The 72,089-nt window shown below is 30.9% G+C and overlaps 6 protein-coding genes, 2 long non-coding RNA genes and 1 other non-coding gene across 11 annotated transcripts; 3 read left to right on the top strand and 6 right to left on the bottom strand.

Annotated features, from left to right (window-relative positions):
* Positions 1–4,739: 4,739 nt before the first annotated feature.
* LOC107942811 (uncharacterized) lies at positions 4,740–5,977 on the top strand. The gene is made up of 2 exons (XR_001695919.2): positions 4,740–5,431; positions 5,698–5,977. It is a non-coding gene; the product is annotated as an uncharacterized lncRNA (long non-coding RNA).
* Positions 5,978–7,680: 1,703 nt separating this feature from the next.
* LOC107942812 (G-type lectin S-receptor-like serine/threonine-protein kinase LECRK2) lies at positions 7,681–8,169 on the top strand. Its single transcript, XM_016876532.2, has one exon. The coding sequence runs from the start codon at positions 7,681–7,683 to the stop codon at positions 8,167–8,169; it is 489 nt and encodes a 162-aa protein (XP_016732021.2).
* Positions 8,170–11,737: 3,568 nt separating this feature from the next.
* LOC107942809 (uncharacterized) lies at positions 11,738–15,161 on the top strand. Of its 2 annotated transcripts, XR_001695917.2 has the most exons (5): positions 11,738–12,042; positions 12,187–12,910; positions 13,013–13,067; positions 13,820–13,947; positions 14,792–15,161. It is a non-coding gene; the product is annotated as an uncharacterized lncRNA (long non-coding RNA). The 2 variants fall into 2 exon arrangements; XR_001695918.2 differs by lacking the exon at positions 13,013–13,067 and having other exon boundaries at positions 11,766–12,042.
* Positions 15,162–16,856: 1,695 nt separating this feature from the next.
* LOC107942813 (putative homeobox-leucine zipper protein ATHB-51) lies at positions 16,857–18,178 on the bottom strand. Its single transcript, XM_016876533.2, has 3 exons — positions 17,842–18,178; positions 17,413–17,762; positions 16,857–17,218 (listed from the first exon to the last, which is right to left on the bottom strand). The coding sequence occupies exons 1-3, from the start codon at positions 18,077–18,079 to the stop codon at positions 16,979–16,981; spliced, it is 828 nt and encodes a 275-aa protein (XP_016732022.2). The 5' UTR covers positions 18,080–18,178; the 3' UTR covers positions 16,857–16,978.
* A 15,716-nt stretch (positions 18,179–33,894) lies between these two features.
* LOC107942810 (kinesin-related protein 4) lies at positions 33,895–35,747 on the bottom strand. 2 transcript variants are annotated; one of them, XM_016876531.2, is made up of 2 exons: positions 35,612–35,747; positions 33,895–35,407 (listed from the first exon to the last, which is right to left on the bottom strand). In XM_016876531.2, the coding sequence occupies exon 2, from the start codon at positions 35,391–35,393 to the stop codon at positions 34,080–34,082; it is 1,314 nt and encodes a 437-aa protein (XP_016732020.1). In that variant the 5' UTR covers positions 35,394–35,407; positions 35,612–35,747; the 3' UTR covers positions 33,895–34,079. The 2 variants fall into 2 exon arrangements, with proteins under 2 accessions (XP_016732020.1, XP_016732019.1); XM_016876530.2 differs by having other exon boundaries at positions 33,895–35,747.
* Positions 35,748–39,427: 3,680 nt separating this feature from the next.
* LOC107942814 (pyruvate kinase 1, cytosolic) lies at positions 39,428–44,825 on the bottom strand. The gene is made up of 16 exons (XM_016876535.2): positions 44,544–44,825; positions 44,329–44,425; positions 44,135–44,232; positions 43,513–43,668; positions 43,082–43,159; positions 42,810–42,941; positions 42,596–42,676; positions 42,442–42,513; positions 42,256–42,345; positions 41,797–41,941; positions 41,560–41,648; positions 40,779–40,874; positions 40,587–40,654; positions 40,253–40,352; positions 39,979–40,038; positions 39,428–39,894 (listed from the first exon to the last, which is right to left on the bottom strand). The coding sequence occupies exons 1-16, from the start codon at positions 44,610–44,612 to the stop codon at positions 39,742–39,744; spliced, it is 1,584 nt and encodes a 527-aa protein (XP_016732024.1). The 5' UTR covers positions 44,613–44,825; the 3' UTR covers positions 39,428–39,741.
* Positions 44,826–47,878: 3,053 nt separating this feature from the next.
* Positions 47,879–47,951, bottom strand: TRNAR-UCU (transfer RNA arginine (anticodon UCU)). Its single transcript has one exon. It is a non-coding gene; the product is annotated as a tRNA-Arg (tRNA).
* A 1,627-nt stretch (positions 47,952–49,578) lies between these two features.
* LOC107902633 (pyruvate kinase 1, cytosolic) lies at positions 49,579–54,622 on the bottom strand. The gene is made up of 16 exons (XM_041114918.1): positions 54,316–54,622; positions 54,121–54,217; positions 53,926–54,023; positions 53,498–53,653; positions 53,060–53,137; positions 52,803–52,934; positions 52,589–52,669; positions 52,436–52,507; positions 52,250–52,339; positions 51,886–52,030; positions 51,649–51,737; positions 50,873–50,968; positions 50,688–50,755; positions 50,401–50,500; positions 50,114–50,173; positions 49,579–49,990 (listed from the first exon to the last, which is right to left on the bottom strand). Exons 1-16 carry the CDS (start codon positions 54,382–54,384, stop codon positions 49,838–49,840), a joined length of 1,584 nt encoding a protein of 527 aa, XP_040970852.1. The 5' UTR covers positions 54,385–54,622; the 3' UTR covers positions 49,579–49,837.
* Positions 54,623–60,722: 6,100 nt separating this feature from the next.
* LOC107942816 (leucine-rich repeat receptor-like protein kinase PXC1) lies at positions 60,723–63,226 on the bottom strand. Its single transcript, XM_016876537.2, has 2 exons — positions 61,734–63,226; positions 60,723–61,647 (listed from the first exon to the last, which is right to left on the bottom strand). The coding sequence occupies exons 1-2, from the start codon at positions 63,076–63,078 to the stop codon at positions 60,968–60,970; spliced, it is 2,025 nt and encodes a 674-aa protein (XP_016732026.1). The 5' UTR covers positions 63,079–63,226; the 3' UTR covers positions 60,723–60,967.
* Positions 63,227–72,089: the final 8,863 nt, after the last annotated feature.

Below are 72,089 nucleotides of genomic sequence, written 5' to 3'. Positions count from 1 at the left end.
CCAATTTAATCATCAATCATGCTCACCCATAGATTTATAATGTTTAGAATTCAAATTCATTATGTTACAGGGTTATGCAGGGTTAATTTTTAAAGTTAGGACTCGAATCCAAACTCAACTATCAAATTTCAATGTTTTGTCTCGAAACATAGACTACTTGTCTCTCTTGAGATAGGTCTCCTTTTATTTTAGGTGCTTCTTTTTTATTCTTATGTCAACATGTATCAAGACACTAGATTTGGTGTCTCAAGGCAAGACCCCTTGTATCTCGAGACTGGGGCTCGAGACCAATCACCCCTACTTTCTTATTTTAGCTTCGATGTTTGGATGTCTTGAGACAAAATTATCTTGAAACATGAAACAGGACAAAACTAATTTAGCTTCAAAATTTATTTATCTCAAGACAAAGGCCACTTGTCTCGAGACCTAAATCGGATTGTCTTAAGACTAACTTGACAAGCCTTGAGACATTAAGCATGTAGGTCTAAATATAAATGTAAAAATTGTTCTTATGGTCTTGAGACATGATCATACTGTCTCGAGACAGAATGGTAAAATGACCCTAAATGTACATTTTCAAATGTCCAAATTAAACCAAATGACACATTAAGTGTACCTAAACTTTACATCAAAGTTGCACCATCAATCTAACACAACTAAACACAATCAAACAACATCAAATCATAACTACCAATGTATCAGCATTTAACTATCTATTTCTCAAAACAAAACTTATATAAACTAGCATTTTTATCTATTAATTAAAGATCAAAATTCAAGTTATAAAACTTCATAGGCTAAATATCAAGATGCTAAAATGACCATTTAAACAACATGGCCAAAACTACCTAGGTACATGTCATTCCAACTTAAACACGTATATACATATAAAAGATATAGCAAAATGATTCACAAGCTGAGTTATTGAGAATGGGTTGCTTTGACACTTTCAACCTACGAAAATCTTCGTTCAAGGCCTGCACACAAAAATAAACTAAACTATACTTGAGTATTGCATACTCAGTGATGCTAGTATAATTTACAAGTATCAATTACATTTATATTTACTACTTTAACTAACCATATCAATCATCCAACTTTCTTTTGAATTTCACATTTAAATATGAATTTCTTTTGTTTATTCATTTTGGCCCCTATTATTTGACGATGGACGATAGGATGGATATATGCTCAGATCTAGTTTATTTTGAGGTAATTTGATAAACAACACAAGTTTAGGAGATACAAAAAAAGTAAAAAGATTAAATGAAAAAATAAAATATTTTTTTTAAAGTTGGATGGACAAATAAATTATTATGTAAAAAGGAAAAAAAGAGAGGAAATCTCCATTTCATTTGCTCACTGACCTTGCCTAATGGCTTTTATCATTACAGAAAAGGATTGTATGAAACATGTCAAAGTCATTTTTTTTGAAAAAAACGGGAATCGACTTTGGTTTTGAAAATGGAAACGAAAATTGGGAGTCGCCACCAATCTTTTTTTTTTAGGTGTGATCGGATCACCTAGAAATTTGGTCATTTTAATAAAATATTTTGATTTACTAAAACAGGTCTACGAAATTTAAGAAAACAGGTTCGGGAGTCGGTTACGTACGAGGAAGGTTTAGCACCCTCGTAACGCCCAAAATTGGTACCTAATTGATTAATTAATATCTTAATGTCGAAATTTAAAAACTCAAAAAGAATTTAGAATACGATCCTTGTTTATGTTGATCTATACAAAGAATTCGCTTGTGTAAATCAAAATGGATTCTAAAGACCTTCTTGTCCCAAAGTAATAAAATGCCACATCCAGTACGTTAGGACACAACATTTCAGACCCTCGAGAATAAGTTGGTCTTTTGATTTTCAAAATTCACGTGTTTTAATTTTAAAAGGTTATTCGGTCCTTTGGATCAAACGAAAAAAATCGAAACCCAGTACGTTAGGGCACGATCTCTCGAATTTCTAAATACAGAACATTGCCTTATTTCGCAAAAGTTCCATTTTAACGAATTTGGGTAACAATTTATGCGACATGAATTTATAGTAAAATGTAAAAATAAATCACGTTAATATACGTAATAAAATAATACATGCATCGATATGAATGACAACAAGAAGGACAAGAACAAAATAAACAAACCATAAATAAAATAATAAATAAAAATATCAAACGTCAAAGACCTAATATTATATAAATGAATAAACATGGTGTCACGCAATTTGAACAATAATAATATTAATCATAATGACGATAATATTAATAATAGTAATATAATAGTGAAGTAAGTAAAAGGCTAAAGTTTTAAAATTATATATACATAAAAGGATATATATAAAAATATATGGTACGACCAAATAATTGTATATAGAAATTTTAAAGTGAATAATTATAAAAGAAATATAATGATAATAATAAGAGTAAAAATAAGAATAAAACCAATCTATAAAAAATAATAATAAATAAACAAACGAATAACTATTAAATATTAACTAAACTAGTTTAATAGTATAATAACAACAACAACAACAATAATAATAATAGTAGTAGTAGTAGTAGTAATTATAATTGATACTGTCGAAACCATTTTTTTTTATAAAAATGGGGATCGACTTTTTGAAAACAAAACATAGAGTCGCCACCAATCTTTTTCGTTTAGGTGTGATCGGATCACCTAGAAATTTGATTGTTTTAATAAAACATTCTGGTTTACTAAAACAATAATTTTGATCCACGAAATTTTGAGAAAACAGGCTCGGGAGTCGATTACGTATGAGGAAGGTTTAGCACCCTCATTACGCCCCAAAATTGGTACCAAATCGATTAAATAACTGTCATTGTGTCTAAGATTTAAAATGTTTTGAAATGAGGTTCCTTTTGATCACATTTGAATAACCCGAATTGGTCGTCAAAATTTTCTTGTTTCAGAGGAATATAGCACCACATCCAGCACGGTAGGATGCGATCCTTTATACCCTCGAAAACACGATAGATTTCGACTTCCAAAAATTTATAATTTAGAAATTTCAAAAGGATGCTCAACTATTTAGTTCAACGCAAAATCGAAACCCAGCACAGTAGGGCACGATTCTTTGAATTTCCAAACGTTGAACATTGCCTCGCCTTAGAAAACACGAATGAAATTCCGAAGGGATATTCGATTATTTTGAACAAATGGGAGATTGCAACCCAGCACGATAGGGAGTGCATTCCCCGAATTGCTAAACATCGAACATTTCCTTCCTTTTAAAAAGTTTTTAGAAAACATGAATGAAATTCTAAAGAGATATTCGATTATTTTGAGCAAACGAGAAATTGCAACCCAGCACAGTAGGGCACGATTCCTCGAATTGCCAAACATCGACATTGTCTCCATTTTAAGGAACAAATAATTATAAAACCAACTTGAAATACACTAATTTAACTTGAAATAAAAAGGGAATAATTGGTTTTAAAGAATTAGAAATTATAAAGTGATATTTGTAAATCGGAATGGAAATAAAAAATACGGGATAATATACATGTATGAAGTATTATGATGAATGAATGGAGATAATATAATTCGTTTAATCCACTAACAAGATAACAACCGAATTCCACTAATCTAAAAAATTATCAATTTCCTAATCATGAATGAAGAATAATCAATTGTGATACAAAACGAAAATAATAAACCACAATAATATATGTAACCTAACACAACACACTCAAGTGCAAAGCAAAATGAAAGCTAAAGAAAAATATGTATATACGTGTATAAGACAAATTTAAAGGGATGAACATATAATATATATTACATGAATTGTTAAACCATGAACCTTTTATAGAGACAAAATAGAGGTATACGTATGACCATTAATAGGATTAATATTTAAATCAAATGATATACGAAGTATTAAAGGATATCGGTTTAAAATTGACAACTTATATATTATAAGAGACAATAAAAAATTATGTACAGAATATGCAAAGATGGTAAAAATATATATATTATGAAATATAATTTGAAGAACATATTAGATTTTCAAATCGCATATATATATATAAATTTAGAATAAAGTAAAAGGGAAATGCATACATAACCAAATTAATTTTGTCATATACGTGCAAATATATATATATAAAAGTGTTTGAATGAGATACTATATAATGTATTAAAATAATACAATATAAAGAATTTCAAAATAATAATTTTAAAAGCATAAAAAACGAATTTTAAAACGACAGTTTAATTATCAAAATAATATATGTACAAAATACACAAGGATATTTAAATGAGTCATTATACAAAGATATTAAAATAACAAAATTTAAAAATAATTATACACATGTAAATAATGCGAAATAACTAGAATAAATTAAATACCACCTAGCTTAATTTTAAAATACGAGTATTTCCAAGTAGAAAGCTCAACTAAATTAATATATGTACACAAATGTATATAAAAATCTATAAACGAAGTGCTATATAAAACGTCAAAATATTATGATGTAAAAGAATTTTAAAATGGTGATTTCATAAAAAAGGAAATATTAAAGTATCTCAACACCTATATATCATGAATGAATATTTGTTAAATGGAAAGTTGTATTACACTAATATATATATATAAATGTATAAAGTATTTAAATGGAATATTATGCAAAATATTAGAATAATATGACGTGAAGATGTTGGAACAATACGTATTTTTGCAAAATAAAATAAAGTAATATCAACACATAAAAGGCTTAAACGAATTCTTTCAAAAATAAACATTATACATATTATAGGCTTAATTAAAATAAACTTTAAATAAGTGGGATAATCTGTGAATGAAATAGATTATAGGGGAGATGATGGGGACCAATGTGTGACGCGTGCGAATCCATAGGGATCAGATCTGGAAATTTTCCAAGTCCCAGAACGCTGCGTTAAAGTACGGACCCGATTGCTATGATATACAAATCTGAGAAAAAAATAAAAGAAACAAAGAATACATAGAGGGCTCAATCAGATACCAGCGCGAAGGCGAGGGATCAAACGCGCAATTACCCCTCAAAGACCAAAACACGCGGATCCCCTGAGTATCGAGTCGGGTTACACGGGTAAGGCTCACAAGACACCGTTTTGGAGCCACTGGAACAGGCCCTAAACGGTGCCGTTTTATGCTAAACCCCAAAACCCTTCACTTGGCCACTTAACACATGTCAAAACAACAGCCCCCTTTCCCATTCATTCAGTCGAAACAAAAAAATGCAGCCCCAGCCTCTCCGTTTCGTCTCACCCAGCCGATTCAGATGGATCTCCTTCAAAAACGACAGCCCACCGCTAGGGACGGTGACCGTCGTTTGCAAGCCTCGAATATAATACTTGGTCAGCCTCAGATTTTCTCTTTTTAATTCCGATTTTAGCGAAGCAAAAGGGGATCGACGGCCTAATCGCAAGGTATGACTTCTTTTCTTTTTTCTTATACTTTTGTTATGCTATAGTACATACAAAATATGAAAAGGGAACAGATTCAAAGAGAGAAAAGCAAGAATATTCGCAAATCACCTTTTGGTTTTTGACTTTCTTTTTCATATTTCAATATTCGTGTATTTTTTCGTGTGTGTCTAAAAAAAATTACATTTTCTCTTTGGCTATATATAGCCGAATGCCACCTTCTCTGTTTTCTTCCTGTTTCAGCATTTAAGCCTGTCTTTTCTTTGCAGGAGCAGTTGGCGGTGAAGCAGGTGGCCACCAGTGGTGGTGACAGAGTCTCGGGGCTAGGTTCGGCGCCTAAAGGCAATAGGGGCTAGGTTTTTTTATTTTCTAAAATTATTAGGAGTGGGCTAGGGTTTATTTTTGGACTTGTAACCGGGTAGTAGGTTTGTTTTAATTTGGCTTGGTTTTGGGTGTTGGGTTTAGGGGTTATAAATGGGTTTTGGGCCGGGCGAATTGGGCTTGTAACAGATACTAATAGTAATAAACGGAAAATAATAATAAAAATAATTAATTTGAAAGTAAAACAGCAAAATAACAAAAAAGGACTAAATCAGACTTAAAGCGAAATTTTGGGGCAAATTCAAAATAAAAAAGAAAATAGAGGACCAGATTGTAACACACGCAACGTGAAGGGATGAAAAAAGAAAATATCTCTGTCCCTCTAAATGCAATGTTTTGCACGGGACCAAAACAAAACAAAAACCAAATTATTGGGCAAAAGTAAAAATAACGAAAATTTTAATTACAAAATGATAAAAAGCGAAAGGGCTAAAAGTGAAATTAGCCCTTCCATTAAAAAAACACGTGGATCTTCCCCTGGAGCAGGTCAGGTCGCACGGGTCAGCCATGAAACGACGCTGTTTTGGGGTTTAAAGACCTAGACCAAAACGACTTCATTTTAGTCCTCTATTTAAGCAAATTTTCTAAAAAAAATTCATTTCAGCATTTGTTTAAAAAAAAGACGTTCTCCCTCTATTTTTCTCTGTGCAGATACCCTAAGCCAGTCGAAACTCCAGCGAAACCGCCAGAATTCCAAAAGATACTCTTTTTTTTGTATTTTTTATATGTTATATATATATACGTGAGGGAATGGATTCAAAAACAAGACGACAATAAAATTAAAATCACCTTAGGTTTTGGTATTTTGGTTGTCGGATTTGGTGCTAGGTTCGTGCTTTGATATATTTGGAGTCACTGTTTGCTTTGTGTTTAAAGTCAAGTGCTTTTTTTTTAAACTGCCGAATATTTTGTATTTGCAAAGAAAAAAATTGCCTAATGTTACAAATGTTCTTTGCTTGGCTTTTTAAAGCCATTTACATATAGTTCTTATTATTTTTCTACTGTTGTTTGGATGTTTCTCTTGCAGGAGCAGTTGGGGCGGTAGAGCAGGTGGTGGCTGGCAGAGGTGACGGCTGTGGCAGAAGATAAACTAGGGTTTCAACTTTTCTGGAACCCTAGTTTGATAATGGGTTTGGGTTTGGGCCATTTGGGCTTGTTTTGTTATTTGGATTGTTAGTTGGGTTTAAATTTGCTTGGGGTTTAATAGGGATGTATGGGGTTTGGGTCTTATTAGGCCTCGGGCAAATTTTGGGCTGTACAAAACAGAGACACTACATCATCCTGTATCCTTACCAATTATTTAATGTCATTTCAACATCTTTTTTCATGTCATTAACACATCATTTTGATAATTTTTGTTTATCTGGACCTTGGACCTTGGACTCTGGACCCTAGACTCTGAACCTTGAAACCTGCACCCTAGACATTGGACCATGGATCCTAAACCCTAATTCAAGGTCTAAGATTTAAGGTCTAGGATTTAGAGTCTAATGTTTCAGGGTTTAAAGTTTAGATTAAAAAAATTATCAAAATAATGTGTCAATGACATTGAAAAAACTATTAAAATAGCATAAAATAATTGGTAATGGATACTGAAATATGATATGACATCTCTATTTAATACAATCATTTCCCATATCATTACATGCATTGATTTCGTTAAACAAAATATTCATTAATTATAAACTATTTATATGATGAGAAATGATGTTATGAAATTGTGATTACAGGTCATCCCTATTTCTTTCTGATTTGTCAGTCTCCCATTGAAAATGAATAAGAATGAGGTGGAATCACAATTTTATACAAACCTTTCTCTTCTACAATTTTATTTTTGTATGCTGCATGATAATCCCATTCCATATATTGAAATGCATCCACCAGTTTTACGTAGTTTCAGTCTATTGCTTTGTGTTGCTATTCAAGTTTTTGTGGCCTTTCAAACTACAAATATTAGCTCAGGATCTTCTACTGTAGCCTCAGAGGATTCTCCTCCATGGCATTCACCTTCTAAAGAATTTGCTTTTGAATTTTGTCGCATTAATAATCAAAATATCTTTCTTCTAGCCATATGGTTCGATACCATACCGGATAAAACCATAGTAAGGTATCCAAAGCAACAAAACCCAGCACCAGAAGGATCGAAGCTCGAGCTCAGTGTCGATGGACAGTTCACTCTTACGACTCCACAAGGCCAAAAAATCTGGAAACCGACTTCCGTGTTTGATAAGTTTGCTTATGCTGCTATGCTCAACACAAGGAATTTCATCCTTGTAGGTAAGGATTTTAGCCCTGTATGGGAAAGTTTTGGAGAACCAGCCACCATATTGCCAATGCAAGTGATGGAGCTCGGTGGATAGTTATCTTTCTGGAGAACTGAAAATAGCTACGATATAGGAAGGTTTCAACTTTGGTTGCTTACGGATGGCAATCTTGCGCTAGACCCCGTTGCTGCCAGCAAAGACTGCTTATAGTACTTATTATGTTAGTGGAATAAATGATGCTGCTAATGAATCAAACTCCGGTTTTCGATTAGTTTTAGATGAATCAGTTACCTTAATGTAACTTAGGAGGAATGGGAACATTGAAAACCTCACAACAGGATCAATTCTATTACCGAAAGATTTCTTTTACAGGGCAACACTTGATGTTGATGGGATTTTCACATGGTATTCTCATCCGAAGTTTTCAACTTATGGAAGCAATTGGGTTAAATTCTGGACCCATCTTTGGTCCAAGGCGAATGACATTTGTACCGACTTTAGTAACTATCTCGACAGTGGTGTTTGTGGGTGCAATAGCTACAGCAAAACCTAGCTTGAATCGAAGACTAATCTGTCATTGCCTTCTTGGATTCTCCTTGCCAGATCCAGATGACAAATTCAATGGTTGCAAGCAAGACTATGTGCAGACATGTGATTCTAATGCTCCAAATCCTAATGGATTATATGAAACGAAAACGCTAAAAATTTTAGTTTGGCGAACTTCGACAATTTACGAAGCTCTCATCCCATCGAACAAAGACGATCGCCTCGATGCTTGCATTTTCGATTGCAATTGCGTGATCGCCATCACTTATAGCGGAAGCTGTTGGAAGAAGAAAATGCCACTTACGAGTGGGTGGAAGGACATTAGTGCCTATGGTACGGTGTTCATCAAAATACCAAAAGCTAATGTTACTTAAAAACTACTTGTTCGTTCTCCAGAGACCATTACTCAAAAGGATCAAGCAACTGTAATCAATCCTCTCGAGGAGCTCAGTGTTCCTCAACTTCCTGTTCAAGGCAACTTCTTTGATAGCATTCTTTTGTTGGTACCACAAAAGACCGAAGCACACTGCGGTGTCGAGCATTTTAAAAACAAACCTACAATGTTTTAGTTTCGAAAAACTTGAAAAAGCCACAGAGGGGTTTCGCGAGGAGCTTGGAAGAGGTGCTTTTGGGCCGTATACAAAGGGGACTTATCGACATCAAGTTCAACAACTTTGATTGCTGTCAAAAAGCTAAACAATATGATACAAGATAAAGAGAAGGAGTTTGTAGCAGAAGCAAGCGTAATAGCAAAGACTATCATAGGTAGTTGGTGAGATTGCTCGGCTTTTGCAAAGAAGGACGGCACTGGCTTTTGGTTTACGAGTTCATGAGCAATGGGACTTTAGTTAGTTTTCTCTCTAGAATATCGAAACCTGAATGTAACAAATGAGTCCAGATAGCGTTTTGAAATCGCCAGAGGGCTCGCTTACTTGCATGATGAATGTGGCACACAGATAATTCATTATGACATTAATCCCTAAAACATACTCCTCGATGACTCTTTCACCGCAAGGATATCGGATTTCAGGTTGCCAAAAATTCTTATGATCGAATAGGCTAAAACTCTTACTGCCACTAGAGGAAGCACCAGAATGGTTCAAAAACATGTCGATTACCGTCTATGTGTATAGTTTCGGAGTGATGTTGCTAGATATAATCTTCTGCAAGAAGAGTTTAGAAACCGAAAGAGAGAACGAAGACGAAATTATACTAGTTGATTGGGTGTATGATTGTTATATTAGATAAGTTAGTGGAAAATGATGAGGAGGCAAAGCTTGATATTAGAAGGATTGAAAGGTTGATAATGGTGGGCATTTGGTGCATACAAAAGGACCTATCTTTAAGACGTTCCATGAAATTTTTTACTCAAATGCTTGAAGGAGTTGTTCAAGTTTCAGTACCCCCATGTCCTTCCCCTTTTGCTTTTAGTTCAGTTTGGTAAATCCACCATTTCTAGATCCATAACTCACTACACCAAAACAGGTTTTTAGCGGCGTTTTTAAAAAACGCAGCTAAAGATCGAGCATTAGCGTCACTTATTAAAAAATGCCGTTAATGCTCGATCTTTAGCGGCGCTTTACAAAAAACGACGCAAAAAATTTAACACAACATCATCATTTTGTATTGAGCCTTTAGTGGCTTTAGCGGCGCTTTTTCAAAACGCCGCTAAAGATCAAGTATTAGCGGCGCTTTTTTAAAAACGTCGCTATATGTATACCTTTAGCGGCGCTTTTTAGAAAACGCCACTAATGTTCGATCTTTAGCGGCATTTTTTGAAAATCGCCACAAAAAATTAAAAAATTAAAATACTATTATTTAAAATAATTTTAAAGATTTTTGGTATATGACTAATTGTTCTTTAATTTATATGTTAAATATTTTCTTATATAATTATAAAAGAGATAGTATTAATTTTAAAATATTGAATTAATTATCATTATAGTTTAGGGTTTACGGTATATGGTTAAGGGTTTAATGTTTATGAGTTATTATTTTAAGGTTTATGGATTATGAGTTTAGGGATTATGGTTTAAGGGTGGTTTAAGGGTTGTGGTTTAAGGTTTAAGTGTTAGGGGGTTAAGGGTTCATGTTCATGTTTTAGGATTTATGATTTAGGGTTTAGGAATTAAGAGTTTAGGGTTTAGATTAATTAGTGTTTTTTAATTTATATGATAAATATTTTCTTATATAATTATAAAAGAGATAGTATCACTTTTAAAATATTGAATTAATTATCATTATAGTTTAGGGTTTATGATTTAGGGTATATGGTTTAGAGTTTAAAGTGTATGAGTTATTATTTTAAGGTTTATGGATTATGGGTTTAGGGAATATGGTTTATGGTTTAAGGGTTGGGGTTTAAGGCTTAGGGGTTAAGGGTTAAGTGTTAGGTTTACTTAAAGATTAGGCTTTATATATATTAAATGGTTTAGGATTTAAAGTTTACTTAAGATTTGTTAAATGATAGAATTTTATACAATCAATTAATACTTTTATATTTAAAAATATTTAATCTAAACCATTTGATATATTTAAATATTAGAATTTAAAAAAATTGATAAATAAATTAAAAAAAGTAACAGATTGATATGGATAGGATCAAATTATAACAAATAAAAATGAAATACAAAAACTAAAATCATTCCACATCGAACATCTAGCAAAATAGTTATATTTTAGTTAGGAAGAAATATCTCTAATGAAATGGAGATTAGATCGGAAAAGTATAATATAAAATCATGATAAACGTCTCAATTTTTAATATAAATTTGATATGTGAGAGATTGATTGTTTACATTGGATAATTCTAACTTAATAATTAATTACAGCCATTTAATTATTTGTTTTCTTAGTAAAATATGCGATATTTATTTTTAGAGTACTTAATTTTTTTATTTATAAAAACCAATTTATAAAAATAAAAATAATAAATATTTTATAAAATCATTTAACTAATAATTTTTAACAGATAAAATAAAAAAAAATTAGCATAACAAAATGGTGTCATTTTATTTAAAATAAAATAATTTTTGGTGACGTTTTTATAAAAAACGCCACAAAAAGTTAACAATAGGGGCGGTTTTTATAAAAACACCGCAAAAAAAATCATTTCACCTAAAAATAGGCGCTATTTTATCCCCAAAATTTAACCCAAACCCCTAATTTTTCCCCCTAAAATCGGTATCGCCAAAACACCCCCAATCTCACCCTTCCGTTGCTCTTTTCAATCAAGAAACTCTCCAGCAGTGTCTCCAAGCTCTTATCGAAGGAACCTTAGCTGTCTCAAGTCCCTACTAACAGTTTGCTACTTCGTTCTCATTCGCATTCCCACTTCCACACACTCATTTCGATGAAAGATTGACAAACCCACCGGCAAATTTTCGACTGTCGAAGAATCGTTGAATAAAAACAAAATGCATGGTTAGGATTCCATTCAATTCTTTTATTTGTATTACTGTTTCAGGTTTATTCCATTCAATTCTTCTTTTTTTTATTTTCTGTAATCTTTTGCTACTTTGGGTCTCCTGTAATATAAATTTCTTTCTGTTCTTTCTTTTTTTGCAGCATTTTCAACAGCTACGTACCATGGTTTTAAGTTCATATTTCGAATGGGAAACTGATGTGCGAATGAATGAAAGAAAAACAGTTGAAGCTGAGAGTGAGACTCAGCTTGCTACTGCAGCTGGTCTTGAATGCTACTGGAATGCATTTGAGTTGCCTTATACTTTTCCTGCTTCTTACCTTGACCCTCAAAACTACACTTCATTACTTCCATTATATTCCATTCCACCTGAAGTCATCCCATATGAAACTTTCACTATCCATTGGTGATATAACAAGAACCACCTAACCTTTCACCTCTTCTTAACTACTAGTTTATTGCTTTTATGGTCGTTGTTTGTGTAATTGCTTATATGTAATTTCCATATTCTTTTGTTATTTAAAATTGGATCCTGTTCAGGCTCTTTCGTAAGTTGCTACTAGAGAATTTCATGCTTGTTTCTTCTGTTTTGGATGACATGTGTTACCGGGTAGTCCTCATGCATGAACTGAACTTTGGCTTGTGCTTTTTGGTCTCTGAAACTCAACTGTGTATATATTTTTCTCAATAGTACTGAATTCTTAGAGTTACTGTGGGGCTCTGCCGTTGCTGCTGGTAAGCGAAGTAACTGTTAATTATCCATAGAACTGACCATAAATCTTATTTTTAGAAGCAACACCGAAGACTATTCTGGACCTGATGGATTTAGATGGACTCAATCTTTACCATGTTAAGAGTCATTTACAAGTAAGTGTTTATATTTAACTTACGCGTTTCCATTTTAGCCTTTAAAACCAACCTTCCTTATGAGGGTTTATCATTTATTCCCCTAATGTTACTAAATTCCAGAAATTTAGACTGGGAAAATTTTGGGTGAAGGATTGGCAGGACACATCCAAAAATGGTAGGTCTTGTTATATCTACCCGCTTTCATTCTTAATGTTATATTAAACATGCGAATTGATTCATAAAATAATCACAAAGATATTTAAAAGATTGAAATATATAAGAGAAGTTATTGTGAGAAACTAGGAAGTCAAATTTTTCTTTTCTTATCGTTGTATGGTTATGAGTTTAATATATGTTGCAAGCTTACTAATCTTTTATTTGTAAATAAAGATCAGTGGATTCATGAATAGATTAACAACAATTGACATTTTTTCCTATATGCTGACACTCAAAACTCTTTTGACATTTTTTCAAACCAGTACTCTCCAAGCTTCACCATTGATTCATGCTTGTTCATGAGTAATTGAGTATATAAACTTTCTTTAATTTACGACTTTTTGGTTCAAGTCTAATTTTCATTGTATATAAACATTATTTATATCTGCTTTATTTTATATACTGGTCCTGTTTCATGGTCATCCTCTTTATTCATTATAGGTTCCTTACAATCTCATTTAAATATATTGATTTGCTTGTTTGATTTTTTTTATAATTTAGATTGATTTGAATTCAAAATTTCGGAAACCAAAACATTTTGGTTTGATGTGATTATTCCTTAAAACCAATCCAAACCAGTCCATACTCATCCTTAGACTTAGCTGAAATCGTTGCTTAATTTTATTAGGTTAAAACACAATAATTTAGCATTTGTGAATTGTTTCTTTATTTTTTTTTATTAATCATTCATGATTACATTTATCTCTTTAGGAATTACTTGAGTTAGGGGAGAGTGTTGGAACATAAAGTCGAGGTCTCACCCAAGAACTTATTTCATTGCTACCTGTTTCAAAATACAAGTGCAGCTTATTCTCAAGGAAGAAATCAAGGAAAGAGAGGTACTGCTTATGCTTCATCTTTGCCTCGTTAAAATGTGATTTGCTTTTATCAACTGCTGCTTTTTGGTCTTCCACAGATTTTAAATTGAAATACTCAACAACCCTTGTTTATCTTGGCATAAGTTTTATATGTTAATTTTTTCCCTTATGCCACTGTTTTAAGAGATTGGTTATGTACTTGGCTGTAATGGAGTTCCTGGAACTTCCAAACCAGTAACATTTCTGAATTTTTGATCATTAACTCCATAGTAAAGCCATTAATTTCATATACGTATCCTCATGTGTCCTATACTTGCATGTTGAAGTGCTTTTGCATTTGGAATTTTCTTTCTTAATCAGTTTTCTTTAAAAGGGTCTGCTTGAACGAGTTAGTGTTTTATCTAAAATTAGAAGACATTTTCTTGATGGTTATTAATTGTTTTCTTTTACCAACTAGCCTATTTTCTGTAGTTGTCTACTGCTGGTGGTAGGATGATTATCTCTAGTGATGGTGTTTGGGATGCAGTTGTCTAATTTTGCCCAGCAGAATTAAGCTAATTTTATGCTACATTCTAACTATCATTTTTTTTCTTTATGGATTTTCACTAGCGTTGATGATGCAAATTAATTATTATTCATTCCAATATATTTGAAGAAAGGAACATTTGTTCAGATAAAATATAGTATATATTCTCTGCTCCTATCTAATTTATCATCAATTTGCCTTCTCAACGACTGTTATTTACCAGAATCCCCACAGATTGAATCATACCTTTGAAACATGCGAGCTATAATTTACTGTCTAAGCTGATGGAGTTACCATAATATAGCTTTTTTATGTTTTGACTGGTGGCAAATGGAACAGGAAAAACCAACTACACTAGATTGCGGTCCAAGAACAATTTGCAGAAGGCACATAATGGCTGGCTCCTACCTCTACAAATGCATGTGGGAGGCATTGCAGCAGCGAATAAGAATGATATTGATCAACATGCAGTTGACACCGTATGTGCTCTGAATCCGAATTCAGGTGTGAGTTTCAGATATTTTATGTGCAAAAAAGTATTAGAGTGCCTTATTTTTGTATGTTAGTTAAGCAGATTATAGATAAAACCTGCAGTAGGATCAACTAATTAGTCGTTGATCAAAAACTACACCTAGTTTTGTAATAGTCTACTTGCATATTTGCATATATTTAATAATAATCTCGTGTCAACTAATTATTCTATTTTTTATTTAATTGTTTTGTTTTCAACCTTTTATTTTTATTTGAGTTGAAAGAAGAAAAAAACGAATTGTAATTTTGACTTAGAAAATAGAATATTCATTAGCAGCTTAATCAATTTAAATAATCAATGTTGATATTTCACGTGGGAATGGATATTCAAATCTTATATTTTACATGGTTATGATTTAAGTCCTTATTTCATTTAAGTAATTTCATTATAATACCTTATTTTATTGACATCTTTATATTTAATCTCATTTTTATTATTTATTTTAGTTTTGATTCAAAATTTTTATTTTTATTTTAATATTTAAGATAACTTGAGTTTTAACTTTTGGATTTTAATTGTGTTATTAATTTATTATTTTAAATTTTAAATTTAAATTCTTTAATTTTTGTATGTAGTTTTAAAGTTAAAATTTTAATAGAAAATTTAATTTGATAATGAATTTTAATAGAAAAGTTGTATATTTATATCATGGATATTATTCTTCTCAATATTTTGATAATGAATTTTAAACTTTTTATATTTTTCATGACCTTTATAATATTTTATTATTTTTTTAAATTTTATGACCTTTAGCTGCGTGTTTTTTAAATAAATGCCGCAAAATTTAGCGGCGTTATCTATAATGGCGTTTTTTGCGGTACTTGTAAAAACACCGCAAATAGTTTTAGCGGAGCTTAAAAGAGCCGCTAAAGACCTTAAAAAACGCCGCTAAAAGTCAATTTTACTGCAGTGACTGTAGTTTATATCTTTTTAATATTTTTTAATGATTATCGTGGCTAGGAGAAATATTACAGATATATAACATATTAATGGCTCAAGAGGTCATTAATTCTTATTTTCTAATGCATTTTGTGAATTGATAATTTTTTTCTTTGTGCATTTACTTGTGGATTGAGTTTTTGGTAGAAAAGGAGAGCAATGCTCTAAAACAGCTACAAATACATAAGAATATCACTTTCATTTTGTCACTTTCATAAATTTATAATTCAATTTTGACCGCTCCCCTTCAAAGATGGTAAAAGATGCCATAAAAGTATCATGGAGGTCTTTGTACTAAGAGTTAGATTACATTTTGTCTTCTCTACTAAAAAAATGGGCAAATTAGTTCTTGTATGTTAGACCAAAAAGTAAATTGGTCCCTTTGTAACAAATTCCATCCCTTTTTACTATTAAAGATATGTTAGAATTAGGTATATATAGCACGCCACATGTAATTGTCTGATTATTTAGTTAGCCATGCTAGTTTTTAATAATAAAAATGAATAAAATTTTTAACAAAAATGACCAGTTTCCTATTTAATCTATCATATGGGAACTAATTTTTTATTTTTTAGTAAAGAGAGTAAAATGCACTCTTGATATGAAAGCATCTATATCACTTTTAGTGGGAGTACTATAGTCAATTATTAAGAAAGGATTATATAAAACAGGGATATTATCCCTTCCAATAATTTTATGCAAATATTTTATACAAATTCATCCCAACACAATAAAATAATTTAATTGGTTAATTTTTAATTTTTGCGTTTTAATACGATTAAATTAATTTAATTGTTACTAAATACACGAATTTCAACTCCGATTTAAGTTCACTATTTCGGGAACCGTATTCAGAAACTATTCAGCCGTAGTAAGCAAGCAAAATGTACTTCAAGCTCTTGATCGAATACTCAGTGATGCAGCTTTTGATACATTAATGTTATGTCAATTTCTCCAACAATGTCTTCAAACCAAAAACCAAATTGTACTGAAACGACGACCAACCTAAAAAAAACTAAGCAAACTAAGATTAAGTGCTTAATTAAACTAGTGTTTTAGGGATAAGAAGGGAGTTGAATATCCCAGTAGTGAGTGGAAACTGGGTTATTCTCATCCTCATTGAAAATATTGTTACATTCAACTATCGGATCATAGTCGTTTCCTGCTCTACTCGGCTTGTTCGAGCTCCGAATCGAGCTACTTTCGATGGTCTCTCCGCCGGAGATTTCCTTGTAAACCGTGGAGACTTGGTTCCTTGTCGCCTGTTCCATTAGCATTCCTTTCAATTCCATCACCTGCGTAAAGGTATGAAACAGTATAAATATATATTTTATATATATGTATGTGCGTATAACAAAATGGGGAAACCTCAAAAATAGAGACAACAAGCATATTCGTTTACAAAAACAGTGCACCAAGTTCCACATAAAGATATATAGAGAGTGAGAGAAGGGAATAAAAAAATAGGGTTCTGAATATAGAGGCTAACCTCGTCTTGTAGCATTTGCTTTTCCATATACGTAACATCATACTCATGTTTAAGCGTATTATATGAGTGTTGAAGCTGTTTAGCTTTCCATCTAGCACGCCTGTTTTGGAACCAGACAGCGATTTGTCTTGGTTGAAGTCCAAGTTCCTTGGAAAGCTTCATTTTCCTGTCGGGATCCAACTTATTCTCTTCTTGGAAACTCCTTTCCAACGAATCTAACTGATCACTTGTCAACCTCTTCTTCTTCTTGTTGTTACCTTTACCATTGTTCTTGAAGCTGTTCATATTCAAATCTGGAACCAACCCATTGCCAGCTTCTTCAAATCCTTGATTGTTCATGTCCTCCACACCTTTTAAAACAAAAGGTTAGAAATAAAGAAAGTGAAAGAACAAGAAAATAAAGGGACTATATATAAAAATATATATTACCTGGATATTGATTATAATTATAGTTATAAGGGAAGTTAAGAGAAGGTTCTAGTCGTGAAATAAAGGGTCGAATGGTGCCATTCCAATCCATTTTTCTTTGAATAAAGAAAGCGAGTATATATGTATATATAAATGGAACCACCAGTACTGAACGAAGCAGCCCAAAGAGTGAGCTTAAAGTAGCATAGCAATGGAGAGCAGACCAGAATTGAAAGGGGGGTTGACTGTTGGGGTGCATGCAACAATGCCTTAACGTGTGAATTTAAAGGGCCATGGAGAGAGGGTGGACTTGTCTGTTAATTAGAAGAACCATGGCAATAGGTTGGTTTAATCGGTTTAGTTGATTAGGTTTTAGGCTTATTTTAACTCTCTCTCTTTTTTAATTAAAAAAAGATAAATTATACCAAAGACATTATTCAATTTAAAAAAGTTACAAAACATTGAAATATTCAAAAGCTTTCATTCAAGTGTACACTTGCACTCCCTGCATCAATCAAAAGCTTTTCTTTCAATTTCTTTTTTATAATTCAAATTTTTTTATGAAATATCTTTAAACATCATGCATTGATGAATTAAAATTCAAATAACTTTCTTTTTTAATATCTGATATTGACCGTTAGATCGAATTAGATTTAAAGTATCTTCTTCTACTTATTAATAAATACTAATTCATTATATCAATCGTAAACTTCGCTAATAGAAAATTTTAAAAAAAAAACCACTTAACAACTCATTTTGTGATGTTCAAAGAGAATTGGAAATGAACAATCATGGGTCTGTATCTAATAAACCTGAAAGCTGACAATATAATATACGCCTTTCATTTTATTACAGAATCTTCGTCCTTGCCTGACTCAGCTTTTCAACCGTTCCTTATTTTGTCTTTGTTTTTGTTTTTTTCTCAGACATGCCATGCATGATATTTTATTACAATATATAGGTTGATCCCAAGAACCAAAAATTAGTACCGAAAGATAGCACCCGGAGAAAGCACCATACTAGACCCAGTACTGCAAAGGCTGCAACCCCAACAATTTCTACGACCAGACAACCAAGCAATATATTAGGGCAATACACACAACAGGACGAACCATCACCGTGCAAAATACAAACAGAAAACAACCACGTACAATTTCCAGCCTTGACTATATTCATTTTACGATCTTAATGTTCGAACCCAAGGGATTACGATGTGTGTTACCATTGGTTTAACGTGTGAATTCTGTATTTGTAGTTTTGTCACTGCAAATTTGTACGGATGAGCGTACGGATGGGGTAGGCTTCGTATTTGGTTAAAAACCCAAATGTGGAAATGAATTGAATGAATTTGCGTGGGTTCCGGGCTGGCTGCGGTCAGTTCATGCAGATTGCAGAGTGTTATTATATATATATATATATATTTTCTTTTTGTAGAATGTGTAGGCTTGGTTTTGGTTGAAATGCCCAAGGTGCAATTGAATTCAAACATTTCTTCTGCGCTCAGCCCTAGCTATTATCAATTTTCTTGTGCTTTTTCGAAGCTATGATCAGTTCATACTGCATAGAGAGTTATTATTTGTTTATGTTGCACTCATTAAGAGGGTGTTATTATTAGAAATGTGAAATGGAATATGAAGTACTGGATTGAATTAGGAATATATTGATTTTATTTGTTCAATGAACATTTGAAATGAGAAATTGAGATGAAATGTGGTTGTTATGCCTTAATATTGGTAAAATGAGCATACTGGATTTAATGACTATGTGGATTAGTTTATTGAGTTTACATATGGCATATTATCTTTATTAAGTTTATGCATCATCATGACTTATATTATGTTTTAGATGTTCGGATTATAGAAATACTATTGAGTTATATTCAGCGTAGCTTTGTTTTTCCTGTGTGTAGGTTAGATACTTATCGATTCGATCATCAACTCAATATCCAAAGGCAGTCCCGAACTCAAATGTTGGTGAATTGTTCATTTTGGTCTTGGCATGTACATAAGTTTAATGCTTATAATGATCATTTTGTATTTAGTTAGCCTTTTTGAGATTATGAAAATATGTATAAGTGTGATGGCAATGGTCATGTGGTTGATAACTTGATAGGTTGCTTTGGTTATATGCTTAATGTCTTCATAGTTGAGAAAAATGACATGCTAGGCATTGTGTTTGGTTGATGCTTAGTTTTGGTTTAATGGATGATATGCTTAGGTTATATTTAGGAAATGTTTTGATAAGTTTGATACTTAAACATGTGATGGTTGGATGGTTGGATGGTTGAATGGTTGAATGTATACATGTGTGGCTTGAATATTTGAGGTACCATTGAACGTATATTGACATGAATGGATGTGGTCATTTGTCTAGTTTTGAATTGTTGATTGAGGTGTTAATTGTAGTATATTGGTTAGGAACTTAAGATGATTGTTTTACATGATGATTTTGACTTGAATTGAATGCTTTTGAATAGGTTAACATGTGACTTAAATGGTAGTATAAGTGTTGATTGAGGTGCCAATTGTGGTATAAGTGTTTCATTAGTAAAGAGCTTGTTTTGGAAGGCATTTTCCAGGTACATACGGGCTGAGATATGGCCGTGTGTCATACACAAGCTCATGGAATGGCCATATGGTTTGTGAAATTTTAAGTGATTTTGGTGTACACAGGCACAGAGAGTTACATTGTTTGCTCACACGGCCGTATGACCTATCCATACAGTTATGTGACCCACTCACACGTTCATGTGGCCTATCTCACACAGGCACGGCTATTGTACATAGTTTAGCAACACAGCCGTGTGGTTCATCACACACGGCCATGTGACCCTTGTATGTAGAATTTTCCTTCCTTTTTGTTTTTGATCCATGTTCATTATCGAATTGTTTTTAGGCTTTCATATACTCAATATCTGCTTGAAATAGATTGATTAATGTATTTATACATGTTCATATGTGATTATTTAATATTTATTTGATATTTTCATTAATAAATTGTATGAAAATTGTTGGTAATTGTTCGTAGCATCTCATTACTTGGGTTCGGCAACCGAACCAGGTAAGGGGTGTTACATCCCGATATCAAATAAGGACATTTATGTAATATTTTTTAAATTTCAGATCAAGTACACTATAAACGAATCATTCAAATATTCAAGAATGCCATAAACATCTAAATATTATAATACACAATTAAGTCTAAGCCTTACTTGAGCTTACGAAAGCACTTTTGTAGACTCGAGCAGGAATTAGAACCAAATTATATTGCAAGGTTTTGAAAGTTTAAGCTCCACGTTGTGATGTTGCCAAAATAATGAGTCACGTCACGATGTCAGACCACTTGACGTTGGGACGTCACAAACTGCCTATTGATGTTGCGATGAGGGGTACCTATTTCATGCCAAGTCAAACTTTAAGCTTATTTAATGCATATATGCGCATTTAAACTTGCATAAAACCAATTTAAAGGCATTCTCAAACATTCATTTATCATTACTTAATTCAAACAAGTCTAATTAATAAAGCAACATGTACAAAATTTTGACACCAAAACCTATCAAAACTGCTTGCTCAATTCAAACTTACCTAACATACATATACAATTTCAAATCATCATATCTTCATAGCATTATGCATCAAGCCATACCATTAAATTCAATTCCAATACCTTAACACACAATTTCTCAATCAACCAAACATTTATATATCATTAAAGTCCCTAAGTAATCATTCGCTTGTAAGCATTCAATCATTCTCCTATTGCACATGCAATCAATTTCACCAATATAATCATACTATTTTTTTTCCAAATTTGTTAATCATAAGATCCACGTGCAATATAACATATTACCAAGCTTACACACATTTATACATGCCCATGGACAAGTCCAAAATCAACCATTCAACAAGGTTCAAACCAAAACCAACCAACAAAGATAAACACTTATATCAACACTATATACATGCCATATAACCAAACATAAAACAATCAAAAGAGCTACCGAACCGATATCGAGATAGTGTGAGCTTCTCAACTATCCGCTTGACGCGTTTCGCAAGTTAAACATCTAAAGGGAAAGTGAAACAATAGGGTAAGTACTACAAATGCTTAGTAAGTTCACAGGTATTTAAACAACTTACCTCAAATTACAACATAATTCGATAAGATACTAGCTTTACGAGTTTGCCTAAACATAGCAATCACATATCAACAAGGTGAGTATCAACATATATCGTATATTATAATAAATCCAGCATATAACATTCCCAATTAGCCAACATTTATTCAATTTCATATCATTTTTTATCTATTATCAACAATGCATACAATTTCAATATAATTTTATTCATTATTTCATTTCATTATTCAAATTTCGAATCAAATCATTAATTCATCACATTTTCATATCGACCCTCCAGGCTCATATAATAAGTTCGCATGATCTTTTATAAATCACAACATGTATTTGTATCATCAAATCATATTACTAACACAATTTGTATATTATTTATCCCATTTAAACTTTATACCCTTATTAACCTGACTTGGACTCAAACATATGCACAGGTCCAACCAATCACACCAGTTTGGCACCTAGTGCCTCGTCGGACAATGTCGAAGTCAATAGTTTGCTCCCAGCGGTCATCAATGTGTTTGGCACCCAATGCCTCATCAGTATAATCGAAGTAATTTGGTACTCAGTGCCTCATCGACACATAATCGAGGTAATCCTAAACTCTTCCTATCCTATGGCATGTCAACTATATTCGACTCTGCCCGAACAGATAATAAGGTAACAATTTACTCAATTTCATTTATAAGCTAATTTCTGAATTTAATGTTTTCATTTCAATAACCAATTATCAATTTGTATGCATAACATTATAATTCATCTTAACATAAAGTCAATTTTGCAATTACAACAATATATAATATTTCTAAATCTATTCAATTTAGTTTTCTATCTTGAAGATTAAACATAACCATATCAATTTGATTCAATTCAACTACTCAACCTCATATTGCAATTCATTATATTCAATTTATCAGTCACTTTGTCATTTCTTTATGATCTAGTCCATATCTCACATTTTTGTACCAAATTGTAAACAATCCAAATTCAAATAAACAAATTTACAATTATAATTTTAAATATATAAAAATTTAACACAAACATACCATATGAACTTCTTTGGTCAAAACAACAACAAAAAACTCTCTAAGGACTAATCAAGAATTTTTTGTCATTTCCTTGATTATCTTCGATTTGGTCCAATTTTTGATCTATTCAATACTTGAATTCAATTTATCAATTTCAACCCTCTTATTTCATCCAATTATAAGAATTTATCATCTCAATTTCATTATTCAAATGCCCCTAAAGTTTTTCATTTTATTTAATTTAGTCCCTAAAGCCAAAATTGTAATATCTTTCAAATTTGAGCTTCAGTTTCGAAACCAATCTCAATTTCATCCTTCTATAGCCCATTACTATCTATAATTACAGAATATTTTCATACTAATTTCAAAATATTTACACTTTAGTTTCTATATCCAAAATTAACACTTTTCACTTTACAAATTAATCTTTTTCCATATCTAAACTTAGAATCTAACCAAATAGCACCAAAAGCTTCAAGATTCAACAATGGAAATATTTATAAACTTTAACAGTTTCAAAATTAATATACGAGTTAGTTAAATCAAGTTCCCAAATTCTGAAAAATATAAAAATTACGAGAAAATGACTCAAAGTTATCTATTAATTAAACGGCCGAAAGTGGAGAAGCGTGGAACCCTTTTCTATTTTTAGGTTTCAGTTGGAGAAGAAGATGGTAAGAATGTTTTATTTTTACTCAATTTTAACTTATATAGTTTGTTTAATAATTACTAATCTTAATTAATTAACTAAATTTTTATTTAGTATTAACCTTATTTAACATACTAAATGGATGACAACTCAATCCCACAACCGTTCGATGACTTTTAAAAGGTCCAATCACTCAATTGGTCCTTCACATAATTAAAAATCCACTGCGTTTAATTTTTTTCACTTTTATAATTTAGTTATTATACATTAATTAATCACCATTTCAATAAAATTACATATCCAAAATTCAATTTACCTATACAATAACTCCATAAATATTTAATAAAAATATTTACAAGCTTAATTTACGGAAATGAGGTTTCAATACATTTTTTCCAATACCTCTGACTTTAGGGTCAATAAACTTATACCTTAACTATCCAATTAACAAATTTACCGGACCAAATTTCAATATACTATTATAATTGACTCGTAAATATTAATTAATATTTACGAATTCAATCATCGAAAAACAAAATTTTAAAACTATTGTTTCCAACATCACTAACATTCGGGTTGTTACAACTCGAACCCAATTATATTACTCAACGAAAGCCTCACCTTTTCCTTTGTATTGGGTTTAAAGTAAAGCACGAATTTCTCCAAGCTATTGCCCCGAACCATTCTGCTCACCCTAAAGCCTTTTACCGTCTCTCTTCTTGTGCCTTAACCAATAGTGCTGAGAGTCCCTACATGCAAATAAGAAACAAATAAGGTGACAGAGATTTCTCCTGTCTCAATCGTCTCAAGATAAGCTTTTCAACAAGCAAAAATTGGGAAGCCAGGTTTAGAATGTGGATAATTTCTCTTATAAAAGTATATCACATGATTATATTAATCTTCTACATACGACTATTTGATTTATAAGATAACATTGGTTAATTTGTTGTATAATTTTTTTTCTCTCACAATGTTACATTCATTATTTCAATTTTTTTGTCAAATAAACTTGATTTTAACGAAAGATATGATGCGGTTATTTATCAACTAATGATCAATTAAAAATATTAATATAATTTAATATAATTAGTATCAATATATATAGAGATACATATCTTTTTAATTAGTTTTTGTTTATTTAAATATAACATAAGGACACGGTGAAATTAAATTCAGATTATCTGGAGGAATGGACATCAGAGAATCATTCTGGAATAGATAATATGGAAGTTGCAAGTACATGAATAAGGAATGGGAGATGAATATTCAACATACCTATAGAGAAGGTAATAAGCTCACTGATGGCCTGACTTCCATGGCTTGAGATCAACCGTTACAATGTTTTGTCTTTTACTCCCCGTCGGATGCGATTCATAACTTGTTGAACGCATATGCAAATGGAGTTATGACATCAAGATTGGTTATTGTTTTATGTTTTCCCTTCTTAATAAAAATTATACATAACATAAGGATAAATATAGAATTATTAACTAAGTTTATGCAGTTAAAAACTCTACTAATAATATTAATCTTAAGTCGAATCAACCTTAACTTAAGTGATATTATTACTATTACAATAATTAAAATAACATAATTCAAACACATTTAAACGCATTTTTCGCCTAAGTTAAAATTACGGATGATGAGAAAAAAGCCAAATGTTAGTAGGTATGTAATATTTACAAACAATATATACTTCCTTGTTTTAGGTGACAAATGACTCATCATATTCATTAAGAACAGTGTAAAACACCCAAGAAAATTAGTCTTGACAGAGTTAAAAGGACGTGTAGATTTGTGCTTTAAAGTCTTATGTTCAGTCCTTTTTGCCTGATTAAGTAGCGACAGACTTTTGGATTTTCCCATAAAGCAAAGCTCTAAGAAGCCTCCACTGTGCTCTACATAATAAGTTTTTCTATAAAAAGAATATTAAAATTTTAATTAATTATGAAATTGGGATTAAGAAAAAAATACGAAAATAAATTATTTGTTATAATGCTTATTGATGTGGCCTAATACACCGGCAGTATTACCTTTCTTTTTGGCCAATCATGTAGGAACCATCATTTAAAAAAAAAAAACAATTTTTTTATTGGTTTCGCCATTGTGTCAAGCGGCACTAGTATGTATTTACAAAAATACTCATAAAAATATGAGTATAAATAGTGGAAAAAAATGAAAAAATAATTTTTTAATGGTACCGTCAGTGTGTCAGGTGGCATCACTTGATTTTTTTTTAAAACAAAAAGACATGTTAAGAAAAAAAAAATAGAACCAAAATAATATTTGTATATTGATGTTGCCGATCTATCAGACGGCACTGCTTGATTTTTTTTTTAAATCTATTGGAAAAAAAAAGCAACCGAATTGTAAAAGAATTGTTGATGTCAAATTATGTTGCTGACGTGTTAGGCGACACCAATTTCAAAATCTAGGTCCCGCGACACTGTCAAGCGGCACCACTTCCCCTATTTAAACCCCCTTCCTCCAACGAAAATATTGTTTCTACGTGTTTAAGAGAAAAAAAAAATTGTGATTAGCAAAAAGGAAGATAGAGAGAGAAATTGTTTAGTAATTCAGGAGAAAGAAAAAAAAAAGCTCTTAGAAATTAAATTTTATTATCAACATATTTACTTTTCATTTTAGACTTTAAAAATCAAGTTCAAGTGAGGTGGTGTCGCTGATGTATCAGGCGGCACGGACGAGTACTATAACAAACAACCTATTTCCATAAAAAGAAATTCCCTTATCTTATTTTTGTAATTAATTAATTTTTAATATTATTTTTATAAAAAGCCCCACTTTTAATATTATGTTGAGGTTAAAAAAGAGAAAATATTTAATAAACTGTTAGTAGAATTAAAATTTTCACAATCCAATTTAGATACATAACAAATGTATATAGATTACAATAAAAAAATAAAGAAGAAATTAAGCATATGACAAATTTATAACTCGAAGTTAAAAAAATACACATATCATAATATTAAATATCCACTCGATTAAAAATAATAAAGAAAGTAAAACAAAAATATTTTGTTTGAATAATTAAATTTAGTAAAAGAAAAGAAAGTGAATTAATTTGATCCATTTTTATTTGGCTAAACAGTGGAATAAAATGATTATTATTTCCCTAAAATTATGGTTATCGATTTAATTAAAATCAAATTTATTTGAAAAAAATTAATTAAAGTTTTAAATTTTAAGATGAAAATTTTAATTATTCGAGTTATTATAAATATGATACCGAATCGAATACAAATTTTGAATTAAATAATTTAGTTTAAATTTTAAATACAAAAATTTAACATATTCAAATAATTTGAACAATTTAATTCAAATAATTAATTATAATCCAATTTTTTCCAACTCTAAATATTGCAATGGTTTTTTTTTTCTTGTTAATGCTGGATTCAGACTAATTTTCTGGAGTTGTTTGACAATGAGACGAGGAAAGCTTTTGAAGCAGTAAAAAAGAAATGGAAGCAAGAGTAGGTACGGAACCTATTATTTTGCCGTTTACCTATTAGTTTCCTGACATTTATCTCTCTTGTTTTGTTGAGGTAAAATCGACTTTATTTTGAGGTTAAAAGGTGAACTTTCAAACATATATATTTGTGTTAAATTATTATTTGAAGTTTGAATTTGATAATTTTTTTATACCGGGGTTTGAATTTTTTTTAGTCTAAGTAAAATTTTAAACTTAACAATTGTTCCCATGTTTAGATTTGGACTTGACAACCATTCCTATATTGGGGCTTGCATTTCGTTTTGTCCAAGTTACTATCTAAACTTAATAATTGTTCACACATTAACGCATGAACTTTAGGCTTTTGACAGACTAGCTTGGCAAAAAAAAAATGTTCAAGCATTGATGTGGTAACAATTGTTAAGTTCAAAGCTTAATTTGGACCCAAAAAAAGTTTAAGCCCTAGTATGAAAAATGTAGTTGAGTTCAAGCCCCTAAATGTGATTTAACCTATATGTTTCATCAAATAATTTCACAAAGATAGCAAGTTTAATTCTAAATAAGCCTTTAAAACTTAAAACACGTAACTCAATTCTTAAATTTTAAGCCAACTTCAAACTTAAATAGATAAACCACTTCACACTGATTATTAGTTATTACTAATGCAAAGATTTTTCAATAGGCTTAGTAAACATACAACTCTCCATCTATTCATTGCAAATTTAGTTTGATTTGATTTGTAAAAAATAACGCACATTTTTTAAAAAATAGTGATATTGTAAAATCTTAAAACTTAAAATTCAAAAGCGCTTGTGGCCTAAGGCGTCTGACTTCTAATCAGACGATTGTGGGTTCGAGTCCTACCAGGCGTGCTTATTTTCACATTGAAACTTTTTGGTCAAACATCAGAAATAGTCCCTACAGTTTAGGGAAACTTACAGAATTACTCATTGATTTTCTAGTCCATTTCCAGAATCAGTCCCTAAATTTTAATGAAACTGTCAGAATTAGCCTTAATGATTTTTTAGTAAATTAAATCAAACAAATTCAAATTATTTCTGGGAAAAAGGGGTGGAAACTCCTCTTTTGGCCCCTAAAATTATAGAAATATTTAATATAAATTCAAATTTTTAAAAGTTTTAATATAAGTTTACATATTTTAGTGTACCATTTTGGATTTATCTATATTTTTAAAAAAATTACATATACATTTATAGTCTAATTTTTAATTTCTTAATAAATTATATATTATTTTGGTAACAAAAACTAAATTATATATTATATACCTAACAAATATATGTCAATTACATCTATATAAATATATTTATACGTAACTATAAGTTTTAATATTATTAATTAGGTTAAATAATTCAGTTTAATAATTACTAATTTTAAATGTAATTATAGAAAATTAAAATGACTAATATAAACAAATTTAAAAGTTGATTTAAAACATCAAAATTTCTACCAATCAATATAGATTGGTACAAGTCTGTTGAGAAAATTCTCACTTACTTGTTTAATACACAGAGTATGTTTACACTTATAGACTATTTGTTTAACTAACTAACTAATCTTGTAACTGCCTAATTTTGCTAACTACTAACTACATTAACTTCTCAACACTCCCCCTCAAGTTGAGGGTTGATATATATCTTTAACCCCTAACTTGGATACTAAAAACTCATGTTGCTTGATGCTCAAGGCCTTTGTCATCAAATCAGCAAGTTGCTCGGTTGTTCTAATGTGCTGCATCTGAATCGTTCCATCCTTGATTTTATCTCTTACAAAATGGCAGTCAATCTCTATATGCTTTGTCCGCTCATGAAAAACGGGATTAGCAGCAATTTGCAACGCTGCTTTACTATCTGAAAGAACCAATTATTTATCAAATTGATTGGGACTAACTTCTTTCAATAAACCGTTCAACCATACAACCTCTGCTACAACCATTGCCATACTTCTATACTCCGCTTCTGCTGATGATCGGGAAACTGTGGTCTGTTTCTTTGACTTCCACGAAACAAGGGATTCTCCAATTTTTATACAGAAACCAGTTACCGATCTCCTAGACATGGGGCATGAAGCCCAACCAGAGTCACAAAAAGCAATCAACTGTGTCTTGCTTGCTGCAAATAATAGAATACCTTGACCAGGATTTTTCCTTATGTATCGTACCACCCGAAAAGCAGCTTCTAAATGCGATTTTTTTGGTCTGTGCATGAACTGACTCAAATGTTGAACCGCAAACGTTATGTCTGGTCGTGTATTTGTCAAATATATCAATCTTCCCAATAACCTTTGATACATTGTAACATCCGTGACTAAATCATCTCCATCCACCTTTGTTTGTACCGACTCATCATACTCAATTGATGTGAGTTTCAAATTCTGTTCCAGCGGTGTACATACTGACTTCGCTTCTCCTAATCCCAAATCAACTATCAACTCCAAAGCATATTTCCTTTGATTCAATATAATCCCTTTATTTGATCTCATTATTTCAATTCCAAGAAAAAACTTCAATACACCCAAGTCTTTCATCTTAAAATTCAAATGCAGAAACTGCTTCAATTCATCTATCATGCTAGCACTGCTGCCTGTAATTAATAAATCATCCACATATATGAGTAGAACAACCATGTTACCTCAATCCCTCTTTGTGAACAAGGAATAGTCGTATTTACTTTGTACATATCCTCCTCGTATTAAAGCCTCTGTAAGCTTCGAGTTCCACTGCCTGGACGCTTGCTTCAGACCATACAACGATTTACGCAGACGACATACATGAGACTCCCCCTGGCTGCGAAAACCAACTGGAATTTCCATATAAACTTCTTCGAATAGGTCTCCTTGAAGGAACGCATTGTATACGTCCATCTGAAAAAGAGGCCAGTTATGAATGGCTGCCATGCTTATCACCGTCCGAACCGTGACTTGTTTAACGACCGGAGAAAAAGTGTCATGAAAGTCAATACCAGCCTTTTGATTATAACCCTTATCGACAAGCCGTGCTTTAAAGCGTTCCACCGAACCATCAGAAGCATATTTAATTTTGTAAACCCACTTGCAGCCAATGGGAACAACGCCAGGCGGTAAAGGAACAATCTCCCATGTACCATTAGCCTCCAAAGCTTGAATCTCTTTTTGCATGGCATCAACCCACCGAGGATCCAAAAGGGCCTCATCATAAGTACGGGGTTCAAGTAAAGAAGAAACATGAGCAGCAAACAATTGAGTATGAATAGGCAAATGAGAAGAAGAATAAACAGCAACTATAGGAAACAAACTTGTGGCACAAGAAGTGGACGATTGGTTAGAGCAGACGTAGTCCTTCATCCAAGGAGGCTGCTTAACAGACCTCGTAGTACGTCGTAAAGGAACAGCAGTAGGCATAGAAGGGTTAAAAGATGGCTCGGGTACACAAGATGAAGAAGATGGAATAAACAAGGAAGAGGAAGGTTCAAGTTGTAGAAAAATAGAAGGATCAACATCAGGAAAAGGCAAAACCGGTTTGGTGGGAATCTTAAAAGGAAATATGGTTTCATGAAAAACAACATCTCGGTTAACAAAAAAAGGTTTTGGTTTCAAGACTAAACAGCAAGTATCCTTTTTGTACAAGAGAGTAACCCATGAATACAGATGGAATAGCCTTATGAGAAAATTTATCATGGTAGCTAGGATTAGTAGCATAAGTTAGACAACCAAAGACCTTTAATCGAGAAAAATTAGGTGACTTATGATACAATAGCTCAAAAGGACATTTCCAGCTTAAAATAGGCGTAGGAAGACGATTAATCAAAAAACAGGCAGTTAAAACGCACTCACCCCAAAATTTGCTAGGCACGTGAGACTGAAATTTTAAGGATCGGGCGACTTCTAGTAAATGTTTGTGCTTTCGTTCAGCAACTCCATTTTGTTGAGGAGTATAAACACATGAACTTTGATGAACAATTCCAGACATATTAAAAAATTCAGTACATTCATTTTTAAAGAATTCATACCCATTATCACTACGAACAGTTTTGATTACAGTAGAAAATTGATTTTTAACCAACACAAAAAATTGTTTGAGACATATAAGAGCATCACTCTTAGAGCGCAACAAATAAACCCAAGTCATTCGTGTGTAATCATCAACAATCGTTAAAAAAAACCTATGACCACTATGAGTAGAAACTCGATAAGGTCCCCACAAATCAATGTGCAGAAGAGAAAAAGCAGTATTAGCACGAGACTTATGAATAGGAAATGGAAGTCTGGTTTGTTTAGCTAGTGGACAAATAGGACACTTATGAATACTATCAACAGCAGATTTTGTACAAGAAAAAATAGGAACTTTGTTCAGTCTCGAAACCGACGCATGACCAAGTCTATGGTGCCAAAGAATGGATGAATCTGTAGAAGCCATTGCAACAAAAGAAGGAGGTAAAACCATAGTCTGTTGAGACGGATCCAGGATATAAAGACTACCTCGTGCTTTACCAATCCCCCTTATCCTTCCACTGGAGAGATCCTGTATAAGGCAAAAATGAGGATAAAAAGAAACCATACAATGAAGATCGGTGGTAAGTTTGGAAACAGAAAGTAAATTGTAACGAAAATTCGGAACATAAAGAACTTTTGTCAATGAAAGGTTAGGTAAAATTGTGCAAGTGCCAGTATGAGTAACGGAGACTGAAGACCCATTTGGAAGCCTAACACTTGGTGACCCTAATGGACATGCAACAGGAGATTCCAAGAAATGGAGATCCGACAGTATATGGTCAGTGGCCCCAGTGTCAATGATCCATTTGTTACCAAGATCCACCATACCTGCTATACTGGTAGCAGCTTCAACGACAACAGGGTCTTTATTCAACAAACGCATGATCTGGTTATACTGATCTTGTGTAAACATAGGTGCTGGCGGACATGACCCACTAGAGTCCAGTACTTCACTACTACAAGCAGAGTCAGGGGTAGAAACATTATTCACTGCCGAAGAAGAAGAAACATTCATTTTCCTCTTTGTAAACTTAAAATCTGCAGGATAACCGATGAGTTTATAACAAGTCTCTCTTTTATGTCCCTTAACTTTGCAGTGGTCACAAATACCATTAAATCATTTTTTCTGTACCATCTGAACTGAAGAAAAAGGAACCAAGTCATCCCCAACATTACTAGAACTATGCTTTCTCTGCGACTCTTCTTGCATAATCATCGAGTACGCATGATTAACAGACGGTAAAGGACTCATCAATAAAATCTGACTACGCACAGCACTATATGACTCATTCAATCCCATAAGAAACTGGAATAAATGCTGCTGTCCAACATGAACATCAATCTGTCGAGACTGACCACAATCACAAGAAACCGGTGGTACAAGGGCATCATATTCGTCCCAAAGTAACTTCAATCTGGTAAAATAGGCAGAGATTGAGACCATACCTTGAGAATAGGTAGTAATTTCACGATGCAAGAAATAAATTCTTGAACCGTCAATTTTGTGAAATCGTTCACTAAGATCGTTCCAAACTGCTGCCGCACTGGACGCAAAAACAATCCCCGCCGAGAGTTCTTTACTAACAGTATTTAGAATCCAAGAAAGGACAATCGCATTGCAACGCTCCCACTGATGACCCATATCCTCCGGTACCATGGTTTTAGAACAGGTGCCATCCACAAATCCCAACTTGTTTTTTGCCAATAACGCAATTCTCATCGTCCGACTCCAAACAGTGTAATTCTCAACACCTGTCAACTGATGAGCGACGAGCAATGTACCCGGAGTATCTGATGGATGAAGATAACACGGGTGATTGAAATCAAGAACAGAATCAGAGAGACTCATCTTCTTTGTTACTGAAAGAACCCAAAAAGAAAACAAAAGATAACCAGCAATCCAAAAAACGTCGAAGACACAAATGAAAAATAACTAGCTTAAGAAAAAAGCAACGAATTATCAGAAAAAACGACTACCATAGGCTCTGATATCATGTTGAGAAAATTCTCACTTACTTGTTTAATACACAGAGTATGTTTACACTTATAGACTATTTGTTTAACTAACTAACTAATCTTGTAACTGCCTAATTTTGCTAACTACTAACTACATTAACTTCTCAACAAAGTCGAATTGACCGAGACAAGTCAAAACACGAGAAAATTTTAACTGGAATAGAACATAAACTACTTGATACTAGTTTAAGACATACTAAATACCATGATTGTCACCCAAAAAAATAAATCATATTGACTAAATATAGAATTTGACCCATTTTTCTTTATTGTGGCCTTTCTATATTCTTTCTCTTCATTGATTTCCCAACCCTAATTTGAGACATTCCAATTATAGTTTTCAGTTTTCCAGATACTTTGACACCAACTATTCCTTTTTCATCTTGAATAGCACTAATTTTCATTTGAAAACTCAAAATCAATAAAAAAAAATTTTGGATAAATTACACCTAAGGTCATTAAATTATCAGTAAGTTTATATTTTGGATACTCAACTTCAAGAATTATAAATTAATCATTGAACTATTAAATTTTTTCTTTTTTTTTATAGTAAAGCTAGTAAGCTTCAAGTGACGATTCATCGATCAAAAAAGAAAACTATTTGAATTTTGGTTTGTAGATTTGTTACATTCTTAATTGTTTTATGAAAAAAATTAAATGGTAGAAAAGAGATAAATAAAAAATTTCGATTAGTACAATGACGCGAACAATAACAATTTTTTAAAAATATAATTATTTAAATAAAAAATTTTAAATAATTCAATAATGACGTAAGTAACATACAAACTCATCATCATCATCTACTTATGGCAATTATTTCATTATATCACTAATAGTTACAGAAAGAGTGAAAACCCAAATTTCATAAACAAAAGTTAATGAAGAAAAGCAAGAACAACTATTTTTTTTTTCATATAAAAGTATCTAATTGATGATCTAAAGACCTCTTTACCATACATTACATTTTTCGAGCTTTTAACTAGTGAAGCTTGATAGGTCTCCCCTTTTATTAGAAGAATGTTGTTGAACATCACTCATGTCCACCAATTCAAGCTCTTGTTGCCTTACAATCAACACCATTCGTTCATTCTCAAGCCGTTTTCGTTCATTTTCAAGCTTTGATTTCTCCATTTCCCTTTCTTTTTTCCCACTAAATTTCACCCATTTAAGCCTTTGTTTCTCCAACTCAAATGCTTCACATTGATAACTCACTTGTTGTTCTTCTAATTGAATTAACTTCATCTTCATCCAATGCTTCTTCTCCCAACTATTCTTTGATCCATCTTGTATCACTTTCGTTATTTCATTGCTCAATTGTTGCATCAATGGTGACACACCTCCCTTTCTAGGCCTTTTACGTGAAGAGTTCTCAACATTTTGATCTTCATCATGTCCATCCATTGTTTCATCATCATCATCATCATCATCATCATCATCAGACTCATCATCATCTTCATCATCTTCATCATCAGACTCTTCTAACTTCAATGTCTTGGTCGAACCATCGACTGGATTGCCGCCGATTTGAGCATTATCCGATGAATGGAGACACCTTTGTTGCATTTGAGGTGGTGTCTCATTAGCCACCTCTTGTGTTACGTGACCACAACTATTATGGTAAGCACACATTTCTCTAAAAAACAAGTGCTTAGAATTCAACAATTTCTTAACTTCATCCTTCATTTTAGGTGATAAATCCATTGATTCAAGCAACCTTTGATTCTCAACTACTTCACAAGCAGTCCCTTTACCAAGTATATCATTAACCCTTTTATACCTTTTATTCAAATCATTGAACTTATCTTCACATTGTTGTGGTGATACATAAAACCCTTTCTCCATCATTGCCCTTGACACTGATTTCCATTTCCCTTTCTTTTGTAGTAACCCACCACTACCACCAACACCTTTTTTCTTACCACTAGGATCATTATTATTACCACCTTCTGAACTAGCTTGATCATCACCAATGTAATAAACAGCCATTATCAGTAACCTGACCATGTTATCAGTCCATTTCATTCTTTGCCATGGTGAAGCTTTTCTCTTACTACTACCGTCATCAAGAGTGAAACCAGGCTCATCTTCATCACTAATAGTGGATATTTGTTTGGGTTTAGAACCAAAAGGGTGGTAACCTTGTTTAACATGTTGTGTTTCATGGTGAGCATAAGCAACCACTTGTGGGTGGTGTTGTTGATGATGTAAACTATGTGGGTTTTGAACACTTTGGGGATTTTGAGGTTGTTGCTGGGGTTGAGGGTGTAATGGCATTTCAAGGCCTAACATTCCTGAACCAATCCCTAGAAACATCCCACCAGACAAACCATTATTAGTTTCCATTTCAAATAATACAACAAGACATAAAAAGAAACAATACCTTCTTCATTAGCCCTACAACCTTAAAAGCATGAATTCCCAACAATCAAAACACACGCCAAAAAAAAAGGAAAAAGAAAACCCATTAAAGAACTGACTGCCATTGAAGTGTAACAATCATCAGTCACCTGCAAAAACCTCCCTTTCTTCTTCTTCGAAGCGACCAGTTAGAGTTGTAGTTTGAGAATTTTAATGATGTAGTAAGAAATGTGAAGAGAGAGTTAATTGAGATATAGAAGACATCACAAAGGGGGGCTTATACAAATATACAGAGAGCTGAGCAGCTGGTTTTAGTTAGGATATATATATATATATGTATTACATATTTTTTTCTTTGTGCTGAAGCTGATTGAAAATTTGGCCCATGGTTTTGGTTTTTGCCATATGAACCCATCTTTGAGATATTTATATAAAATAATAGATTATAAACCCACAGGATTTCGTAAAACTAGGGGGAAAAGGACTTTAATATGCTCCACGTTCCTCATTATACAAATATAATTTTATTTTTTAAAATTATTTATAATAACAAGACAAAACCTGAACAACCAATATGATTAGCATAATTCAAACCCAAATGATCACATCTAAAACGATAAATACTTTTGACTATCAAACCATCACATGGAATTCTACAAATATAATTCTATTCAATTCTTCTTTAATTTTTATAATAATACAAATTTTATTTTGTATATATAATTATACATGTTCTTATTATTTATTCATCTAGATTTATTTTTAATTTGTAATTTCTTTAAATATATATTTATAATCCTTTAAGGATTTTCATTAATTTATAAATTTATTTGATGTTATATTATAAGGAAATCAAACTTAATTAAAAAATTGAATAAAAATATGATTCAATTCAAATAATTGTCATTTTCAATTTATAAATAATATTTTAATAATTAGATCGATGGTCAAATAGGCTAGACCATCAATCTTTTATTCATCGATTGTCGGTTCACAATAATATTTATTTAAAAAATTATAAAATTAATAAAAATGTTTAAAATATTTATAGGTTTTTTAAAAATTTTTATTTTTTATCAACTATATATGATTCATTGAAAAATCAGTTCAATCTTTATGTTTGGATCGATATATCGATTGATTTTTTATACAATCAATTAATTCAATCCGATTCAAACAGTACTGCTTATAAATCAAAAATCGAATATGAAAATTAAATACTTTTTTATGTTCCGAAATCTTGATTTTTTTTTTCTGCCCTAATCTAAATTTATGCATTTGTCCATTAAAACATTTATTCCAAACAATTATATATAATTTTTAATATTTAGTTATAAATATTTTAATTATGAATATATTGTCTCATACAATTAGAATATCATTTTTTTTTTCGTTTTGAAAGATGATATTATTGTTTGGGTTACTTTTTATGGGGAGCTATTTTTCAACTAGGCACTATTTTTAAGGTTTATTTGTTCAATAAATTTTAATTATATCAGAATGTTTTGTCTGCCAATTTCTAAGGATTTATTTATTTTTATATAATTTTAATTTATGTTACAATATGTTTATTAAAATTTCAATGTATCTGAATGTGTTTATCGTCTCATGTGTGGCCTAGATTTGAGTTGCAATAGTTATGTTTTTTATTCGGATTTTACTTTATTCTTGTAATTTACCAAAAAATACAATATATCTTTATTAAAAATATTTATAATGGCTGAATTATAGTTCTGAAATGGATTTTTTTTTATGCATCAGAAAGATCATGTTTTTAAGAAAATTATTGTTAATATTTTAATTGAAATAGTTAAGAATGTTAATTATTTAGATTAACTGATGATATTGTAATCTGTAAAAGTAGAAGATCAAATTATATCAAATTAGGTGAGATGGTAAACGTCTTTCTTATCTTAACTAATGGTCGAGGGTTTTTTTCTCACTCTAAGTATGGAACAGCTTTAAAACTATGGCTAGTATCTATCCCATTAATGGACCTACAGAATACGGAGGATTAGGTAGAGATACTTTAAGAAATAAAAAAATTATATTTAAATTTTTAATTAATGCTTAAATAATAATAAATCAAAACAAAAATAATAAAATTGACGGTTGAACCGGGTATGAATTTTTTATTTATAATTATTTATTTTTTAATTTAATTATTACTAAAATATCAATTAAACCAAAAACTAATATCTAATGTGTGAATCATGGTGCCCATAGAAAATGAAATTGAGATAGATTCTTTTTGAGTTGAAGATTCGAGCTTTGTGATTTAAATAACTAAATATTAATTATAATTATAATATATATAATACTAATAAATATTTTTTTTTCATATTTAAATAGCAAAACAAGCTTTGTAGTCTAATTCGATCCCATAGAAACCGCTATTAGGTAAATGCCAACCATTTAACATTTGACAATTGGCTAAAAGATATGTCAAAATTTGGAGAAATTATTTATTTTACGTACCACCTTCCACCACCATTGATGGCCTGAGTGGACAGAATTGGATGCCGTCATTGATGGCCAGAGTGGGTAGAATTTGAAGTCCAAACTTAATCTCTAAATTTAAATTTTAAATCTCGAGAACTTCAGGTTTAATGTTTAAGGGTCAAAGTTCAGAATAAAAAAATTATGTATCAATGATATAGAAAAAAATTATTAAAATAATATTAAATAATTATAAATAGATTATAAATTCATAAAATAATTTCTTGATACACAAAGTTTAAAATAATATATAAAATATTAATTTTCAATATTGTATTTTGAATGCAGAAAGAAAACAGATCACACCTTTTCTTGGTTTGGATTAAAATATTTTTACTTTAAAATATGGTCTATTATATTTGAAATTAACCTACCGGATGGTCCATAGATTTTCTTTAGATAGATCCACCTGTTTGATTATAAAGCATGACACATTGACCAAATAAATAAATAAAATCAAGCATCCTAAATTAATATTTTTTTCATAAAATGTTAATAAACTCTTTAAAATAATTTATTTTCAATTACAATTTCATTATAAATTAAACTATTTAATAATATATTATTATTTTAAATTATTTTTATTTAAATTGAGATTAATTATGTTATCATATGACAAAAACACAAAAAAAAATGTCATACAATATACAAAGATGTGTTACTGTAAGGCAAACACATATAAAACATTTATTTTATAATTGGAATTAGCATTATTGTTTAATACATTAATAATATCATTAATTTACTTATACCGATTTTTTAGAGATTAAAAAGTTAAGATTGAATAATTAAAATTATAAACTTACAGCAGGTCCATCTTTTCAACATTGTACATATATATATATTGTATAATTACTTAATTACGATTTGAGTCTACTTTTTTTTAAATATTATGTATATTAATTATTTTTATAATTATGAAATAAAAATATATTATTAAATAATAAAAATATAAACATATATATATTTAGAAGAAAATAAGCTTTTACCTTTTTCCTGAATTTTTAATTTTTTTATTTTATTTACTACGTAGGAACTAAATCTGAACTTTGACCAAAAATTCACTAAACAGTAAGGACTAAATATGAAATTAAACCAAAACTTTTATTGATCGAATTTACTCAAAAAAACCATTGAGACTAAATCTGAAATTAGACCAAAATGTTAACAAGATTGAACCATTACACTCACGCCTGGTGGAACTCGAACCCACAATCGTCTAATTAGAAGTCAGACGCCTTATCCATTAGGCCACAAGCGCTTTTGATTGCAATCTCTGTTTCAGAGTTATTTATGGCTACTCCTAATATAAATGTTTCCAATATCATATAGCTTAATTCATCTGCTTTTATGACCAAGCAAAGTAAATGAAAAGAAAATATTTTTATTAGTATTGCTGTCTGAATTAAAAGAATCTATGATCTATTTAAAAAGGGAGCAATGTCATGTTGAAGCTAGAAAAAAAATAATGGTCTAATGATGCGAAATTACATGAAAATAATAAAAAATAAAGATTACAGCCTGAATTGCATTTCAGTTTACCACTAATTCAAGAGAAAAAGGCTTGTTCTTCCATTAGCTAAATATGGGATTATGGGCCATATTTACCATGGCATTCATAATTTTTATGAGACTTGAAAAGCGTATGATGTACTCTTAACACAATTTCAAATCCACCAAAACCTGGAGCCAATACCCCACAGGTGCTATATATAGTCATTCATCGCTTTCACAAATCAGATTCCAAAAATAATCCCAAAGCAGAGAAAGTAACATTAGTTTAATCTTCGAGCTCTATAATCTTCACCACAGAAGCATCCCCGACCTTCTGGCAAACAACGACTCGATCATGTGACTTAATAACTCCGGCAGCCTTCCCATGGTCAAGTGCAACCTTCAAAACTGACTCATTCGATGCACTTGTAGACTCCGCCTGCACAAAACAAGGTAGAATGACATAAGTTCTCTGCTACAACAAACGTAAAGAACACGGTAACTATGAACATAAAGCACTTACAGGATGTCGGGGATCAGCAAGCATGGGGAAAAGACCTCTGACGATGAGGGATTGCCTTGCCTGAAACAACACAAATGTTTAATAAACTGAAATAAACATTCCATCGACGGTCTCATGTAAGACCGAACTAAAAATTAACTAGCAATGTAAATCAAAGTTGAGTATAAAACTACGCCAGCTTCTTTTAGATGACTGCTGGAGATCATTATAAAACAAGCAAAGTTAACTTTAAAGTGGCTACTTGGACATCCTGGACTCCGGGTGAATGACATACCTCAAAGGCCCCACTGAAGCTCCACTTCAATTGGTTTGTCTTAAGGCGAGGGATGACAACTGAGAGAACTGGCATTGTTGGTCTGTACTTCGCAATCAATCTGGTATTTGCAAGGAATTTAGATGCCACGTAAATGAATCAAGGTATGCATAATGTAAAACATTAGTAAAAGAATGGAACTAATACAGCTTTGACAAGGGTTCAGAGAGTTTGATAGTAACAAAACAAGAAATAATAGAAAAAAATAAAGGAGCCAATATAGGGAAGTAACTGCTGAAAGAAAAGAACAGGTCAGATGTATAATTAAAAATAATCAAAATGTGCAATGGAATACCTTGCAGCTCTCCCTGATGATGTGAAACATATAATAACTGATGCCTTCACCTTAATTGCTGCTCGTACCTAAACAAGAAAATTCATGCTATCAGAACAAGTTTGCAGAAGCACATTTGTTTTAGCTATAATTAAAGTTAGTAAAACTAGTGTGGCATGAATCCGAAGAGCAGCACCGGGAAAGAAGAAATACCGCAGAGGAAGCAATGGATTCCAAGTGGGTCATTGGCTCTCCAACATATTTGACAGTCTTCTTGAAAAACATGTCCTGGTTGAATACCTTCTCTGCCTGCAAGATTTATAATAGAAACGAAAAAAAAGAAAACACAGCTGAAAATGCTTAGAAAATGGATGAGAAATATTAGTTACTACTGATTTTAACATTCCCAGGAGATTAAGTGATCCATAATTCCCAAAGACGAGCATGGCCAGTTGAAGGAACATGATGCAATATGCAACAACGTAAAGCATCTGAATTCCAAACCAAAAGTTGATGCATGAATTTTACATTCTTACATAGAGCCCCAAGACATTTTTTTGGTTAGTATGGTAGAAAGTCAAATTTCTGCAGAATGGTTCATCGCCAAAGGAAGAGTATGAGAAGACAGGTATTGGAAGTGTTGCCATTTTTTGGGTTTTCCCTCAGCGTAGAAAGCAAGTAAAACCACAGCCGAAGACAATAAATTGGACAGGAGAAGCAGGTAAGAATATGACTCTTCCTAGTGAAGGATAACTTTTTTCATCCACGGGAAAAACAGAAAAAAGTGCAGTGCTTTTTAACCCTTATGAACCAGAATAGATGGCTGCACAGGTCCCAAAGAACTACTAGGAAGTCAAATATGAGTGAGTCTTGTGAGTCAAAAGCATACATAGCTGAGAACATTTCAAGCCTACAAACAGTCCACTAAACGGCAAGCCACAAGTCTCCAAAAATATTCAAGTAAGCACATTTACAAGACACACAGAGAATTTACCTCAGAACAAATTTTGCCAACAGTAGAAATGGTTTCAACAGGGTATAACCCACGCAAGGTCTCAGCACCAAGAAGAATGGCATCACTTCCTACAGCCAGAAGAAAAATGGATAATTAGATGTGTTTAAGTCCAGCATTGAGGGTGCTGCGATGGCGGCAATCAGATATGGCATCAAAACCCAACTTTGAAAGATATATCAATGAACAAAGTCCAAAGCAGAGTCCACAATAATATACCATCAAGAACAGCATTGGCAACATCAGTTGCCTCAGCACGAGTTGGCCTCAAGTTGTCGGTCATACTGTCCACAACACGAGTGACAACTGCAGGCTTTCCAGCCATGTTACACTTATAAAGAGCAGCTTTTTGAAATAAGAACACCTGCAAAGAAAGAAGTAATTAATGGCAAGCTCTAATGAAAATAGGCACTACATGCATGCATCAGACTAAATTACACATTTGAAACTAGGACCAAGAATGCGAGGCAGCTAAAAGGCATTTAGAAGGTTTAAACATGATGGAACAGATTGTATGATCCATCAATCAACAAGATAAATCTCGTAGAAAAACTAATACAACATATTCATAGCCCTCTGAAAATTGGATCTCTAGTATTCATATAAACCACAAACATATTCTATAATAAGAACTATAAGACCAGTAAAGCGACTGCAGGTTCAAGTTACAAAACCGACCTTCTCAGGTGGGAGATCAATGCCCAAATTTCCACGGGAAAGAATGATACCATCTGCTTCCTGAAGAATCTCATCAAAATGGTTTAATCCCTGAAAAATGAAAAACATTAGTGTCATATTCTTATTAGCAGCATGTGCGATCAGAACCTTCATATTCATTGTTTTGCGTAAATACAAGTAATGCACCTCTATGTTCTCAATCTTTGCAAATATTTGAGTCTGATAGAGGTCACCCAACTTTGAAAGAAACTCACGAGCCTATAAAGATCATGCAGTCAGATAAATGCAGAAACGTTAAAGAAAAAGAAAAGGAAACCAACCAACATAGGATAGGCAGTACTTGGCGAACATCTTCTGCATGTCGTGTGTATGATAGTGAGAGGAAGTCAATTTTGTTTTGAACTCCCCAAGTACTTATAACCTGAAGTAAGTATTACCAGGTCAGAAAAGGGTACCATGGAAACGAGCAAGGCATCAAGCTAAAACTTACTAAGAGGGAGATCACTTTCTCCATTACTTTCATCTTTTAAGGCAAAAATCAAGGGCAAACCTACCTCCTTGTCTTTATCAGTGAGGGTAGGCAATCCAATACGAATTTGAGACCCATGCAAAGTGAACAATGACCCAGCCAATGTTGCAGAGTTCTTAATCACACAAACCACATCATCTCCTTTTACCTCACTAACCTGCAAATTTTCAGTTCCAACTTAGGCTATTGGTAGGTGCAAACGAATTGTCCAAATCTTTAATTTATCAACCAACAAATAGGTAGTAAAATAAAAGAAAAAGAACTTTATGTACTCATATCTGGTTTGACTTTAAGTACCTCCAGCCATACAGATGTGGTTTCACTCCCAGTAAACAGGTACTGACCGATGAAAATAGTGTCTCCCTTCTTCACTGCCTGCAAAAATCAATTTTGAAGGATTTATCATAAGGTTGAATGAATAAACAGGATAACCACCAGCAATTACAAAATCCTTTGAACTAACTGGAAAAAGTTGACACACTAAATTTCCTGGATCACGAATCCATAATCATTGTGCACTGGCAAATGTATGCTTCCCAACCCCTAAAGGAAGGGAACTCAGTATATAAATCTATGAACGTACAATGGAATCAGGCATTCAAAAGACATTGTGCCTTCAACCTCAGAACCCAAGGGCAAGAAAACAAGGCTTATGCAGATAACTTTTTTCAGGGAGTACAACATGGGATGCACAAAATGAAATGAGAGGTAGTGGACTAGGTTTGTACCTTCGACAATCCATCAAAGTTGATTGGCAATAATTCTGAAGAGGCCTCCTGTCCTGCATCTGGTGTCAAAACAACTGTAGCATCTGCCTCAAGTGAGATGGCTTTCTCACTTTTATTAACAACCTGCATCTCAGCACCCACAGTATCCAACATAACCTGGAAAAGGGGGGTGGGGGAATAGAAGGCACTTTATTTTCTTAAATTCCATTTTCTCCATCAATGCAATCAAAGGACAGTATTATTAGAAAACTAGCGCTAGATCAAGAATCTTCAAGAAAGTAAACTGATATGAACAGAGAGGATAGGAGTATAGCACAAGAATGATGCAAACAAAAAAAGAAATGCGAAGGTAATTTTCATCAGCAGCTCAACAGCTTAACAAGTATTTATACACTGACTCAAAGGTCAGATCATCAGCTCGACAGCTTAAAAGCCAGCTTTAAAACAACAAAAAGGAAGTTAAAAAAATCATTTCAAAAGGAAAAACATAAGGAAGCGTATTCTTTTTCCAGCTGAAATCAAAGTTTACACTTTATACTTTACATTAAGACAGACAATTCGGCAAGGAAGTAAGGAAAAGTTAAATAACTAATAAATATCAACCAAAACACAAAGAACATACCGCACAAAGCTTCTTAGTGAGTTTAACGGCAGCCTTCAAATTTTCTAAAGTTTCCTGATGATACTCCGGATCATGCCACGAGAAATCGAACCTAGCCACTGTCCAGAACAAGAAAAATGTATAAAACTAGAGTTTGACGCAGCAAATTCCAACACATAATTATAAAATGAAGATTGATACAACAAATACAGTACCAGACATTCCAGCTTTAAGGCAACCGGAAATAACTTCCACGGATCGAGATTTTGGACCTAAAGTTCCCACTATCTTCGTCATTGCCGGAAAAAAGCTCTGAGAAAAATACAAAAACAAACGAATCAAAATCCAAATCTACTCGGATCCGAACAGCTTCCTCGTAAAAACGAAAGCTAAAAACAGATTGAATTGAAATCGGAAGTGAAATACTTACAGCCTTCGATGGCTCCAGGATTGAAGCCATCCTGATTGGCTCTTCGAGTAGCAGATGAGTCGAATGCATCTTTTTCGCCGATTACAACAAAAAAAAAATCGATTTCCCTTTTTTTGACTGAAAATCGTTTAACCGAGCTTTAGCGTTAAGAGGACGAAGGGATTTTTTTTTTATTCTTTGGCTTCCGTAAAACCTAAACGCTGTGAAACCAAAGAATATGCTTTTGTTCTTAGTGTAATTTTTTTTTTTTTTGTAGAAAATACAGGAAATCTGGTTCCGCCCATCACAAGGTTCCAACCATATGATTTTCACAGTTTTTATTTTTTAGGATAAATTACATCAATAGTCACTTACTATGTATATGTTTTCGTTTTGATCACTTCACTTTGAAAAATAACTATTTGGTCACTAATGTTTTTGTGATTGCCTTTTTTTGTCCTCCCACCGTTAAGTGAAATAACTGCAGTATTTTTCTAATTGGTATAATAATAATTTTAGTCCTTAATCTTTATGTTTTTATCAATTTATCCCTAATTCTATATAAAAATTATAAAAAAATCAAAATTCTTTTTAAAATTTAAAGATTCTAAAATTTATATAGAAATTTAAATATATAAAATAAAATATACATAAAATTGGATAACTTTTTCTATAAAACTACAAATAATCAAAAATAAAAAGTTTCAAAATTCAAAATTGAATAGCTTTTAAAATTTTCATTTAATTTTTATTTTTATGTATTTATAAATTTTATAGATTATTAAAATTTCTATTTTTTTATAATTTTCTAATTTTTCAAATAAATTTGATTTTATAAAATAGTTTTTACAGAGAATTAAGGTTAAATTGATAGAAAGTATAAGAATTGGGACTAGTTTGTTATTACACTAATTATAAGAGTGCCATCATTAGTCACTTAATGGTTGGGTACTCAAAAAACACAATTTCGAAAACATTAGTAACCAAATAGTTACTTTTAAAAGTTAGGTGACTAAAATAAAAACTTATGCATAGTTAAGTGACCATTGGTGCAGTTTACCCTTTTTTAATGCCGTTAACAGCTTAACAGGAACCTGACATGGCATCATTTCAGACAAAAAAAATTATGGTTAAAATTATTATAGGTCCCTATTCTTTTCAAAAATATTTAATTTAGTCGTTATACTTTTATTTCAAGAAACTTAGTCTCTGTATTTTTCATATTTCAAATTCCAGATCCAATTGTTAACGGTGTTAATTTTTTTGTTAAAATTTATTAGCGTGACATTTTGAAATAAAAATAATACTCACTCGTTAAAGAAATGATGTTGCAATAAACATAAATTTAACAATATAATTTTAATAGTGTTAACAATTAAACCTGAATTTTGAAAAGTTAAATTCTGCTTAGTCTGTGTACTTTGCAAAAGTTATGGATTTAGTCCTTATACTTTTATTTGTTCATTTTTAATCATTGTGCTTTTCAAATTCTAAAATTCCAGTCCTCATCAAACAATAATTATTAAATTCCTTAAGTTAAGTTAGGTTATTTTCAAATTGTGACATAACAAACATATTATTGAGAAGCTATGGAGATAAATTTAGATTGTTGATTAATATTATTGTATTTTACTTCGATATTTTCTTGAACAATAATAACTAATCAGAAATGTAGGTTCAAACTTTGAAAATAATATTGTTGATAGGAGTAGCCAGAAACCCCGAACATAGACCATAAAACGGACATGCATAATACTAAAAAATATTTGTTTTTATATAAAAAGTAATCAAAAAAATTAATATGAGTGGATTGGATGGGACTCGAGTTTAGTATTTTTAATTTAAGCTAGGCTTAGGTAAAAATTTATTCAGTTTTCAAGCCAAACTAGACCCAAACCTTAAAAACAAACCTAAAACTTTAAATCGGCCCAACCCATAATCAAATCTAATTGAAAACACGACTAAAAATTTTGTAAACATTATTCTATCCCGTGAAATAATTGAGAATGCGATCAAGAGCGGAAAGATTGAAAAAGGTAAACTATCCGAGGAAGTCATATATATCTTTTTTTTTTGTTTGATTATTCATTAAAATATACCATAAGTCTCTACATATTTATATTTGTTTATTGGATTATCGTTTTAATAAATAATAATGTTTTGGTGCATATTATATTTCTTCATTTGTTTATACATATCATATTTGTTTTTGTTCAATTCCAAGTGATGAATATAAAGACTCGAAGGCTCGTTTGAAATTTAGAAGAGTTTAGTGTAAAAAAATTGAACTTGAAAAATGAATTTGGTAAACAAAATAGGCCCATTTAAAATATAGTCCAAGCTTAAGCTTGAACATTCAAGGTTCAAGCCCGGCTCGACCCATTTTTAATGTTTATAATATATTATAGGCATAATATCAAGTTTAGCCTTTTAACGTTTATATCTTTTTCCAATTTGACCCTCAATTTTTAAAAAAGGTTAATACCATCAACATTTTGAAAAAAGAATCAAAATGATTTTTTTAACATAAATACTTATTAAAATATTAAATTTTTAAACGTGACAACCTACATGATAATCCACATGTACTTCAAGCTCTTTTTTTTTTGGATTTTTATGAACATTTTTTTTATATTTTTATTTTTTTTATAAATTTTAAATTATTGGTTGATGTGGTATATAAAACAAATAGTGTCATGTTAACATGAACTGCATGCAGACTGTTACGCAGGTTACCACACCAGCAATGTTGCAAAACTAATGTTTTAGTTAGCATTTTCGTTAAATAAGAGTGATTTTAACTTTTTTTGAAAGGTTAATGGCCAAATTTAGCTTTAAAAAATGGTCAAATAGACAGAATATGTAAACATTGATGGCTAAATTTATCATTATGCCTATGTTATATATTTTTTTGAATAATATATTTATGTTATATTATATTATTTTTATATATTATGTAATTAATAACACATAAAAATTAATTCTATAGTAATATTTAATGCTTTGATATAAATATTTTAAAAAAGTTATGTGCCTATATATAAGTTATTAATAAAGAAGATATAATTATTAAATATTAAATTATAAATATAAATATTTAAAAAAACCAAAAGATAATATGGATATTATATGTATTTGATTTAATTTAATAAAAATATCATTAGGACTAATTATACAACTTTCGTAAATTGTAGGGATTAAGTCTGAAATTTGACCAAAAAGTTTTGATGCAAAAAATAAACGCATGGGTGTACCTAAAAAAGTAAATAACATTGGGACTAATTCTACAACCTTCGTGAACTGTAGGGACTAATTCTGATATTTGACAAAAAGTTTTGATGAGAAAATAAAATAAACACGCCTGGTGGGACTCGAACCCACAATCGTCTGATTAGAAGTCAGACGCCTTATCCATTAGGCCACAGGCGCTTTTTGATATTAGAAGTTCAAATTTATCTATATTACCTATGTTGTTTTCCAGAAAAACACCTATACAAAATTAGAGAGTAAATTTATTTCAATCTTACGTCAAGATATTCTTTAAAGTGGAACCCAACAAATATTCATTAAAAAAATATTACATTCTTGTCTATTATTATCATAATTTCCTCAACAACATTTTCAATTTTCAATCTGTTAACCCTTTAGTCTACTATTACTTTATGTAGATTGTAAGAATCAACAACAAAGGAAGAAAGATGACAAGAAAGATATCCATTTATTCTTGAGTGATAGAGAGTCATCGGACTATAATGGTGTAGATGGTTGTAGAGGTTACTTGAGGAACAACATTTTCAATCTTTAACCCTTTAGCCTACTATTACTTCATGTGGATCAAAGGAAGAAAGATGACAAGAAAGGTACTTTTTTATTCTTGTGGGATACAGAGTTATCGGACTATAGTGGTGTAGATGGTTGTAGAGGTTATAGAGAAGACTGATAGAGGAGCAAAGGGTTGGCTTAGGGTTCCTTTGGATCACTTATTAGCGTCAGTGTAACGTGATTGGGATTGGAATTTGTGCAATCACAAGACTATTTGGATGGTAAGACTATGGTGTGGTGCAGGGTATAATCACAACATTCTTATCTTTTTATCGTAATTTATTTTGTCGTTACCTTTGTGAATAAATTCAAAAACATATCTCAACACTAATTTTAATCTCACCTTTACAATAACTAATTTCGTTACTACCGCTGTTTTTAAAGACTGCAAACTAATCAAAGTATTGATCCAGAAAAAAGCTTTAAACTGGTTGAACTAATATGGACTGATTCAATTGATTGAAAAACTGGCCGAATAGACAATTGAACCAATTTTTAATATTTTTTTATTTTATTAATTTTTAATAATTTATTAATCAAACAGTTTAAATAAATTGGATCAACGAATCGATAACTTAATCAATTTAACTACCGATTCAATTTTAAAAAGCTGGTTTAAGGTCGAAATCTTTACATGCAAATATAAGAATTGTGAAACAACATTTTAATGAAAAAAAAAACAATAAGACTAATTTTATTGTTAAAAGATATTTTGCATGTGAAATTTCAAGGGAAATAGCGTGTCTAGGAGAAATGAAAAATAGTGCACTGAATCATGCCAAGTGGACAAACCACGTGGCCATTTTCTTCTCAATTTATCATTAAGCAATTAACCCACAAACTATAGCCCACAAAAACCCATTACTGTGTCAAACAGATACCCCATTTGGGATTTTTTAACGCTTAATTGGCATTTAAATTTAACAATTTTTTCTCAAATTAGCCTTTAGACTTTTTCTTCTATCAAATTATTGAACTCTTTTTGAAATTTTAAAGAGAAAGACGTGTTATTACCGTGTTTATCCATGTGTCACCTCCGTGTTTAGCCACATCACCCAATTATTCAAAAACTAACGATGTTAACCATAGAAACCAATTTGTTTAACAGATGCAAACCTAAAAGGCCAATGTGAGAAAAAAAAGATCTAGGGGCTAATTCGAGCAAAGCTTTCAAGTTCAGGGATCAATCTGTATATTAAGCCTTTTTTTTTTAATGATTACAGCCAGAATTGCATTTCAGTACTCTAACTGATCCAATATCTTTATTTACCACTGAATCAAGGAAAAAATGGGGTTGTTCTTTTGCCTTTTCCCATTAGCTAATTATGGGATTATGGGCCATATTTCCCTTTTATGAGACTTAAAATAGTGTATGCATTCTTAACACAAATTCAAATCCACCAAAACCTGGAGCCAATACCTCACAGGTGCTACATAAAGTCATTCATCGCTTTCAAAAATCAGATTCGGAAAGGAGAGAAACTAACATAAGTTTAATCTTCGAGCTCGATAATCTTCACAACAGAAGCATCTCCGACCTTCTGGCAAACTACGACTCGGTCATGTGACTTAATAACTCCGGCAGCCTTCCCGTGGTCAAGTGCAACCTTCAAAACTGACTCATTTGATGCGCTTGTAGACTCTGCCTGCAGAAAACAAGGCAGAATTGTATAAGTTCTCTGCTACAATCTATTAGTATAGAATATAGATATAAAAGTTTCTTTTGGTCTTAAAGAACACGGTTACAGTGACTATAAAGCAGTACTTACAGGATGTCGTGGATCAGCGAGCATAGGGAAAAGACCTCTGACGATAAGGGATTGCCTTGCCTGAACGATTGCCAACAAAAAGATATAGTCCCGTTAGAAACAACACAAATGTTTAAACTGAAATAAACATTCCATTGACGGTCTTATGATGACCGAACTAAAAATTAACTTGCAACATAAAATTACTCCGGCTTTTTCTGTTAGATGACTACTGCAGATCATTATAAAACAAGAAAAATTCACTTTTAAGTGGTTATTCGGACTTCTTGGATGCAGGGTGAACATACCTCAAAGGCCCCACTGAAACTCCACTTTAATTGATTCGTCTTAAGGCGAGGGATGACAACTGAGAGAACTGGCATCGTTGGCCTGTACTTTGCAATCAATCTGGTATATGCATGGAATACAGTTGCGACATAAATGAAGCAAGGTATGCATAATGTAGAACATTAGTATTACAGCTTCGACAAGGGATTAGAGTTCATAGAAACAAAATAGGGAGGTAACTGCTGAGAAAAGAAAAGAACAGCTCAGATATATAACTAAAATAAATCAAGATGGGCGATGGGAATACCTAGCAGCTCTTCCTGAGGATGTGAAACATATAATAACTGATGCCTTCACCTTAATTGCTGCTCGTACCTAAACAAGAAATTCATGCTATCAGAACAAAGTTGCAGATGCACAGTTGTTTAGCTAAAGTTGGTAAAGACTAATGTGGCAAGAATACAAAAAGCAGCACTGGGAAAGAAGAAATACCGCAGAGGAAGCAATGGATTCCAAGTGGGTCATTGGCTCTCCAACATATTTGACAGTCTTCTTGAAATACATGTCCTGGTTGAATACCTTCTCTGCCTGGGAAATTTAAATAGAAACAAAAAAACACACAGCTAAAATGCCTAGGAAATGGATTAGAAATATTATTGACTTCTGATTTTAACAGTTACAGAAGATTAAGTGATCCATGATTCTTATAGACAGACAAGCATGGCCAGTTGATGAATCATGATGCAATATGCAACAACGTAAAGCATCCGAATCCCAAATCAAAAGTTGATACGCGAATTATAAGCTATTGCATAAAAAAAGCACCAACACGGGTTTTTGGTTAGCACGGTAGAAAGTCAAATTTCTGCAGACGGGTCATCACCAAAGGAAGAATATGAGAAAATAGGTAGGTTTCCCTTAGTTTAGAAAGCTAGTAAAACCATAGCCAAAGACAATAAGTTGATTGGAGAAACAGGTAAGAATATGACTCTTCCTTGCAAAGGATACATTTTTCATCCACAGGAAAAACACAAAAAAGTGCAATGCTTTTTACCCCTTATGAACCAGATATAGACAGCTGCACAGGTCCCCAAACAACTACTAGGAAGTCAAAAATATATGAGCAATGTCTACAATGTCTATGTGAGCAAGTTTTGTGGGTCAAAAGCATACTAGGCTGAGATCAATCAGGTCTACAAGCAGTCCAAACAGCAAGCCACAGTCTCCAAAAATATTCAAGTAAGCACATTTATAGACAGAGAAATTACCTCAGCACAAATTTTGCCAACAGTAGAAATGGTTTCAACGGGGTATAATCCACGCAAGGTCTCAGCACCAAGAAGAATCGCATCACTTCCTACAGCCAAAAGAAAATGGGATAATTAGAAGATGTGTTTAAGTCCTGCATTGTGGGTGCTGGAGTGGCGGCAATCAGATATGCATCAAAACCCAATTGAAAGATATATCAATGAACAAAGTCCAAAGGAGAGTCCACAATAATATACCATCAAGAACAGCATTGGCAACATCAGTTGCCTCAGCACGAGTTGGCCTCAGGTTGTCAGTCATACTGTCCACAACACGAGTGACGACTGCAGGCTTTCCAGCCATGTTACACTTATAAAGAGCAGCTTTTTGAAATAAGAACACCTGCAAAGAAAGAAGTAATTAACGGCATGCTCTAATGACATTAGACACTACATCCATGTATCAGACTAAATTACACGTGTGAAACTACGACCAAGAATGTGAGGCAGCTAATAAGCATTTACAAGGTTAAACATGGTGGAATAGACTAAATGATCCATCATTCAACAAGATACTATTCGAAGAATAACTAATACAGCATATTCAATTTACAAAACCAACCTTCTCAGGTGGGAGATCAATGCCCAAATTTCCACGGGAAAGAATGATACCATCTGCTTCCTGAAGAATCTCATCAAAATGGTTTAATCCCTGAAAAATAAAAAACATTAGTGTCATATTCTTATTAGCAGCATGTGCTATCAAAACCTGCATATTTATTGTTCTCTGTAAATACAAGTAATGCACCTCTATGTTCTCAATCTTTGCAAATATTTGTGTCTGATAGAGGTCACCCAACTTTGAAAGGAATTCACGAGCCTATAAAGATCATGCAGTCAGATAAATGCAGAAACAGTAAAGAAAGAAAAAAGAAACCAACAAATATAGGATAGGCAGTACTTGGCGAACATCTTCTGCATGTCGTGTGTATGATAGTGAGAGAAAGTCAATTTTGTTTTGAACTCCCCAAGTACTTATAACCTGAAGTAAGTATTACCAGGTCAGAAAAGAGTTACATGGAAAAAAGCAGGGCGTCAAGCTAAAACTTACTAAGAGGGAGACTACTTTCCCCATTACTTTCATCTTTAAAGGTAAAAATCAAGGGCAAACTTACCTCCTTGTCTTTATCAGTGAGGGTAGGCAAACCAATACGAATTTGAGAGCCATGCAAAGTGAACAATGACCCAGCCAATGTTGCAGAGTTCTTAATCACACAAACCACATCATCTCCTTTTACCTCACTAACCTGCAAATTTTCAGTCGCAATTTAGGCTATTGGTAGGTGCATACGAATTGTTCAAATAACAGAAAAAGATCTTCACACAAAAACAAAGAGAAAGATATGCACATATCTGGTTCCACTTTACTTACCTCCAGCCATACAGACGTGGTTTCACTCCCAGTAAACAGGTACTGACCAATGAAAATAGTGTCTCCCTTCTTCACTGCCTGCAAAAAATCAAATTTGATGGCTTTATCATAAGGTTGAATGAAGAAACAGGACAACCACCAGCAAATACAAATTCCTTTGAACTAACTGGAAAATGTTGACACGCTAAATTTCTTGTACCAAGAATCCATAATCATTGTGCAAAGGCAAATGCATGCATCCCAACCCCTAATTAAAGGGAACTCGGTATATAAATCTATAAATGTAGTCATGGACAACGGAATCAGGCAATCAAAAGACATTGTGCCTTAAACCTCGGAACCAAAGGGCATTAAAACAAGGCTTATGCAGATGCTTTTTAAGGGCGACAAACATGGGATACGCAAAATGCAATGAGAGGCAGCATGCAAGGTTTGTACCTTCGACAGTCCATCAAAGTTGATTGGCAATAATTCTGAAGAGGCCTCCTGTCCTTTATCCGGTGTCAAAACAACGGTAGCATCTGCCTCAAGTGAGATAGCTTTCTCACTTTTATTAACAACCTGCATCTCAGCACCCACAGTATCCAACATAACCTGAAAAAAAAGAACAAAATAGAAATCACTTTATTTTCTTAATTTCCATAATCTCCATGACTCCATCAAAGCAATCAAAGGACAGTCAAGTCCCTCCGTCTGGAGTAAGCCACAAAATTGCTCGCAAAATTCACATAAAAAAACTTTTCAAAAAGATTCTCTTTCCAGCTGAAAACTAAAGTTTACACTTAATACTTCGCATTAAAACAGAGCAAATAAACAAAGAAAAAGTAAATAACTAACAAATATCAACCAAAATACAAAGAATATACCGCACAAAGCTTCTTAGTGAGCTTAACGGCAGCCTTCAAATTTTCTAATGTTTCCTGATGATACTCCGGATCATGCCATGAGAAATCGAACCTAGCCACTATCCAAAACAAAAAAAATTGTATAAAACTAGAGTTTGAGGCAACAAATTCCAATACATAATTATAAAATGAAGATGGATGCAACAAATACAGTACCAGACATTCCAGCTTTAAGGCAACCGGAAATGACTTCAATGGATCGAGATTTTGGACCTAAAGTTCCCACTATCTTCGTCATTGCCGGAAAAAAGCTCTGAGAAAAATGAAAAAAAAACGAATCAAAATCCAAATCTACTCGGATCCGAACAGCTTCCACCTAAAAACAGATTGAATTGAAATTGAAAAACTTACAGCCTTCGATGGCTCCAGGATTGAAGCCATCCTGATTGGCTCTTCGAGTAACAGATGAGTCGAATGCATTTTCTTTTTCCCCGATTAAAACAGAAAGAAAAACAGTTCGATTTTCCTTTGACAGAGAATCCTCTAATGAAGAGCCTTGATTATTTTCCCTTAAGAATTAAACGCTTTGAAATCAAAGAATATGCTTTTGTTCTTGAGAGTAAAACTTTCTTTTTTGTGGAAGTACAGGAAACCTGGTGCCGGTCCACCACAACCATTCGGTTTTTTACCTCTTTTTTTTTTTTTAATTTTCTCTTCTGACTCGGGTCAATTTTGGATCCGAAATATTTTATTTTGTTTGCAAAATTTTGGATTGGACAAGACCGAAAGTTATTAAAAATATATGTTTTCAATTGAGTCCACATCAAATATTCGGGTGTAGTTCGTGTAGTTCGATTTTATTGTCAGTGTAGAAATGCGTGAGTTCAAGTAGATTAAAGCACATTCTCCTCCTATTTAAAGGTTGGAGAAAAACTGCAGTAATTTTAAGTATTATATAAAAAAAGAGTATATATGATAACAACCTATAATACTGATTAAAATAAGAATTGGTACGGTCTAAATTAAACTAAGCTAAAAACTAGCTAAATTAGTGATTACCAGATTTAGTAATTATTTAATTTTTAATAATTTATTCGATTTGAACTAATCAAGACAAGAATCCGCGACTTTTTAACATTTCGTACATGATTTAAATTTTAAAAAAAATATGTTCATATAATAATATTATTTAATTTTAAGAGATATTCTATTTTAAAATATAATTATATGTTATTTTATTAATATCATTTAAATAATTTAAATTTTGTATTGGGGGAGATAATTTTCCATACATTTTGACAAAGGCGAATTCAAAGGGGTGGCAGGGCCGGCTCCTCTAAAATGAAAAATTGTTAATTTGGCCCTCTAAAAAATTTTAAATTAGTAAAGGTAAAATTACACTTTAACCCTCTAAAATTTAATTTAATCCTTTAAAAATTATAAAGACATAGACTATTAAAAATTAAAATTTTATTTCGGCTCGTCTAAAAAATTCTTCTAGCTTCACCTGTGCATTTTGATATACTAAATAACTAATTAAGTTACATAATATTTATTATTAATTATTTTTGGAAACAACCCTACAAAAAATAAAATATTAGAGTAATTAGATAAAATTGCTTAGAATATTTATTTTTCTTCTTAATTTTATAATAATTGCATTATAGAATATTTTTTGGATAATTTTTTAAATTTTGTATTATTTTGTATAAAGGATTTGTTATCAAATATTATTGATATTTTTTTAGAATTTGAAATTATATAATTATGTAATTACAGTTTAAACTACCAAAAATGGCATAGGAAATTACAATATAATTACACCCTACGAGTCAAACACGTCTAGTGAATTAGAATTTCTTGTAATTATAAAATGATGTAATTACTACCCTACTAATTACACTTTCATTAATAACTCCTTTACATCCAAACTCATCCCTATTGTATTTTCAAACAATTCTCGTGTTAAGCTTGAAATGCAGGTTTGGTTGAAATAGTCAATGCCATAATATCTTGAGTTCAAATCTTATAATTCCCATGTTATGTATGTATTTTTAAAAATTTATCAAATTACCCAAAAAGACGTAAATACATCGGAATAATATTTGTTGCTTCCTAATTAAATTGCTAATTTTCAGTAATTATCAAACAATACCTTAATTGGTATTAAAAATCAAATGGTATAAAAAATTAATTTTTAAAAAAATCCAAATTCCTTTTAAAAATATTTATTTATCTTTTAAAAAATAGTAAATATTCTTTAAAAATTAATTAAAAAACATAATTTTCGCCCAAAAAAAAGTCAATATATCTAAATTATGAGTATTGTTATAGATAGATATTTATATAAATTTAAAGAAAAAATAGAATGGATCCAGATAGAAAACGGGTACCCGATCGGTGGTAGATGGGTAAGAAGATTATGATTTGTTCTATGTTTTTCACGTGCCCAATACCAGCGGTTAGCTTCTAAAACAGCTCGTGATGTTCTGATAGGTGTTGTTAAACCCTGGTTGCCCAGTCGAAACGTGTCGCGCGTGTTGAAAACGGAGTGGATTTGATTGGATGGACTGGATCATGGATTATAGCGTAAAAATATCATGGACAACAAGTCGGATTGTATTTTTTATTTAAAAATTGAGTAAAATAGTCTTTATTAGGGGTATTTAAACTTCGGTTAAAATTGAATTAACTGATTGAACTGATCTAATTTGGTTAATTAGTCAGTTACCCGATCTAATTAAGTTGGAGGTAGATTAAAAGGTTTTTTAGAATTTCGATTAACGGTTAATTCGGTTCGAAATCGGATAATTAGTCGAATTAACGGAACTTAATAAATAATATTATATATTATATGTATTAGGCTATTACTAATTCGGTTAATTCGGTCAAATGAACATTAACAATTTATATTTTTATATGTTTTATACTAGTTTTAACAAAAATATATATATAAATTTCAGTTAACCGACTGAATTAATCAAAATATTTTGGTTCGGTTAACTGTTAAAGGATTAAAAAGTTCGGTTAATACTAGTTTGGTTCGATTAACCGTACTTAGTCTATATACATTAGTTCAAAGAGGAAATTGGTCATTTCTGTTAAAAACTTTTTAACTTCATTCATACGTATTGTAAAAAACTAGTGATCAGATAATAATACATGGTGTGTCATATGTGTATCATGATGACGTATATGGACAAATTTTTAGTAGTATAAATGGATGAATTTTTTAACAAATGACCCATTTATCTATTTTTTAGTAGAATGGGTAAAATGCAATTTGATTCTTAGTACAGAGACCATCATTGTACTTTTACATGTTTAAAGAAATTAAAGTCTATAAGTTTTAATTTATCGAGATTTTTTTTGTATTTTTTATATTCGTTTTACAACTCATGTTTGAGTCATAACCGAGTCACAACTCAATTTTTTTACAGAGTAATATTTATTATTTTAATATATTTTTATATAAAATCCATAAAAATATAATTATATAATAGAATTTAAATCCAATACACTAAAATAATCATTCTTTTCATTTTACCATTTTAATTAAATTCCAAATTTAATTTTCATGTTAATTTTTAATAAATTTATTATGCAATTATTTTCATCACATCGTAAATGTGCGTAATTAATTATCAATTAATCTAACTAGTTGGTGTTGACTATTCTAGTCAAATTAATGACTGTGGATATAAAAAAAATTGACTGATTTTTTTTATGTAAAAAAGAGTTTTATGAAAAATTAATATCTATATTTTAATTAAAATAATTATATTAACTAAATTAGAAGATACAACGGTTAAAATATGTTATAAGTTTTTATTTTTTTGAAAAGTCAGTAAATTAGTCTTTATGCTTTTATTTTCAGGAATTTAATCATTCTATTTTTTAGATTTCAAAATTCAGGTCTAACTGTTAACATTTTCAAAACGTTCTTATTATTATATTTGTTGGTGTGATATTTTAAAATAAAAAAATCATTTCGTAACCATGTAACTAAAACAATTTTAATAATTTTAAAATCTTTTATTGACATGGTATATAAGACAAAATAATGCTAAGTCAATATTTTATTACATTTGGACTACCACGTTAGCGGGCAATTTGACAAAAAAACATAAAAGGTCAAAGTGATCAAACAACCAAACGTTAGGGGTTATTTTTGATATTATGCCATAAAAAATAATAACAACAGTTAAAAAAATAAAAGACTAATTTTTTTAAAATAAAAATAAAATGACTAAATTGTAAATTTTTAAAAATATAACAACTTATGGTATATTTTAACCAGAACAAAATTAAAAATAATTAAAATTAAAAATTGAGTGAGTTTTGATTTTAAAAAAATAGGCTATGGGGGGTAGGTGCACGTGCGTTGGGGGCGAGTAGGCTAGAGTGATATTTGCGTTTTGGAACAGGCAAAAGGGAAACGTGAGTGGGAGTTAACAGAAAGTTAGAAACTGAAGTACCAAAAAATGGGCTGTCATGTCCTTTTACTTTTTAGTAACGGTGCTGTGCTGTGTTGGTTGGGTTGGGACGTGTTTGGTTGGCCACGTTTTCTTGTGTTAATTCCAACCTCGAAATGGGCTCCTTTTGTCTTTTACCCCAAACAAGTCCAAAATCAAATCAAATTTAAGTGTCAGGAATATTAATTTCATGAGCTCAACTACTTGTTTATATTCGGATTTTCGTCTGAAATTTGAGAGGATTTGGCCAAAAGTATTATGCTCAAAAATTGAGTTTGAATAAAAAATAAGTCTATTTAAAATATGAATCGGTCTTGGGCTTGAATATTTAAGGTTTAAGTCTAGCCCATTTTAAAGTCTATAATACTTTATATTATATTATTTTTACATATATTATGTAATTTAGAATACATTAAAAAAATGAAACATATACTAAATATATAATACTACATTAATATAAACATTAAAATAATTTAATATGACTATAAAAATGTATAAAATTATTAAATATTAAAATAAAATAAAATATTATAAGTATTATAAAAAATGGACAAGCCTAAAATGAGTTTGGTTAGTCTTTTACAAATATGGGTGGGTTTGAATAAAATTTTAGACCCATATTCTAGGTCGAGCTAGGCTTGAGTAAATATAAAGTATATTAATATCACATTTAGACCCGACTCGAACTCAACCCATGAGCACTTCTAATTTTAAGAAGTATATGAATGGAATACAAATATATAAATATATCACTCACATCTTAGTAAAATTGAATTATAAAATTTTAAGATTTCAAAATATAGATTTTATTATGTATTAATTTATTATTTTTCAAGGGATTAAATAATTTTTTTTATTTTTTGGGGGTTAAAGTGTAATTTTATCTCACATTAATTTATAATTTGATCATTTGTAAGGGATTAAAACTACAATTTTCTTTCTTTTTTTTAGGGTCAAGGTCCCTATCTACTCCTTTGTATTTGTCCTGGCTCTCGAGTAAAGTTCCAGATATGAGTCTTATGAATGAAAAAAGTAAATTTGATAGAACTTTGTCCCTCGTTTAAAGGTGTGTTCTAGCTTGATTTCAGATTTAGTTACCATCTAATATGATTACCCGTTATTAAAATTTTATAGAGATATCAGAATTATATTACATGAAAGATCAATCTCTCTTTATAACGGTCACTTGGTATAACAACATTTCGTTATAACAATCAAATTTTTATTACAACTTATTTTCTATGTTTTATTACAACTTTTGATTTATAACAACAAACTATAGCAATGGCAAAGCCAAAAATATTTATAAGGGGCCGTAATAAAAATGATCTTAATTAAAATATTATTTCAATAAATTTTTTAAATTTTCACATGAAAAAATCTATTAACCATTATTTTATTAAATGAAAAAAATCTTCAATGAATGAAATTAAAAATATTAAATATTCTACCATTAATTCCGAACATCATAAATTTCTAAAGTAATTATTTGAATTTAATAACTCATGATAAATTATTTAATTTAATTTGATAACTCATACCGATCAATTAAACTTGTTAGATTAACAACTTCATAACTAATCACGTGAAATGAATATGAAGTAAAAGGTGCATAAAAGCAATAACATACGTACCTACTATAAGTCTTTGAATTTTGTTGATTCGATTCCCGTTTTCTTTATTCAATAGTTTACAACAATTATTTTTCTATATCAGCAAGTTGTTATAGGTTTATAACAACCATCTCTTTATAACAGACAAAATCTTAACAGATAAATGAGACTGTTATAGAGAATATTTATTGTAGTGATTTATAAAATTTGATGATTAAAACGTGATTTAAATATTTCATAAGTGATTAAACTTATACTTTAACCTATCTTTTATTTTAATCTCATTATTACCACTGTTTCTAAATCCAAACACGCATTTTACCACTAATTTTAATCTCACCTCTTAAGCAATTAATCTGATCCTCCATCAGACCTGTCTATAGGTTGAACCACTCAAAAAATGAGAGGGTTTGAGTAAAAATATAAGCCCAAAAAATAGGTTAGACAAAAAAAATAAAGTGTTTAGAAATTGGGCCGAGCCTCGAATAAGGCTTTTTTTCCCCGGGTGGCATAATTTTTCAAATGATGACGTGGCATAATCTCAAAATATCATATTATCAATTTTTAATAGAATCCAGATTTAATAATCAAAATAAATTTAATTATCAATTTTGCAATACTTATTATATTATTTTGTTTGCAATACTTCTTATATACGAATAAGATCGTATCGGTAAATAGGTGATTGCATGAATCAATTGGAATATGCTTTGGGTTTAGACATTGGATATATATAATTGATAAACTAGTTCAAATTGTCAAAAATTACATTACAATGCATCGACGATCATGTCTAACCAGCAACAACAAGCAGACACAAAGACTTAAAAAATATTACAAAGAAGCACAAACCAACCAAATAGGATCTAAGAAAGAACCAGAAAAAGAAAAGAGTGATGAATTTGCAGTAAAGAGATCATGCATATATAAAAGGATGGAAATTAATTTACCATTAGCAAAATGGCAATGAAAAGATCAGTAACCAGCAATTCCATCTTCAGTGGTAGCAATGGAAGGCGAGATCGAATTGCGCGATTCGTCGTAATCTTCCCCTAAAGGTGATTGTTCCACCCTGATATCCTCGATCATTTTAGCCACTTCGGTCATCGTGGGCCGTTTTTCAGGCTGGGGAACCACACATGCTAACCCCACATGAAGCATGGAAACGAGTTCCTCCTCGATGTTTTTGTACCTCAAAAGCTCTTGATCAAACACTTCGGCTGTCCATTCTTCTTTAACAACGGATCGAACCCACTTCGGAAGATCAACTGCCGGTTCTTCGTCTTCGATTCGAGGCCGAGTCGGTGAAGGATACTGCGATGGAGCTCTCCCTGTAAGCACTTCTAACAATAAAACCCCAAAGCTATAAACATCAGCCATTTGAGACAGTCTTTTCACTTCAGCTTGTTCAGGAGCTCTATATCCACCTAATCTAGCTATAGCATGAACAGGATTTAAAAGTAAAGACAACCCAAAATCAGAAATTAAAGCAACCCCATTTTTATCAAGCAACACATTAGAAGATTTCACATTTCCATGTGGGATTTTAGGTGTATTATACTCTTCATGAATCTTTGCTAATCCACGAGCTGCACCTAAAACCAAACTGATCCTTGTAGTCCAATCCAATGGAATCCTCCCCGGTCCTCTGTTCCCTGTTTTTCAAACACAAAGAAGGGTAAACAATTAAACTCCCATCAAAACCCTCAATGCATTTAAATGATGAGTTTAATGACATTACCATGAAGAAGTGAATGCAAGCTACCGTTAGGGAGATAATCATAAACAAGAAGCTTTTCTTCTTTAGCATAATAATAAGCTCTCAATTTCACTACATTGGGATGCTTAATTTTCCCAATTACATCCATATATTGTTCAAATTCTTTCCTTGGACATGGATTTGCATCTTTAAGTCTCTTGACAGCAACAGTACAGCCATCATCAAGCACTGCTTTGTAAACTGTTCCTAAACTTCCTTTCCCAAGCATTTCAGCTGAAGCTCTCAACAAATCTTCTAATTCAAATTGTTTCCTTCTTTCGAAAAAAACAAGCTTACTCCTATCTGTTGCATTGGTTCCATCACTATCAGGCTCTGGTAATCCACCATTTGCATATACTTTCTTTTCACTTCCATAGCTACTCCTTTTCCCACCATCACTCCCGGATTTCCAAACAATTTCCCCATTGTTTCTCCCACAGAAATAAGCCACTGCAAAAGAAACCACTACCAAAAACACCACACAATTCGCCACAACAATTGCAACTATAGCACCAGGGGTTAACCCTTTATGTGCTTTGGGTCTCTCTTGTTCAATTATAGGTGTTCTCGGCATTGAACTTGGGTTCGATGGAACTGTTTGGGTCGGCGTATCCAACGGAGGAGAACCTGTAAAAGAACAAACCGGAAATGGGTTTGATCCACAAAGACCTTCGTTACCTACAAAGCTTTTTTCACTGAATTTTTTCAGTAAACTTCCAGGTAACCGCCCGAAAAACTCATTATTGGTTAAATTAAGTTCTTTTAAGCTTTTAAAAGAAGAAAAGAAATCTGGGATTTCGCCGGTTAATGCATTGTTTTGAAGCCTGAGAGTAATAAGCCGTTTCAAACCAGAGATTTCTTTAGGAACATTGCCTCGTATGTTGTTGTTTGATAAATCAAGTCGGAGCAACCTTTTGAGACGCGAAATTTCCGGTGGGATGTCTCCGGAGAAATCATTATCAGAAAGATAAACTAGTTTAAGGTTAGAACAATTAGTTAACGGTGAAACGGTGCCGTTCAAACGATTGTTTTGAAGGTCGAGGATACGAAGTTGGTCTAGAAGAGAAAGAGCAGTAATGGGACCACGAAGGGAAAGGGAAGGTAGTGAGAGGGAAATGACACGACCGGTTGAGGAACAAACGACGCCGTGCCAGGCGGAGGAACAAGCGTCGCGGCCGGTCCAGTTGGAGATGAGGTTGCCGTGAGTGTCGGCTTGACGGCGGAAGAGAGTGAGGGTATCCGTGTCGTTAGTGGAGGAGGAAAGGGAAAGGAAAAGGGAGGAAAGGGAGAGAAACAAGAGGAATTGAAGCGAGGAATGGGAGTTCATTTTTTGGTTTGTTTGAGCGGGAAGGTAAGGAGGAAGGAAAGGAAAGGAAAGAGTGTTTTTTTTTTTAATATAATATAATAAATAAATAAATAAGACTACTCCACAAACTGCATTTTGTCTTGGGATGTCGGAGGAATGATTAAAGAAGGGAATGGAAGTGGGTAGTCTCATAATTTTATCTTAATTATAATTAAAAATTACAATATTTTACCCTTCATTCTTTTTAGTGTTTCACTACTAAAAAAAATATTATATTAGAAGTCAGGTTGTATTTTGTATTTTTTATTAAAAATGGGTAAATCTGTTATTGTACATCAGCATAAAGTCCACGTGCCACTTTAGTTATTTCGTTTGTCACATATTAATTTGACAACTTTGTAGTAGATGAGACAAAAGACAATCTAGTTCTTATTATAGGAACATTTATGGTATTTTTATCTTCCAATACAGATACAAGTACAATATAAATACAAATATATGTCTAATTAATTATAATATAGAATCTAATCAACACGACAAACGAAGAATTAAAGAAAACAGAATTAATCCGAAAAAATTGAACAAAACCCATATAATATAAGTGATACGTGGCACTTAAACTATTAAATTGGTTTCAATCTATATCATTTTTTACTCAAGTATTTAAAGTTTTCTTGATCAAAAGTGATATTCGTGTATGACATCTTATAAGAATGTGACATGTGACACGTTCTTATAGGTTAGTATTGTATATTAAGTAAAATTAAAAAAAATTATAGTTGAAATATTATTTTTTAAGAAGTAAATATTTAAGTAAAAAAAAAAGTAGTTTAAAGGGTTATTTTGTATTTAAGCACTTGGTTATTAATTAATTAAGTATGTGAAGGATTTGGGAATATGAAATGATTAAAGGTGAAAAAGGGGGAAATGTGAGTATGGGTGGGGCTGTGGTTGTGTTAATGATTGCTGTTCTCCACCCCTTCCAAATGAAATGAGTAAAAAGGCTGTGGAATAGTCTCCTTTTCTTTTAAATTTTCATGACCAATGGGTGAAATTGGGTATCTCTAATTCTTGCATGGTTGGAATTCTAAATATTTGACAATGTCCATCATGCTTTTCTTTTTATTATTGTTATACCTAAATTATCATTTCAACATTAAAGCTGCAAACAAATGCTTTTTTCAAAATTCATCGATACATCAAGTTTTAATTCGATTGACATAGTTATTATTATTAATACTAAAAAAATATATGGATTCGAGGGTATTGAAACGCATTATTCTCTTATTTATGGGTTTGGAAATGATTATGGTTAGTTCTAAATATTGTCTCACAAAAAGCATGATCAAAACGCAAAATGAGATTGATTCAATTATTAGTCGATTCAAAAATAAAAAAAGGAAAAAGACATGGCCGCAAAATTATCAAAAGTGATGGATTTCTTCGTATACTTTTTTTTAACAGCATTAAGTTTTGCCATAATATTTAAAACTATATCAAAAGTGATGGATTTCTTCGTTCCTCAACCTATAAATAGAATGATAATCCACTTCAGCGCACTCGAACCCATGTCCTCCTGTATTGGCAACAATAGTCATATCAATCGAGTTAAGACTCAATCGCCAAATAAATATACATACTTAAAACACCAATAAATGTTTGTGTTGCAATGACAAGATAAATTGTACTATATATAAAAAATTCAAATTCAAAGTTCAAATTTTAAAAAAACATTACTAAAAAAAAATTTCTCTCGCTGTTAATATCAACATTCAAAAATAAAACAAATCCTCGTAATTGGTCTAATAGCCGAATGATGTTCATTTAGACAACTCCCTTTAGACATAATATATGCATGTATATCAACATTCGAGAATAAAAAGAACACTCGTAATTAGTTTGATAATCAAATGATGTTCATTTAGACAACTCCCTTTAAACATAATATGTCCAGGTATGATACGAGTATGTCTCTACCATGTGTATATAAATATTAACTACTAACCCTTTAAAGTAAAACAATTTGTCGGTGCCTTCTCAGTCCTCCAACTTTTTCTCTGGTCCTCATTATTTTATAGTTAATCTCTTATTTGGCCTTTGAAAAATACTGCAGCTTAAGACAAAACTAGTAATATTCAAACATATTCAAAATCTTACCTCTGTTTTAAATATATATATTGAATAAAAAAAAAAAAGAAAGACATACTCCTGTCATGTATATATAGACAAATTGGTCAGTAGGAAATTTCTTGGCTTTACTCTCTTATTTTTTATTTTGAGGTTAAAATTTCAAATCAAAAGCATGCAGAAATCTTCATAGTCAACTTGCATTGTTTGGCATATAGCAATATTCAAATATAGATGGATTTGAATATTTAAATTAATAAAAAATAATTTTATTTGGTATAAAATTAAAAAATATTTGAAATAAAAATGTAAATTTATCTTCTTCTTCTTTTTTTTTAAATTTGTTGAGGATAAATCAGGTTAAGCAACGAATAAATTAAAGAACGAAAAAATTGAAAAGACTAAACACACGTGGAAAAAAACTCACTGAAAATGATGAAAAATCACAGGTAAAGATAATTTCATTAAATAGAAAAAACGAAAAGTACAAAATATGAAGATAAAACTAAACCCCAAAACTCGAAATAAAAATGCTCAAATCGTAAGCACGAAATTCTCTGAAAACTTTTAAAAACTACACTAATCAGAGTGGAAAGGGGCATATTTATAGACTAAATTCATAGGTTAAATAATATTAAAATAACTTACACTAATAAGAATTTATGTAAAAAACTAAAATTGAGTTAAACAAAGAGAAAAAAATCAAAAAATATTAAGCATAACTCCATAAAATTAAACTTAAAATGACTTAATTTGATTTTTTTTTGAAATTTTGATCTATTCTTTTTATGAACAAACCAAGGTTTTGGATGTTTATTCTTAAAAAAGAAATAGGGTTTAATTAGATTTATTTTGGTTGGTTTAGGGTATTTGATTATGATAGAGAATGAAAAAGGTTGTAACTTTAAGTCATAACAAAGCAAAGTTGTTTTCATTGGTTTAGAATTAAATTATAATTTTTTAATGGATTAAATGAATTTTTTTAATATTTTTATGGGTCAAAGTTTAATATCATTATATATATTTATAATTTCATTATTTATGAAGAGATTAAATTGTAATTTTTTCATTTTAAGTAGATTTGCTTTTGTTTACTAGTTTATGAATATCGAGATGTAACATTATAAATGTATGTAAATTTAAAAAAAAAACTTAATTATATTAAACATATATTCATATCCGACACTTATATATACCGGTTATTTGTCTACCTATCTGAATTGCTTAAATCTATGGATAGAAAAAGGTATAGAAATTGATTCTTTTGATGCTTGAAAAGCAGCACAAGGAAGGTGGTCATACATTCATAATCCTTTTCACCAATCTCCTTTTTCTCCATTCATTTGAAACTCACTTTATGAATTGTTTCAATGATATAGAAACTATTTTGAGGTGCTTTGTGCACCGATTTATCAGTTTAATTGGTCTGTATTGATTCTCGAGTCAACTGGTTTAATGATTTTTCGAACTAGTATCTCAGTTGATTTTTAACCAGGTTTAAACATTATTGCCCATAACCCACTCTCACCCTTTAAATTGAAAGAAAAAGCACTTAAGTGTATATGAACCCACGTCCTCCTAATTACTGTAATAGCAATAATGTCGACTAAACTGAGATTAAGGTACAGAGAGTGTATCTGGTTTAAACATCATTACCTATAACCCATTCCCATCCTTTAAATTGAAAGAAAAAATAGTTAAGTACATCTGAACCCACGTCCTCCTAATTATTGTAATAACAATAATGCTGACTGAATTGAGATTAAGGTACAGAAAGTGTATCTGGTTTAAACATCATTGCCCATAACCCATTCCCACTCTTTAAATTGAAAGAAAAAACAGTTAAGTGTATCTGAACCCTCGTCCTCATTACTGTAATAACAATAATACCGACTGAACTGAGATTAAGGACTAAATTTCAAATATGAAAAAGGTATAAAGAGTTTAAGGGGAATTAAACCATAATAAAATGATTTATATAAATAATTAGTGGAAAAATTGAAAAGGCACATGGTGGGACCTTTGGGGGTACAATAAATGCAGTGATGAATGTCGTTAAAAGAGAGGGAAAAACAGCTTCAGCTTTTTCTTTTAATTATTTATCCTTTTTTATTACTAAAATAGCTTTATTTTTTTAGTTAAGAAAGGAAGGAGAAGTGAGGGAGAAATTGAAGGCGGGATTGACGTCTGAATTTTGGATTTCATTTTCCTTTCCTTCTATTTCACTCCACCCACCTGAATTGTCCCACAAATCCCATCTCAATTTGTTTTTGCTTTCTCTCTTCTCTTTCCTTTTAATTGGGTGGCTCGGTTGTAAAGCGAGAGGATTTAAAAAATATATAAGTTTAAAAAATAAGTTTAGGTAAAAATTAAAACTTGTTTAAGAAACGAGTCAAGTTCCAGGTAAGGTCTTTTTAGTCCTAACTCGACTTAAACTTGCAAAACGGAAAAAAAAATATGTTGTTGTCTTGTTGTTTTTCACTGTTTTGTTGTTATTAATGAGATATTATATAATTCTTATTTTATTATTAATTTTGCTATTATTTTAGATGTATTTAATTATTAAGTTACACATATGTTAGTATTATATATTTATTTTAATATTTTTAGTGTTTTTGATGTATTATATATACTTTTTTAAATGATATAATTTTTAATACGAACAGGCTTGTTTAGACAAAATTTTATGCTCATTTTTCAGGCTAGACTTAGACCTACCAAATGAGTCTAAAATTTTATTAAGACTCGGACACTTTCCTATATCTTTTTAAATTTGTATTTTTTACCCTTTGTTCTTAATTGAACTAGTCATTGGAAAATAATCTAAGTTGGGGTAAAAGAATCTATTTTCTTTAAATGTGAAATGTTAAATTTAATCTCTAATATTTATATATATTTTGATTTTTTTCTTTTTCAGTTAAATTTAATTATTAAATTTTAAAAATAGTTAAATTATTTTTTAATAGAAATACTTATCAATAAATGTTGGGTGCAATGCTAAGATATATTATATCAGGGGTAAAGTTAAAGACTTTTTTTAAGGGGCCGGAACTAAATTATAAAACTTTTAAGAGATTCTAATGTAATTTTACCATATATTTTTTGAGAAACTAAATAGAATTTCTTTTTCATATTTGAAAGGGAAAAGTGCAATTTTATTATTTTTAGAGTGATTGAATTAAAATCTTTTCATTTTTAGGGTGCTATCTCCCTTAGTGTTTGCCTCTGCATTATATTTTCAATGAGAGAACACAAATTTAAATCTTGGAGATGGCATTGTTGGAAGGGGCAACAACGGACCATTAATATGAACAGTAAAACAAACACACAAAAAAATACAATATATATATTTTTAATTGGTGTAACAATCCGAGTATATTTTATATTAGTATGACACTATTTTTTCTTATATTCCATCTTAACAAACAATTTAAAAGTTATAAAAAATTTCATAATTCAAAAAAAAGTCTAAAAATTAAAAAAAATCATGAAATATACATAAATTACCATGCGAACTACAATGTTTAAAAATTTAACATTTATAAAAAAATTTAATTTAATATTTTTAAAAATTGATAATCATTGACAATTTTTCTTTTTTAAGTTAGAGTGCCAAATTCTGAGTTTTACTTTGAAAATATAGGAGGACAAGGAGGCAGATAGGCAGGCATTTTTTTGGCTTATGGATCTCAGTGAATGCAGGCTGCCGGTCTTACGGTGTTTTCTGTTTTTTTCACCCCAAAACAGAAACTACAGGTTTATTGTACTACAGGTATAAGTCAAATCAAATTTTAAATATTTTTTATTTATATTAAATTTTATTCGACTTAAAAAGGAACTGAAATCGAATTTAAAAATCCATTTAATTTGAAAAAAAATTTATAATTAATTTTAAATGATTTTTTATTAATGAAAGTTACACCGATTATGAAAATTTTGTGTGAATCGGATTTTAATTCAAAGTTGACTTCTAATTATATTTTGTAAGTAAATAATTTTAAAAAAATATAAATTAGCTCTTTTTCAGGTCAAACGTGGTATATAAATTATAAAATTGATTTCATTTTACTTTAAACACCGATATTAATAAATAAGAATGTGTCACGTCAGTTTATCGTTACACCGTTAACGACAATTAATGATTTAGTAATTACAATGTTACAACACGATAACGTAAATAACTAAAACGTAACATTTCAAACATAAGTGACTAAAATATAATCTGAAGTAAACAAAAGTGACTATTTTAATAGTTTACCCCCAAAAAATTGGTAAACAGACAATTTTTCAAACCAAACATTGATTTTAAATTGGGATTTTAACCCAAGCCAAAAGTTTTCCGCTTTTGGAAAAGTGTTTTTAATGAAGTTACGTTTTTATCCCCATTAAATTTTCTACCTGATAACATTATGTATAAAATTAACATTTTATCTTCTCAATAGCATTTTTTGACCGTAATGATAAATATTATCAAACAATTCAATAACACTTTTTAACCTAAATAGTAAACTAGCCCTTAATAGTTTATAAAAATGGGTAGACTTTGGCAAAATTCTAGACACATATTTCCAGCCGAATCAGGCTTGGACAAATATAAAGTGTACTAATATCATATTAGATCCAACCCATGAACACCTTTATTTATTTGTACCTAGTTAGTACTAAACTTTTTTTTTACCTAATCGATACATAAGAGGTCGGAAATCGTTAAACCTGTTATTCCAAAATGTTAACATTGTTAATGATGTTTGAATCGGATCAAACTAACCAATCAAACTTGTTGAATCGAAACTAACTAAGATAACGGTCTAGAAAAAACTATTACATTAATTGACCAATGAACCGGTACAAACGAAAAAAATATTATCACAACAAATTTTTTCGAATGCCTGTGTACTAAATAAAAAATTAACACAAAGATAACATTTGTATTATTAAATTTAAATTTAAAACTAGATAAATTTATTTATCTAAATTAAATTTAAGAAGCAATATATAAATTTAATATATATATAAACATATATCATCAGTCCATGTAAATATTATCTAATTTCATATATAGATTTAAAAATTTATTTGACTAAAATTTAATATTTTTAAATATATATAATTAATCCATGTATTTGAAAATTACCATAAAGATATATATTATTTATTTTTAACCTTTTCATGATTTAAATTAAATTTATAAAATTATTAAAATTTAAAAACTGTAAAAAGAATCCACAAGAGTGATTTCAACTAGTGTATAAATTCATTTTTCATATTATCTCAATTTAATTAAATTTTTAATACATTTTTCTCTGTTATTCCATTCAAAAATATTAGAGTAATTTAATTCTTGACAATCTCGAAAACGAGCAATTGAGAATAATTAATCATGGTGTAAATATTTGATTTTTTTCGTTAATTGTACGTAATTTTAATTGGTATGATAACAAATTTAGCTTTTAATGTTTATATATTTAGTGTAAATTTTAACAGAATGTGTTAATAATGCGAGTTAAATTTCTTAAATAATGACTAAATTGACAAAATACGTAAATATTGATAACTAAATTTATTAAATCAAGATCGATTTAACAAAATGTGTAAGCTTTGACAGTTAAATTTGTTATTTTACCAATAAAAAAAATATACAATTGGCGAAAAAAACAATAATTTTGTGATTAATTGTCTTTAATTACTTACCTTCGAAATTAACAATAATTATGATGATTTAATTTTATTGCGAGAAACCAATTTGTTGAATATCGAAATTGAGAAAAACTAATTTTTTAATTATTCTTTATTCTGTATTTTTTATGAATAAAATAAAATATTTGTATCTTTTATAATTTAAGATTTTATTTTTTTTAATTTGGTCCATTAATATCACTAAATAATTTTAAAATATTTTATCTATTAAATATTATGTATAAAATAAATTAATACAAGAAATTAGTTACAAATATAAGACAAATTTATGTTGAAAAAGAATAATGGGTGTTTCTTCTGACAGGTCTAAGACATGCTAAAAAGAGATGGTTGGTGTCTGGGCAGCTTTAGCCTTAACAAGCATCACATCATATCCAATTCATGCTTTTATCTCTTCTTTTAATAAAAAGTGTTTGGAATCCGAATGTTTAACTTATTGGTTATTAGTGTTTACCAATAATATTTGAGTCGGATTAGATCAATTTACGTATCGGCTTCGAGAAATATATTGAACTAGTTGATTTAGGAGTTGCTATGAATCAATTAAGTCGAGTTTTTAATATTTTATATTTTATAAAAATTTTAGTGATTTATTTTAATTGAATTAATCAGATCGATAAATTAATGACTTAATCGATTCGATCATTAACCTGTTTCTAAAGACTTTGGTATTCACTCCACAACCTATGTCATAAATTCTAGTCACAAAAATTACATACTTATGACGTGTGGCAATAATTTACTCCTGTCAAGAGTACTAAGTTATAAAAAAAATGGGTTGAAGGATTATGACATCTATTTAAAGATATCATTATAGTGAAATATCTGCGAGGTTCTTTTTAAATCAACTGTTGAAGTAAAAAAGGAGAAAACAAAAAAACATCAATTCAATGTTGATCATGTCACGTAAGATTTGCATTGAGAAACATGAATTTACCTTTTAATCAATTCAACCAATTTCAACACTAAAAATTAAAAGAAACTGATTTACAAAGAAAAATAATGTTTCTGATAATCGACTTAAGAGGTTTCAAGATACCAATTAAAATATTTAATTAATTATTTTGATTAAAATTCTAATGTTAACTCAAAATTTTACATTTGACTCGCTCGTGTTTTTACTGGAGCTGGTGCATACAGGTATCGGTTTGTGCGATGTATCATTTTTGTTTTATTAATATTTTTGAAAAAAATATTTAATATATGCA

The sequence above is a fragment of the Gossypium hirsutum genome, chromosome A01 (genome assembly GCF_007990345.1).
Source record: "Gossypium hirsutum isolate 1008001.06 chromosome A01, Gossypium_hirsutum_v2.1, whole genome shotgun sequence".
NCBI lineage: Eukaryota > Viridiplantae > Streptophyta > Magnoliopsida > Malvales > Malvaceae > Gossypium > Gossypium hirsutum.
The sequence above is the reverse complement of the archived record's forward strand: the minus strand, read 5'-3'. Positions and strand labels throughout refer to the sequence as shown.

Coding starts and splice junctions, on each gene's coding strand:
- LOC107942812 (XM_016876532.2), top strand. CDS start 7,681: ATGCATCCACCAGTTTTACGTAGTTTCAGTCTATTGCTTTGTGTTGCT.
- LOC107942813 (XM_016876533.2), bottom strand. CDS start 18,079: ATGCACCCCAACAGTCAACCCCCCTTTCAATTCTGGTCTGCTCTCCAT. Junction 17,763..17,841: donor TAATTATAATCAATATCCAG/GTAATATATATT, acceptor TTGTTTTAAAAG/GTGTGGAGGACATGAACAAT. Junction 17,219..17,412: donor AGCAAATGCTACAAGACGAG/GTTAGCCTCTAT, acceptor ACCTTTACGCAG/GTGATGGAATTGAAAGGAAT.
- LOC107942810 (XM_016876530.2), bottom strand. CDS start 35,447: ATGGAAACTAATAATGGTTTGTCTGGTGGGATGTTTCTAGGGATTGGT.
- LOC107942814 (XM_016876535.2), bottom strand. CDS start 44,612: ATGCATTCGACTCATCTGCTACTCGAAGAGCCAATCAGGATGGCTTCA. Junction 44,426..44,543: donor TCCTGGAGCCATCGAAGGCT/GTAAGTATTTCA, acceptor TATTTTTCTCAG/AGCTTTTTTCCGGCAATGAC. Junction 42,942..43,081: donor CCACATCTGTATGGCTGGAG/GTACTTAAAGTC, acceptor GAAAATTTGCAG/GTTAGTGAGGTAAAAGGAGA.
- LOC107902633 (XM_041114918.1), bottom strand. CDS start 54,384: ATGCATTCGACTCATCTGTTACTCGAAGAGCCAATCAGGATGGCTTCA. Junction 52,670..52,802: donor TCACTGATAAAGACAAGGAG/GTAAGTTTGCCC, acceptor TACTTACTTCAG/GTTATAAGTACTTGGGGAGT. Junction 50,756..50,872: donor AATCCATTGCTTCCTCTGCG/GTATTTCTTCTT, acceptor TTTCTTGTTTAG/GTACGAGCAGCAATTAAGGT.
- LOC107942816 (XM_016876537.2), bottom strand. CDS start 63,078: ATGAACTCCCATTCCTCGCTTCAATTCCTCTTGTTTCTCTCCCTTTCC. Junction 61,648..61,733: donor CTTGCATTCACTTCTTCATG/GTAATGTCATTA, acceptor TTTGAAAAACAG/GGAACAGAGGACCGGGGAGG.